Consider the following 72,089-nt stretch of genomic DNA (forward strand, 5'->3'; position numbering starts at 1 on the left):
AAGTTCAAGTTTATTTGTATATCGCTTTTTACGATACAAATCGTTGCAAAGCAGGTCTACAGGAAATTAAGTTTCCACAATATATTTATATATTGCAGAACCTTCATATATTTAACTTATGGCAAAATTTGGTAATTCTGTATGTTGTCTGAGTGTTGGCATCCTCTGAGGTCCTCTGAGGGGTTGGCATTATCTTTTCTCAGGTGTTCAGTCATCTCAGATCATTTAAGGGTTGGATCCAGACTGAAGCTTCTGTCATTCCTAGTTACCACGGGATGTCAATCAACAGAGAAACAAATAGAGACATAATTAGCGTAGCTGCTGTTCCATCTAAGCAAAAATTATTTGTTCAACCCAAGCTAAAGAATAATAATAATGTACATTTGATCTGCAGTACAAGATTACACTCACCTAAAGGATTATTAGGAACACCTGTTCAATTTCTCATTAATGCAATTATCTAATCAACCAATCACATGGCAGTTGCTTCAATGCATTTAGGGGTGTGGTCCTGGTCAAGACAATCTCCTGAAATCCAAACTGAATGTCAGAATGGGAAAGAAAGGTGATTTAAGCAATTTTGAGCGTGGCATGGTTGTTGGTGCCAGACGGGCCGGTCTGAGTATTTCACAATCTGCTCAGTTACTGGGATTTTCACGCACAAGCATTTCTAGGGTTTACAAAGAATGGTGTGAAAAGGCAAAAACATCCAGTATGCGGCAGTCCTGTGGGCGAAAATGCCTTGTTGATGCTAGAGGTCAGAGGAGAATGGGCCGACTGATTCAAGCTGATAGAAGAGCAACTTTGACTGAAATAACCACTCGTTACAACCGAGGTATGCAGCAAAGCATTTGTGAAGCCACAACATGCACAACCTTGAGGCGGATGGGCTACAACAGCAGAAGACCCCACCGGGTACCACTCATCTCCACTACAAATAGGAAAAAGAGGCTACAATTTGCACAAGCTCACCAAAATTGGACAGTTGAAGACTGGAAAAATGTTGCCTGGTCTGATGAGTCTCAATTTCTGTTGAGACATTCAGATGGTAGAGTCAGAATTTGGCGTAAACAGAATGAGAACATGGATCCATCGTGCCTTGTTACCACTGTGCAGGCTGCTGGTGGTGGTGTAATGGTGTGGGGGATGTTTTCTTGGCACACTTTAGGCCCCTTAGTGCCAATTGGGCATCGTTTAAATGCCACGGCCTACCTGAGCATTGTTTCTGACCATGTCCATCCCTTTATGACCACCATGTACCCATCCTCTGATGGCTACTTCCAGCAGGATAATGCACCATGTCACAAAGCTCGAATCATTTCAAATTGGTTTCTTGAACATGACAATGAGTTCACTGTACTAAAATGGCCCCCACAGTCACCAGATCTCAACCCAATAGAGCATCTTTGGGATGTGGTGGAACGGGAGCTTCGTGCCCTGGATGTGCATCCCACAAATCTCCATCAACTGCAAGATGCTATCCTATCAATATGGGCCAACATTTCTAAAGAATGCTTTCAGCACCTTGTTGAATCAATGCCACGTAGAATTAAGGCAGTTCTGAAGGCGAAAGGGGGTCAAACACAGTATTAGTATGGTGTTCCTAACAATCCTTTAGGTGAGTGTATAAGATGCATTATGTGAATGCTTGGCTAAAGAGATGTCTTTAATCTAGATTTAAACAGAGAGAGTGTGTCTGAACCCCGAACGTTATCAGGAAGGCTATTCCAGAGTTTGGGAGCCAAATGTGAAAAAGCTCTACCTCCTTTAGTGGACTTTGCTATCCTAGGTACTACCAAAAGTCCAGAGCGGGTTGGATTGTAGCGTGGTAGAAGACAAGTTAGGTACGGGCTAAACCATTTAGGGCCTTATAGGCAAGTAATAATATTTTGTAAATTATACAGAACTTAATAGGTAGCCAGTGCTGCATTTTGGACTATCTGTAGCTTGTTTATTGAAGATGCAGGACAACCACCTAGCAGTGCATTACAATAGTCCAGTCTAGAGGTCATGAATGCATGAACTAGCTTTTCTGCATCAGAAACAGGTAGCATGCTTCGAAGCTTGGCAATGTTTCTAAGATGGAAGAATGCTGTTTTTGTAACATGGGAAATATGAGTTGCTGTCTAATATAACACCCAGATTTTTGACTTTAGAGGACGTAACAGTGCATCCGTCTAGTTGCAAATTGTAATCCAAGACATTCTGTGTACTGTTTTTTGGTCCAATAAGTAATATCTCTGTCTTATCGGAATTTAATAGGAGGAAATTATTGGTCATCCAATCTTTTACATTTTTTACACAATCTATTAGCTTAGATAGTTTAGAAGTTTCATCTGGTCTTGTTGAGATATATAGTTGAGTATCATCAGCATAACAATGAAAACTTATCCCGTGTTTTCTAATAATATTACCAAGGGGCAACATGTATATTGAAAATAGCAGAGGACCTAGGACAGATCCTTGTGGTACTCCATACTTTACTGGTGATAATTGAGATGACTCCCAATTTATATGAACAAAGTGGTAGCGATCAGACAGGTAGGATCTAAACCATCTTAAAGCCTGCCCTTGAATACCAGTATAGTTTTGTAATCGATCTATGATTATAGATACTAGCATAATACTAGCAATGAGATGCAGCCTTGGTCTGAAGCAAGACATTTGTAATTTTAACAAGTGCAGTTTCTGTGCTATGGTGAGGCCTGAAACCTGATTGAAATTCTTCATAGAGACAATTTTTTTGCAAGAAGGAGCACAATTGAGTAGACACAACTTTTTCTAAAATTTTAGACATAAACGGAAGATTTGAAATGGGTCTGTAATTTGCCAGTTCATTAGAATCTAGTTGTGGTTTTTTAATAAGAGGCTTAATAACCGCCAGCTTGAATGGTTTTGGGACGTGACCTAAAGATAACGATGAGTTAATAATATTGAGAAGCGGTTCTTCTGCTACAGGTAACAACTCTTTCAGTAGTTTAGTGGGTACAGGATCTAATAAACACGTTGTTGGTTTAGATGCACTGATCAGTTTATTTAGCTCTTCCTGTCTTATAGTTGTAAAGCACTGCAGTTTTTCTTTGGGTGCGATGAATGAAGCTGAAATACTAGACGCAGTAGAATCTACATTTGTTATTGTATTTCTGATGTTATCTATTTTATCAGTAAAGAAATTCATAAAGTCATTACTATTAAACTGTGGGGAATATTTAGATCGGGCGGTGTCTGTTTATTTGTTAATCTAGCCACTGTGCTAAATAAGAACCTTGGATTGTTTTGGTTATTATCTATGAGTTTGCAGATATGCTCTGCCCTGGCAGCTTTTAGAGCCTGTCTATAGCTAGACATACTGTTTTTCCACGCAATTCTAAAAACTTCTAAGTTAGTTTTTCTCCATTTTCTCCATCTTCTTTTTTTTCCTGGGTCTCTGGGGCCGTTCTAGAACTTCTTCACTTTCAGTCCCTGCTGTCGCCGGTATTGGGCTTTCCTCTTCTCAAGTCATTTGTGTGTCTAAATCACCTTCATGGATCGACCCATCCATATAGTTTTCAAAATCTACATTACTGATTGTACTGGGGAAAAGACAGAGGGACAACATTTTTACTACCATTAAAGGGATTGTTCACAAAGAAATGAAAATTCTGTCATTAATTACTCACCCTCATGTCGCTCCAAACTCTTAAGACCTACGTTCATCTTCGAAACACAAATTAAGATATTTTTGATGAAACGACATGAGGGTGAGTGATTAATGACATCATTTTCATTTTTGGGTGAACTATCCCTTTAAAAGTCTACTTCAAGTCATACTTTAGTCATATGTACTCTTTGTTACAAAGTTAATTTGACGTGCATTACTACAAATTACTACATTACTACAAATATTACCTTCGATTTTGTAGAAATACATTCAGGAACGACATCGCAGCAGCATATTTCCATTCCTGTTGACGCATTGCTCCAGAGCCACTTGGCAACTGCTATCTTTTTTTCCACTTAATGTAGTAGTTTCGAAGTGACTTCCACCTTGTCCTGCACTCATTTCCTGTGAAGAGATAGAAATTCATGTTTATATTAATATACCTGTTTGTTTTACAGATATCTGGCCTCAGGAAATTCAATCAGAAAGCTTGCCTTCCACTATCGTACGGGGGAGAGCACAGTGGCTAAAGCCATCAAAGACACATGTGCGGCAATTAACAGGCGCATGATGGATACACCCCTAGCAAGACCTACTGAACAGGAGTGGAGGAATATTGCTTCAAATTTTCAACTAGGTGGAATTTCCCTAACTGCATAGGAGCGATGGATGGGAAGCACATCCTCCTCTTTGCACCACCTCATTCAGGCAGCCTTTACTTTAATTACAAAAAAACATTCTCTGTAGTATTATTGGCTGTGGTCGATGCTGAATATCGCTTCCATCTAGTCCATATTGGAGAGTATGGACGGTCAAGTGATGGGGGTGTCTTTGCTGGCTCAGCCATAGGGAAGGCATTGGATGCAAAAAAGCTGGAGGTGCCAGATGATCAGCAGCTACCAGGAGCAGAGCATTTGGGGAAGATGCCATTCACTATTGTTGGGGATGCAGCGTTCCAGTTAAAAACCTATCTGATGCGGCCTTACCCTGGTCGAGACTTATCCACACAACAACGCATCTTCAACTACAGATTGTCTCGAGCGCGCCTCGAACGCCTTTGGCATTTTGTCATCTCGCTGGAGGATCCTGCATAGGATCAACATACACCCTGACATAATAAACATGTTTGCCTAAAAGAAAACTTTGGATCGTTTTTAAGTACTATGTTTTCTCTTTCTATTTGTCTGATATCCACTGTACTGTACTGTTTTTCTTAATTAACATTTGCAAGCCACAAAACAAGTACTTTTGGTTACACTTTATTTCGATAGTCCACTTTAGACATTCTACAAACTATAAGTAACTTTGTAACTTCACATCAACTCCATGTTAACTAATTCTCATTCATTTGCAACTACATGTCTACTAACTCTCAGTAGGGTAGGTTTAGGGTTGGTAGAATAAGTTGACATACTTGCAAAGTTTCTCAGTCAGTATGTTGTATGTGGTGGACCCATCAAAATAAAGTTTTAGAAGATATTAAGCAGGCAGTCTACTAATACTCTAATGACTGCTAGTTGACATGTAGTTGAAAAGTTACTTACTGTTAGTAGAATGTCTAAAGTGGACTATCGAAATAAAGTGTTAACGTACTTTTATTACTCTTTGTCAGGATGGACTGCTTGAGTCATTGAAAAATAAGTTCAAAAAGGAGAGAATTCCCCTTATCCATAATGAGGAATTGGAACGAATGAAAGCAAAGTTTGGAGTTCCAGGCTCTGGTAGAAAACGTACATCAGAGGCAGTCCCATGTCACACAATTACAAGGCGAAGAGCTGTACGTTGATAACGTAGAATAGACTATATACAGTGCCCTCCATAATGCTTGGGACAAAGAAATTGTTCTTGATGTTTCCTCTTTACTCCACAGTTTTAGATTTGTAATCAAACAGTTTCAAACACAAATTAGTTTGTTCCAAACATTATGGTGCCCTCACATTTACTGTTCCTTGTCGTTGGGCATTTATTATCCTGAAACCTTCTGAAAGGCCATATATACCTGTATGTTTGTTTATTTATTCTAGATTGCATAGTCTGAAAATCTGGACAGCCATGTTTAAGTGTTTGTGCCAATTATTGAATTTATTGTAGGATGAACTGGATGATGTGGAAAATGAGATGAATATCATGGAGCATGTTACTACCATGGTCGAGGAAGCACAGAAGTCCCGGCCTGACCTGGAACTGCTGGAAGAAATGATGCATAGAACCAGAGCCTATAGGAGGACATACATAACATCTCACTCTACAAGAGACATCATCAAAGAATTTCCATGTCTGAAAATGCAGAGACTGGTATATATACAGTATATATTTTACAGTTATGCCAACTGGGATCTTATGCTTTTAAAGATAACTTGCTATTGCTAGCCTCTCCAATTTTGCCTATCCGTGCTGTTTATTTGCTGTTGATTTACTCAACCTGTGGCCATCCAAGATGTAGGTGACTTTTATCTCCAGTAGCACAGTAAACAAGATTTTTAGCTGAAACTATTGGTCCTTGGTGATTCATGTAATAAAAGTCAATGGGTGCTACCCTTTTGAGATTCAAAAAACATGCAGACAAAACAAAATTAATACCTATGGCTCATGACATTAAGAGTCTTAAGAATTAAAAGATCGGGCTATGAAAGAAACTGAACATTTACATTTTTACCTCTAATCCACAGTCTTGGCAAACCATCCTGAGCGCATTTAAGAAATTAGGAAGATTGACTTTTCATAGATTCTCAACATTTGAGCTCCTGCGCAAATATCATTATGAAACCAGAAACTCGAGCTGCAGACTGTCGTGAACACTCTCAGCACCGTTTGCAGAGGCTATAGGTTACAGATAATAATTCTGTAAATTAATGTTCAGTTCCTTGCACAGACCTATCATTTCACTTCACAAGAACCTCAATGTATGATCAGGAGCCATGGGTATGAATTTTGGGTGAGTAAATTAACAGCACATTTTCATTTTTGGGTGAACTATCCCTTATTATTAGTATATGCTGCTTGTCTGATCAGATAAGTGAACTAGAACACTTTTTTCTTGGGATTGTATTTTAAAAACACTTTTTGTAATTTTGTGTTGAAAAAGCTTCTCCGTAAGGTGGATATATCACAAGTGGATGTGGACAAACAAGTAACAACGGTGCTAAGCAAGATGGCTCCTGTGATACTACAGAGACACCTCCAGTTGGCTGGGCACTCTCAAGTGGCCAAAATGTGCTGTGAGAAAATTATGGACTGCAATGAAGGCCCAGTTAAAAGAGGTACATTTTTTAAATCTTGGTCATTCTACCTAATAGTGAACTGTTTCCATTGTTTTTAATAATAATAATTCTAATGTTAAATTTAATTCTTTGTGCCATATGTCTACAGCTGGAAGCAGCTATACTTGCCTTCCGGGTCTGTTCAGTGAGGATACTTCTCTCCTGTTCTCCACTAAACTAGTAAGAGAGATATACTGAATTTAACCATGTTCTCACTTTTGGCTTATACACATGTAATGTCTTGATCTAAGTATCAGTTCAAAAGAGTAGTGAATTAAATTAAAACTTTAGAAATCTAATATTGCCTACAATACAGATCCCCAAAATGAACATTTTGTAATAATTTACCTTTGTCATTCCAAACTTGGAAGATTTTCATTATTAAGTGGAACAGAAAAGAAAATTGTTTAATGAATATCCTATTTTTCAATACCATAGCAGTGCAAAGTGATTTATTTTCATACAAGTGCATACAATATAGATTTTAGTGATAATCCAAACACTTTAGATGTCAATTGATTGTCAGGTTTTTTGTGTGTGTGTTTCCTTCTTAAAAAGCTTGAAAGTGAATCACTATGCGCTGCCATTGTATTGAAAAGTGTACCAGTATTTTCAGATATTTGTGTTCAACAGCATGACATGAGGGTGATTGCATAAGATGGACATGACTGTTACTAGTAACACATTTATTGACTTTGAACCTAATTATGTATTTCTTTGCAGACACACACTGTAACACCCTACATCCTCATCAGCTGCAGAGAAGGACTGCCACTCAATTACACTGCAATCAAAATAATAATGGACAATGAAGACATCATTGAAGATTGTGCTGACATTTCACTGGCACTCAGCCTTTTGTTTTCCATGTATTTTGTGTTTGGGGTAGAATACTCAAAAGGACTTAAAAAAAAACATTGCTCTTCCTTGAAGGATTTGTCTTCAAGATGAAGGAAGAAAAATCTCTCCCTATACAGTTTACAATTTTCTCTGCCTGTCATAATGAGAAATTGTGATGGATTTGTGTACAGTACACTTAGGTTATTGTTGTAGAGGTGTAAAATTAATTGTAAAAAAAAACAAAAGTAAAAAAAATTACTTATGAGCATCTGTTCACTGCAGCCGCTGTTCACACATCACAGTTGTTCACTTCACATATTACACAGACACACTGTCATATAGATACAAGTGATGGTGATTTTCATCTTTATTATATTCGTTTACATGACATTGTCATGCTTGTTCAGTCAATTGATTTTAATTAATGTATGAGATGTCTATATGTACAATGATTGTCAAACTTTGAACTAATGATTTACCATTCATCTGTCATTTGAGTGACAATATGATTTTATGTCTATATTTAATACTGTCCTGTCATGACAAAAAATTTGAAAATAAAAATATTTATTTGATTTGAGTCTTGCAGCTTTGTTTTTCACTAAAACATCTTAAATGCTGCAAATATTAGAGAAGGTGGATAACAAAATAAATCTTCTATAGCACAATTAATGTTCTATATTAATACCTTCAATTAATGGTTCTTTATGGAACCTTTGAAAAATGGTTCTAAATAGTACCAAATAAGGGTTCTGCTATTGTTACGAGTAGAAGAACCCTTATTTGGTACTATTTAGAACCATTTTTCTTAAGAGTGTACACAATGTACTGAGTCACCTGGAAAAACATAGAAATTATGTAAGGATGCTGCTCATTGATTATAGTTCAGCATTTAATATCATTATCCCGGACATCCTGGTCCGTAAACTGACAAACCTAGGTCTTCCAACACTCACCTGTCACTGGATTAAGGACTTCCTGACGAATCGTTCTCAGGGTGTGAAGATGGGTCCTCGTGTCTCCTCCACCCGCTTACTCAGCATTGGTTCTCCACAGGGGTGTGTGCTGAGCCCACTACTGTATTCATTCTACACATATGATTGTATCCCTGTTCATCGCAGTAACACCATCATCAAATTTGTGGATGATACAACAGTGATTGGCCTTATCACTGGGGGAGATGAGATGGACTATAGAAAGGAGGTCTAGCAACTAACATCATGAAGTTCAGCGAACAACCTGACCTTAAACACCTCTAAGGCAAAAGAGCTCATTATACACTTCAGAAAGCATAAGACAGATTCGCTCCCTCTATACATCAACGGGGACTGTGTTGAGAGGGTCCAATGCTTCAAATTTCTGGGTACCCTCATCTTTGCCGACCTATCCTGGACTGCACATACTTCAGCAGTTATTAAGAAGGTATGGCAGCGTTTACATTTCTTAATGATTCTTAGGAAAAACAATCTAAATGGAAAGTTGCTGGTAAACTTTTACCGCTGTTCTATTGAGAGTGTGCTGAAGTATTGCATTACAGTATGGCATGCTAGCTGTTCTGAGGCAGACAAGAAGGGGCTTCAAAGGATCATTAAGACTGCTGAGAGGATCGCTGGTAATCCCCTACCATCAATTGAGGATCTATATAACTCTCGAGCCCTCAATAAGGTCAAAAATATACTAAAGGACTCAACACACCCAGGTTTTCACTTGTTTCAGCTCTTGCCATCAGGCAGGCGCTATCGATGCTTTAAAACAAGGACCAACAGATTTAAGGACAGATTTTCTTTCCTAGAGCCATAAACATTATGAACTCCAATATGCACTGACCTCATACATTCTTCACTTGAATGTCAGTCTTACGGTAAATGCAGTGTTTTTCTTTTTTTTTTATTCTCCCCCCTTGCAATATAATTCTCAACTGCTTTGCTAAAAGTAAGTCTTAAGTAACTCGACTCTTTATTGTGTAAGTACGTAACATGGTTAAAGTTGTGACTCGTGTTTGTTAATGCACTACGTAATATATGTTAAGTATGCTGGGGGTAAGCTATCGTAATGTCATTGTACGTGAGTATTATGACAAAAAAAGGCATTCGTTCATTCATTCACATGTTGTTAGCCGGTTAGTGGTTTTGCTGAAAAGAAACACCTTAATAATGAACACCTTAGCAACACCCTGGCAACCGCTCTAGCATCATAGCATTCATATCATATTGACATGGCAACACTAGAACAGCTTAAGATTGCTTGGAATCACTCCGAACACCTTAGCAACTGCATAGCAATAGCACTAGCAATAACCACTATAGCAGCATAGCAACCATATTATATAGACTTTGTATAACTAGAACAACTCAAGATTTTGGATTCACTCAGAACATCTTAGAAACTGCATAGCAACACCCTGGCAACCACTCTAAAGCATAGCAACCATATTATAGACACTTTACATAACTAGAACACTTCACGATTGCTTGGAATCACTCAGAACACCTTAGCAACTGCATAGCAACACACTGACACTAGCATACCACTATAGCAGCATAACAGCCCTATTATAGACACTTTGCATAACTAAATCAACTCAAGATTCCTTGAAATCATATCATATCATAACATATCATATTGACATATTGCCATCCATGAAACAGCTTAAGATCGCTTGGAATCACTCTTAACACCTTAGCAACTGCATAGCAACACCTTATCAATCACTATAGCATCATATCAAACATATTACAGAGACTTGGCAACACTGGAAAAACTTTTAAGATTGCTTGAAATCACTCAGAATACATTAGCAACTGCATAACAACGCCCTTGAAACCACTCTAGCATCATAGTAAAGATTCCTGGCATTTCTGGAACATCTCAAGATTGCTTGAATCTCTCAGAACTCCTTAGCGACTCCATAGCAACGCCCTAACAACCACTATAGAAGCATAGCAACCATACCATATAGACTTTGCATAACCAAAACAACTCAAGGTTTCTTCGAATCACTCATAATACAATAGCAACTGCATAGCAACATCTTTGAAACCACTCTAGCATCATGGAAACCATATTATAGATACTTGGCATCTCTGCAACACCTCAAGATTGCTTAGAGTCACAAACAGAGTCAAAATACATTAGCAACCCCATAGCAACACCCTGGAAACCACTCTAGCATCATAAAAACCTGTTTTTAAGGGGAAGCCGCTCATATATTCTTTGTAAAGGTACTGCATTAAAAGGCTGTCCATCAGCACTATATAGAGCACTTGACACAATTAAGCTTTGTCTAGACGACTTTAAAACCATCAAATTCCTGCAGATTAGAAGGCCCAATTAATCTAGTAGAGTTGGCAGAGGTACAGGAGACACAGACAGGACTCTAAAACTGTGATCAGGCCCTTGTGTGGAAAAAACATGCATTAAAACTACATTGGAAAAGGAGGGAAATGTCAACAAATGTTATACCAAAAAAAGCACTTTAAAACAAAATGCAGCCCAGTCACGGCTCTCTCCAGCAGCAGGAGGGGCTGTTTATTTGTGTCATCACTCAAGAGTGACTGTGGTAGGTACAGCGCAGGATGATATTGCTGTAAGGTTATATGCAGGATTATTTTGAAAAGACACACTGTGGTTTTTACACCAGCAGGATGTGTGTGAGATGACTATGACACACACACACACCCGGGTGGGCTGATGGCAGGTAATGCCCTGTGTCACTGCGGCAGAAACCCCAGGAGACAAGAGCTGGGCAGCGTGTCATGGAAACCAAACACAACCACGGTAAATGTGAGAATATAACAGCAGCGATGAGATAATAAAGATAAGCAAAAGAAATGAGCACAGAGAATTCTTTCCCCTCATGTTGTTCCAAATCCACATGAGACACATAAGGAGAAATTTTAAAGAATCTTCATGCTGCTCCTTTTTTGTACACTGAAAAAAAAAAACTGTGTAACTAACTGAAATAAAATTAGCAAATAGGAAATACTCCAATAAATACAAATGACTCGCGCAGTATGTTCCAACTCTTCTTGGAAAAATGACATGCCAGGTTCAATATGCAGAAGTGCAAATAAAATAAATTAAACAATATAAATAAAGCAATATAAACAGTACGTAGTCCAAAAAATATAATCCAATTGACTCATTCTGTATTAATCAATTCTTCTTGGAAAAGTTGCATGCTAGTTTCAATGTGCAGAAATGTTAATAATAAAATAAAATAATAAAGAAATAAATGAAATACAATTTAAATACATTTAATAAAAATCGATTTATTTTATTATAAAAAATATAATAAATTGGAAATATTATATTATATAATAATATAACAGAAACAGACTTCTTAGAAAAGTGTTATTATAATAAGTAATACAAAAAATAATTAAATTAAATATAAAAAAATATTTATTTATTTATAAAATATAATGAAATAAATAATAAATACGATATAATTTAATAATATAATATAAGCAGTCTTTTTGGGAAAGTGATATTCCAGTTCTAATACTCAGAAGTGTAAATAAAATAAACAACATAAATATAACTAAATAAATAGTAATATAGCTCAGTTGACTTTTACATTATAATCCAAGCCTTCTTGAAAAAGTGGCATGCCAGTTTTAACATGCAGAAGGGAAAACAATTTAATAATAATAATTTAAAAAAAAACTATACATAGAATAAGCTAAATAGTCTAATAAATATCAGTGTTAATTTTTTTCTAAATTGTTGCACAGTATTTTTGAAACGTGCTGCTTAGAATAAAACTTTTGTCTTGGTAACTAGAACAGAAATAATAGAATAATTTCGTGCTCTGGATATTGCCTATGAAAGTGCTAAAGACTATTATAAGTGGACACGAATGTAGTTTGAGCAGTTTTCTCTCTGAGACCGTTCACATGTGTGCGCTAAAGCACATTTACGCCCTCTTGTGAACTGCCCAGTGTTGCCAATTTAGCAATTTTGTTGCTTAATTTAGGAACTTTTCAGAGTATCCTAGCAACTTTTTCCTCCAAAAGCACCTAGCAACAAATTTAGCTATTTTTAAAATCCATTTGGCAACTTTTAGTAACTTTTGATAAGTGACTCAAACAATAAAAAAGCACACATTTACCATTTAAATGACACAAAAAGAGGAAACCAAAGATGCCTAGCAGTACACATCACGTGAATTAAGTTAGCTGCTATTTGCAATTAATTTAATAATAATAATAGAATAATTGTTTATTTATGGTATACTTTGTGGTGACACTTTATTTTAAGGTGTCATAATACAGAGTAATTACCTAATTAAGTACTTAGTAGTAGCCGTTCAACTTACATGAAACAAAATGTACTTATGTAACTCCTTATGTAAGCCTGTAATTACAGTTTGTACTTATATAGATGTAATAGACAGCTACTGTTACACATATGTATCAGACCGAGTCTGTAACACAGCTACTAGTGCACTTAAGTACAATCTTGTTACACTTTAACTAGCTGATGCCTGTGTAATATTCTGTCATTTTAATATAATTAGAAAGGTATTACATGTATTTAAGCTGTGTACTGGTGGGTTAAATCAAACTAAGGTGCAGCTGGATACGGTGTACAGTATAGATACACTTGAAGTACACTTAAGTACAATTTTGATACACTTTATTTTAAGTAGCTTATGCCTGTGTACTTACATTTGTAATTACGTTGTATAAAGTCTGCAACACATATGTAACAATCTTTTGGTTACATAAGTAGCTGTGTAACAGACTCAGTCTGTTACATATGTGTAACGGTAGCTACCTATTACATCTACATAATTACAAACTGTAATTACAGACTGTTCCATAACTTAGTGACTGTCAGGGAGTCACCACAGTCTCCACCAACTACACTCACCAGATCCCAATCCCCTGATTTCTGATCACCGCCACCTGTCAGCACTAATCAGCAGCACTATATTCCTGCATTCCTCTCATTCACTCACTGTCTGGTCTCAAACATTGCATGCTTGACTTACCTGACCCTTACCTGTGTTTACTCACCTACCAGTTATCCTGACGATCTGTCCCTTATTCTCCACCGCTCCTGGACTCCACTGTTCACTCGCTCCATTGCTCCCTCAGGCTCCCTGGAAAGGAAAAGGACATTAACCCTCAGAAAAGACCAACAGAGACTTTCCCATTCCCCGCCTGCTTACCTGGATTCACTGCTCAACTTATCCTCCTCAGTCTGTATTCAATAAACCTGCTGTTTGTATTTCACTTACCTCAGTGTCCTGTGTATATCTGCTGACAGTTACATGGTAAGTACATTTTGTTTCATGTAAGTACAAAGGCTACTACTAGATATCTGTATTATGGACACCTTAAAATAAAGTGTTACCCACTTTGTTAGTAGCTTGCAACTGTGATTGTTAGTACACTGTAAGAAAAATATCTAGAAAAAAAATGGAAAAGGTACTAGTAATTTTCCAGAACATTATCCATTCCGTTATCCGTTGTAACCCTGTAACCTGAAAACACAAAATACAATGTGTAATTAAAAATGCAGGTAAAAAAAAAAAGGAAAAATCTATATGGAAAATTCCACCATAGTAGAATGTGCCCTATTTTTACCGGCTTTTCTTATATTTTAATATTATATTATGCATTTATATTATTTTACGAACAAATATTATTTTATACAACATATATAAAATATATTGCTGAGATTTGATGTAGTGACAGTTTTGCATTGTGATTACGTAATGACGTCATCACGCAATGACATCACAATGTTATTTAGCACCAAATCGACCTTCCTTTAGCAACTTTCCCTGAAAAGGAGTTGATGTGGCAACACTGGAACTGCCATCAACACACACGTTTCCTTTTAGCAGTGATTTAAATGCTCACTACTTCACTGACAATCTAGACAAGATCTCAGTGACTTACAGTGAGCTTCTACAGTGAGAAGTGCTGACAGTGAACATTTCTGAAGAAATTTTTTTTCAGAATCAGAATGAGCTTTATTGGCCAAGTATGTTTACACATACAAGGAATTTGTTGTAGAGACAGAAGCTCCACAGTGCAACAGAAAGACAGCAACAGGACAGGACACAGGTAATAAAAGAATAACAACAATTAACCAAAAGGCAATGTAAAAAGCAGCAAAAACACAATATATAATATAAACAACTATGTATGTACAGGTCAAGTATGTGCAAATTAGAAATGAGAAATAAAGATAAAATTAGTGAGTGTGGTGAATGGATAATGTATTAAAATTGTGTGTTCCACATTTATTGTTGAGTGTTCATGAGATGGATTGCCTGAGGGAAGAAACTGTTCCTGTGTCTGGTCGTTCTGGTGCTCAGAGCTCTGTAGCATCGACCAGACGGTAACAGTTCAAAGAGGGAGTGTGCTGGATGTGAGGGGTCCAGAGTGATTTTACCAGCCCTTTTGCTCACTCTGGATAAGTACAGTTCTTGGAGAGTGGGGAGGGTTGTGCCAATGATTCGCTCAGCAGTCCGGACTACACTTCGTAGTCTTCTGAGGTCAGATTTGGTAGCTGAGCTGAACCAGACAGTTATTGAAGTGCAGAGGATGGATTCAATGATGGCGGAGTAGAACTGTTTCAGTAAGTCCTGTGGCAAGTTGAACTTCCTCAGCTGGCGAAGAAAGTATTTGAGAAATGGACCTTTTTCACGTTTCCGGGTTTCTCAGCAGCGGAAGTCATCATGGTTGGGTTAACTTGAAGCGCAGTGAATGGGAAAAAACTGAAATGGGAAAAACTCCACGATAGTGTTTTCATGACTATTAAAAAAAAAGAGGAAAAAACATTGAGAGAGACTGATAACGGCAGTCAGAAGAGAGAACGATGTCAAATTTACAGTCGCTCACATTGGCATTAGAAACACCCTCGCATTAGAGTTAGTTTTTTGTTATTTGATGCAAAGGTGATTTAATACAATGTATAGTGTTATAAATGTACATACATAAAAAAAAAAAATCTAAATATGAAAAAACTTAAGGATTTACAATGCTGTAAACGCGTCATCACAGTCTTGTGAAAAGGGTCCATAATCGGCAGCCGACAAAAATGCAGCAACAGAACACTGGAGTGAATGCTATAGTTATCATTCTTGATGTGAACGGGCCTTTAGGGTTTTTAAACCTTTAAAGCTTTTTAAAAAGCACAAACGTAGAAAGTAGGCAAAGTGATGCTTGCCTAGCATTAACATTAATCCTACAAAACACATTAAAAACCAAACAGTTTTGAAATACTACCCAAATAAGGCCTGTTCACATCAAGAACGATAACTAAAATATTCCCGTCCACAACTAACGAGCAACAAGTTTTGTAAACTTTTTGTTGTATAAACTGAAAACAAGTTGAGAAAACTCAAAAATCTCATGAAGCTGGTTGCCTTAAACTTTTTTACAATGTATGGTAACGTTTATTATAAGCGTTGCAGTTTTGTCACCTGCCGCTTTAAATGCCCGAACTCTTTAAAGTCGGATGGATTCTGATTGCCTGTCGATGTTAGGTAGGTAGGTTGGTTAACTTTATTGTCCTTAAAAAAGGCAATTATTTATGTAGACAGCAGTATAAATGCACATATAGCAGCCGCACAACACACAAAAAAATAAATAAATTATTCTCAAAGTGAGAATATGGCATTATTAAAAGCCAAACACATTAAAAGGCACACCACAGTTTTGAAATAATACCCAAATTAGATGTTTGGTAAACAAACCATCTTGGACTCTTTCTTTGGGGAAATCTAAGTGTCAAAGTATGTAAGTAAAAAAGCAGAGGTGCCAACAGGCCAATAAATTTCCCAGAAATGCCTTTGAAAAAGCCATAAAAAGATTTCATGGATGTCAGTGACCTCTTTGATATGATTCAATCCCACTATTTAAGCCAAGATACGGGTCCGCGTTGGGCGAGCGAGTCGGGCTGTTAGAACGATTAAGTGTTTTTTTCTTCTGTCTTTTTCTTTTACGACTTTCCAGTGCTTGGAGCTTGGAAAGCCAGAGCAGAACTGCTTACAAATCACTAATTAGCACGGGAGGCGGCCGGCAGTGGTTCCGGGGGGCCCGTGAGGTGTGTCAGCGCGTCTGGACCCACACGTCACGACCGACGACCATTTCCCATAAATCCCTGCTGCTTTCATGTGTTTGGTTCAAAGCCTGTCCTTCTGGAAAGTTTGACACAGGATACGTGGGGAGAGCCAGAGCCAATTAGCACATTCATCCCCGCGGCAGAGCCCGAATACCAGCGAATATCACTTCTCTTGAACCCATCCGTGGGCTTTACCCAGGACGCCAGCAGCACGGCGGTCCAAATCCTCTCCACCCATCTCAGCTCATCTCTCTCTCTGCAGATGCACATAAATCTCAGCTGCAGGCGTCTCATCTGTTTTATGTCACTTGTGCTGGCAGCAGCCCGTCTCTGAGATCCACCGGCCATAAAACTCAAGAACATCAAACACTGAGCAGAGATTAATTTGAAAGTTACAATTATACAGATAAATTATGTGAAACTGTCCATTGCAGTAATTTTACCATGCTTAAGAGGTGCTGTGGTAAACCACTGTGTGGAAAAAGGCACTTTAGCGCATAAAAGCTTATTGCTTTTATTTAAAAAAGGGCCAGCAACATAACATAGAAAAAACTGCACTAAATATGTACAATTAACAATAATAATAATTATTAAGAATAAAAAATTATCAACATGTAATATGGCCTATTAGTCCATTGTTACAGTTACCAAGTAACAATGAAAATGATTGAGTGAATACAAACGGTGAAATGGTTGGAGTTCTGTTATCACTGGAATATCACACTCTCATCAGCCAATCAGATTCGAGGACCAGAAAGAACTGTAGTGTGTATATATCTGTGTGTGAATGTATACACACACACACACACTTTTATTCAGCAAGGATGTATTAAATTGACAGAGACAGTAAAGACATTTATGTTACAAAATGTAAAAATGTTAAATAAATACTGTTCTTTTGAACTTTCTCTTTATCTAAGAATCCTGAAAATAAAAATGTATCACGGTTTCCACAAAAGTAATAATAATAATACTTCCACAGCACATTTGTTTTCAACATTAATAATAATAAAATGTTAATCAATAATCAAAATATGAATAGAATCTCAATTATACTAAAATAACCACGATTAAGGCACATCCTAATGTGCTTAATTGCTTTTATAAAACATTGCCAACAGCATACATAGTTCATTTTTAATAACAATCACAATAAAGAATTGCACATCCAGGTAATATGGGTCAAAAACAGGGTGTTTACAGTCTTGCAAAACTTGTGCCTGCTGAAGGCCAAAATAATGCAATATCAATGCTCAACAATAATCATCCAAAAGCTCTACAACATTTGACAACAAACAGCTCAAATGGCCTAATCTGGCAACATTAAAACAGAAGCAGAGAGAATGGAAAATATTAATCCCTGTGGCTTTTCACTTATTCACACACTCAAAATGTTAGTAATACTTTAAATGTCAAATATGAGCCAGGAAAACATGCCTGTACTAGTCAGGGTGGAGTGGGGGGGATTCTAATGACTGTGGTTCAGTCGTAACAAACAACCAATCAGCCGCTTATGCCACAAATCAACAATCAAGAGGATTCTGAAAAAGTGTATCATTCTGAAGGATGAGGTCACTTACTGTGGCAAGCTGCTTTAACATTTAATCGTACAAATGTACAAGTATCTATTTTAGTGCTGCTAGTACTTATTCTTTAGCTAGTGCTTATTCTTTTGTTACTAGTAACTTTTTAAAGATACTTGTACTTATTCATTAGATACTAGTTCTTATTTTTACATCCTCATACTCCCTATTGAATAAACACTGGTACTTATTCATTAGACACTAGTACTTATTTCAATAGTGACTAGTAACTATTGGACTGTTACTAGTCACTTGTCACACATTTCAGTTTGTTACCATTGATTTATATGGAGATCTGTCATTCAGATATCAACTATTCAGTTCTGACTAGTATGTACGGCAAAACTGACTAGTATCTTTTTAAATTTTACTAGTAAGTATTCATTAGATGGTAGTACTTGTTTATTAAATACTATTACTTTTCATTAGATACTAGTATGTATTTAATAGATACTAGTAGTCACATTCATTACGTACTAGTATTTAATTATTAGACACTAGTATCTTAACCCTTTAGGCGCCAGGGTTTTTTGGAAAAAATGCTGGATTTTGACATCAAGATTTCAAAAGCTTGTGGCTTGAAAGGGCTTAAAGATAGAGATCTACTGTAAATTAAAAAAATGTTGGGCATGACCGAAAGTTTGTGTGAGGTGTAAATATACTCATCTAATTTGCATATTATGACGTCATCAGGGGCGGCCCTCTTGAATTTCATAATATTTAGGAAATAGTAGATATTGAATTATTTTTGTTTATTTTTTTGTCTTTTTCTCCTCATTCCAAATGATCAGAAAAGAGGAAACCAACAATAAAACAGGAGAAAGTACTAAATTATTACTATATTACTATACTATATAGTAGTAAAACGCATGTGAACAGTAGCCTACTTTTTGATCAGTTCATCAGTAATATTCAGGAAATAATAGATATTGAATGGATGTTTGAACTTATTTGCATGTTGTTGTTGTTTTTTGTCTTTTTATCCTCATTCCAAATGATCAGGAAAAGAGGAAATCAACAGTAAAACAGGAGAAAGTAGTAAATTATTACTATATTACTGTGTCATAGTAAAATACATGTGCCTATTTTTTGATCAGTTGACCAGCTATCTGTCCAATCAGGTATCTATGTGACAGTTTATAGTTCTTGAGAGTATGGTACCTCTCATTGCATGGCACAACGCACAGACCGACCCCACACACCGCACCTGTACTGTCTGCCGGCGGCACTTAGAGCGCGCGCGATCAGAACAAACAGCGCAATCTGGCCGATCATCAGAGAGAAACAGCTCTCCTATGGACACTAAGACCACGTCCACCCCTGCCACCCCCATCCCCGTTGGGCAAAGTGTTGAAATTATCACTTGTTTGTGCTTTGTGAACGATCGCGCCTTGCGCGCGGCACCATTGCGCAGAAAAGGTGTACCGGGAGAAGCGCGACCATTAGACGGCCGATCGTCATTTCCAAAAGGCAAATATTCCCCTTCAGAGTCAGAATCGGCCAATAACATTTGCAACACATCCTCACAGTACAACTTTTTATTAGCCGTTTGGCGATTTTCTCTCACAAATCTCACAATTTACTCAGACGCTATGAACTGAATTGCTTCCGCATCAATGACACGATAGCTCACTTGCTCTGCTATTTCCTCGAACAATTTTGGTCTAGAATCGAAGTACTACATGTCTGCCATCTAGTGGAAGGGAATACAAATGAGATATTACACCATATTAGGAACTACAGCCCATTTCATGAAGTATGACGTCTTGTCGCAATTTTGCGACTTTGGCGCTTAGAGGGTTAATCATAATTGTTACTAGTATGTAATATATACTAGTATCTATGTAATAAGTACAAGTATCTAATGATACTATCTAGTAATAGGTACTAGTATCTAAAAATAAGTACTAGTACCCAAGGACTACTATTATATAAAAATAGGCAATAGTCACAATTGGAATAATAGTCAGAAATTAATAATTGAAATTGATCTCCATAGAAGTCAAAAGCAAAATATGGTATGCGTTACTAGTAACAAGAGAATAGTTACTAGTCACTCTTGAAATAAGTACTAGTGTCTAATAAATAAGTACTAGTATATATTTAATACATACTAGTGTCTAATGAATATATCTAATGAAGAAGTACTAGTATATTTAATAAGTACCATTATTTAATGAATAATTTCTAGTGTCTATTTAATAAGTACTAGTATCTAATGGATGAGTACTGGTATCTAATAATAAGAACTAGTATCTAAAAACTAACTGCTAAATAATAATAAGCACTAGTAACAAACAAATAAGTACCTAATGGAATATATATAAGTAGCTAAAAATAAATAAGTATGTACCAGTAGCATAAATATAGATACTAGTAGGCCTACGTTTTATTGATTAAATGTTAAAGTGGCTTGCCATACACTTCCCTCCCGAGGACGCCCTCTATAAACCAACATCAGAGACGAACGGACGACTTTCAAGCTCGGGATAAACGAAGTGGCTGAATGTTTTTGTTAGTAGGCTATGTCTTTGAATTAAAAACCACACTCAAGTGGCGTTAAACACGAGCCCCATACAAAACAGCACCATCTCCATGGAGACACACGACAGATGAGTGTTATCCAATGGGAATTTGGCTAGTTAAATGCTGAAACCTCAGGCGTTTGGGAATACAGTTTAGTTTAGGCAAACACGATAAGACAGCCGTTCCCGACAGGTACCAATGACCTATAGAGCCTGAGCTGAGGGTAAAGGGTAAAGCCCATCATGAGTCTGATCGGGCAGTCGGAACAAGTTATTTTGGGTCATTATCTGCTACACGGAGCACAGATTTATAATGGCATGGTCTTGTTACGTCAATTAATTAACAAAGCTGAGAGGCAGGAAATAAGGATATCTGCCAGGAAATTAAAAACTGGAGACGATATAAAGTGAGAGCAAAAAAGAAGAATATCATGCACGTTTTGGCAGCACCTCAAAAAGAGTCTGTGGGTTTATTTATGGCACGAAAGCAATTGCTGTAAAAATAAACATAGCTTATGGCTCCATTCCACAAACTAATGAGCTGCCTTGCTGTCTACTTATGGAGCCTTAGGCTCCGTTTACACTTGTGCGTTTTCATTTTAAAATGCATAACTTTTGCTACGGTTACGGCTATCGCTTACACTACTCCGAGACTTTTGAAAACACTGCAGACCCCGTTTTAGTTTGAAAACTCTGGTGGTTGCATTACAGTGTAAGCGGACCAAAATGGAGACTTTTGAAAACGATGGCGTGGCTGCCCACATTCTCTCTGCGTATCCTTGATGACCGTGTAAACAATAACATCATGCTCATAGTTGTACCCATAAACATGTATGGGTAGATTCCCCATTCGACCGCTCAAAGCACGCAGACGCGTACGCCATCTAAATAATAGGGCATCTACCTAAACATATCTATGGTTGTACCTGCATGAATGGTCATGTGACATGCATTTTTGGTTGTGTAGTGTAAACAGAGATCGTTTCTGAAACACAGCGGAAACGCCAGTGTAAACAGGGATCGTTTTCATTCTAAAACACCGTTTTAAAACAAACGGGCCTTAATTCTATAGAAGGCAACAATCTAACTGAAATGAAACCCTAATAAGTGGCTGGTTTGGAACACCCTACATAGGCAACAACTTATGTGTCATACAATAGCACTCCTAACATTAAAGGTGCACTAAACGATTTTTGAAAAACGCTTTTGACCACAGTGTCGGACCGTGTCCCAAAACACACTTGCAGCCAATCAGCAGTAAGGGGACGTGTCTTGTAATGACAGAGAGAAGAGAGCGCTCAATTTGAGTGCACAGGTTGGCTATTAGCAGATCGATGAAATGGAAGATAAAAAAGAAGAAAATATCGGAGGAACAAAACATTAAAAAGAAGGGTTACGATCAGGCAAGAGGTAGGACACGTGGAAATATTGGAGCAGCGGTGGAGAGAACTCTAGGAGCAGGAAGGCCTGGAAGCGGACACCGAGGTTGCGTTGTTTCTTCTTGATAGGTGAGTAACGTTGATTTCACACAACTTATCTGTGTTGGGCTTTGTTTGAATATGCTTGGGTGTCATCTTCGCTTGTTTCCGCGATCGTCGTTATGCCAGGGTTGTGTATGTACGTGTGGGGCGGAGATATCAAAATAGGGGCGAGGTCCTGTTGGGCTATGGGCGTATTTGTTTTGGTGCTTTCAAATATCAACATCGTTTGGCAAAAATCGCTCAAGAAACTATTTAAAGAGAGTTCAGCGTTAAGATAATAGTGTGAGACAATTATACCGTAGCTACATGCAAATACTGTATTTAAAAAGCCTGTTTACAATTAGACAGAACTGGTTTTATTGTTACTTGTGGGTATTTAAAAATATATATTTTTATAAGCATTCATCCCACTTCCTCCACCAGTTTAGATGGATATTTTCACTTTTTTCATCACAATGCATTATGGGATCACCTTCTCTGTAAAAGATATTTAAAAGATAGGCTTAATTGCTATATATTAGATAAAACGTTTCAACAACATTATCAAATGTTTCATTAACCATAAAAGTTACACTAAAAACAAAAATGGTGTAAAAACAACACTCTGAAATTAAAAGTGAATTTTACAAATAATTACAGGGAAAGGGCAAGAAACATTGAATTAAACATTATATTTTGAAGTAGAAACACTTCATTTTTACAGTGCATTTAGGAGAAGTGTTGGGGAAAGTTACTTTTAAAAGTAATGCATTACAATATTGAGTTACTCCATAAAAAAGTAACTAATTGCATTACTTAATTACTTTACATGCATTACGTCACTATTTGTCACCTGAGCTGGGCTTGCTTAATTGACTTTAATAACAAACACCAAAAAGTTATATTTTAGGCAACTCTAAAAGCCCCTTCACATCAAAAGTGAAATTAATAAGACAGTACACTTACTCCTAATTTCTCTCAACATGGGGACAGGAGAGCTGTAAGTCAATAAATGGGAAAACAAAGCAACGTGCATAACATATTTGAAAAAGTAACTAGATATATTCTTGTAAATGTAAAAGTAATGCAGGAGTTTTAGGAGTTAGTTAGGAAGTCAGATAAAAACGTTGTAACGATGTTTCATTAATCACAAAGCTTAGGAGGTCAAGATAAGATCATGATTGGTATCAGATGATACTCTAAACTGGAAAAAAATGACACATCCCCTATTTTCCATTGGTTGGACAAACAGTTCTGGATGAAATTGGCCACGAATCACTACACATTAGTTTTGGGTCGATGTAAAGAGTGACGTTTGCTTTCAGAGACCCTGAATATCAGAGCTTTGGTTTGTCTCACACACCGTATAACCTCGAAAAGACATAATTCACCTCATGAGAGCAAGGGCCACTTATCAGAGGTGAAGGCCTAATAAAACCGACAAAATGTCACATTCTCACCCCCACCCAAATCACAGCACTCCCAGTGATGGAAAAACTAAGTGAGAACAATTCGAACTATGAGCCCGTCTGGCCACGATCCGACCCAAAACCTCCCACGGAGCTCCCAGGATCCTTCAGGATGAGAGATCCAACTCCCCTCGAGCTGTCAAAGAGACTCGCTTCGAACAAAAGGGGCAAAAGAAAAGCAGAATGTATCAGTCTGGACATAATCCCAGCTGACTTGAACCTGAAAGGAGTCCAGGTTGAGATGTTTCCCTCACAGCCTGGGGCCAGTTGTTCAAAAAGTTTAATCTGGATCAGAATGATCTGGATTTGGAAATCCAATGTTTTGCTATACAGGATCTGGTGACCCATCTTACTTTTGAGCTGGTTTTTCAAAGCAAAACTGGATTGGATCACCCTGATCCAGATACACACTTCTGAATCTGGATTACTAGTACTCTACGGAGCCCCTAAAGGGACATGCTGATGGGAAAAAAATGAGATGGAGAAAAAATTGCAGATGTTTTGCATTGGATTTAAATGACTGGTCCATCTCTGATGATTGTGCCAATGTAGTTTATAATCAGTGATTTAAAAAAACTAAACAAGAAAAAACTTTAAATTAAATGTAATATTTTTGGTTTTATTTTGACAGCTGTTTGGGGATATATATGTTAAAATGTTGCATTTTTTGGACCAGTTTTAACGTTTTTTTTTTATTTTTGTTCCTGAAATCCACCCTTCTGCTGGGATCAGAATAATCCAGTGTTTTTGGATCAAAAGTATCCCAATCTTACTAAAAACTTGAACACAAATTGAGGATTTAATTCAGATCAAAACCAAAATTGGATCTTATCTGAATTCAGAATCTTTTTTTTTTTCTTTTAAAAAACCCTTTTTCAAGATTTGATCCAATCTGATGGCCAAAATCCGATCAGATTACTTTTGAACAACTGGCCCCTTACGTGCCGTGCTGCTGGACTCGAGGGCCGCTCTGACTGAAGACCTCAGAAACCTTCAGCAACGCTCTGTGATTTACTGTAAAGATGTTCATACATATTTCCCATAACACAAAGTTACTCATGCAGGAGGAGCGCTTTCCCACACACACCTTGAGGTTTGGGATTGCAGGATGGATTCCCAGCAGTCCAGGACGTTACAGGAATCGAGCGGGCATCTCAAGCAGACGTGCTTTGGCTATTCAGCAACACCTGCAAATAAAAACAGGTCAAAGGTTCAGTGACATGTAAGAATGTCTGAGAAAACAAAACATCCAAAAATATGCATGAAATTAATTCTTTGTTTTCATGTGGTTTGGAAAAACCTTTGCACCACTTTCAGGAAATGTTTTGATTTAGCAGAATATCAAGTAAAACAGGCTTATTTTCTTTGCATCAGAAACCCCCCGAGTTTACATATCTTGAAGGTTATTTTCAAATAGTTTCAAATGTACAACTTATATTTTTAACAGTTGTTGCTTTAACATTTGACAACTTAAAATAGTGTTTCCATGTAATAAATTGAATTATATGTTCATTCTCAGAGATTTGACTTACCTTCTCACACAGCATGAGGGTCTGTAGGTGTTCGTGAGGTCATTTCCTGTTTACTTCGTCACATGACAATAAAACGTATTCTTGCTTAAAAAAAAAAACATTTGTGGAACTAAAACATCTCATCAATATACAAAAATGTGATTTTCAAAAGCAGGTATTACATGTTTGTGATGGTTCTATAAGTACTACAATCATTTTGACTGCTTTATTAGGTTTTTAATTATATATGTTTCAAACAAATCAATTTAATTACATATTCTGAGTATTAGTGATAAAATCTACATGCATAGGTAATTTTATATTGCTTTATTAATAAATTAATAGATTCAGACACAAAAACAGAACTGCACTAAAGGTAAAAGATAAACACCATACAGCAAAAAAAAAAAAAAAATTAATATTTTATATTTATAGCATTAGGGAAAGAGGAAAGCTCATGTTATACCGACTGGAAAAGTAAGAGCTCTTACAAGATACCTTTTTTTATGTTAATGTTGAGACTAATTAGCATAGCTGTTTAATTTCTGACCAATAAACATTGATGGACAGTTTTGACTAAAATAACTACATTTGTAATATTATATTTTTTTATAATAGCTTATTCTGTTATTTTAACTTGATCATAAAGTGTCCAAATGAGGGATGCTTATGGACTTCCCCCATTTTAATTTCATTAGATAACACTGTTTAATGAAGAGAATTTGGGAAGTTTCAGGGTTGTGTGTAACAGCAAAGAAAAGTGAAATGCATGCTGCCCTCTTCAGGTGGAAAAATAAAAATGTGCAAATGCTCCAGAGGAAAAAAAGTTTATTATATTCAGTAAATATAAATCACACATAAAGTATCTCAGTCACATTGAGCTCATCGTTTATAGTTCATGAAACGATCTGTGAGCGAAATCACTTGCTCTTTTTCTTCTTTTTGGCAGCTGGTGTGTCCTGCAGGCTGCCGTCACTCTCGGCCGTTCTCTTTCTGCTGGTTTTTTCGCTCACATATCCACTAGAGTCGCACGGCGAGAGCTCAGAGGGCAAGATCTCATCCGACTCCTGTCGTTTGTCTTTCTTCTTCTTCTTCTTCTCTTTGTGAAGTCCATTTGCATTGGAGTCTATCTCTGCTGTGTCTGCGGAGGTTTGCTCCAGGCTGCTGTGGTTCAGAGACTCGTCCGCTGCAGACTCTCTGTCACACTTATCTTTCTTCTTTTTCTTCTTGGGTTTCGGCCTGTCGATTGTGTCTTCTGGTTCTGTAGTTGATTCTACAGTTGATTCCTTTTGTTCGGTTTGGGCCACAAGCTCTTGCTCTCTGAAAATCAATAAATTATTATTAGTAACAACACACTTATCTCTCAAAACTATACTATTGCAATACTTGGGTGCCAAATTGATGCATTGCATTTTTTTATTTTAGCAATGTATTGCAACTTTTGTTTGCTTTTCTAACACTGCATACAAGCTGTAACATGATGAGTAATATTTATGAAAAATTAATCTTATTTATTTAAATTTAAATTTATTACAGGAGCATCAAGCAGTTATGTACTACAAAATGGTCATTTCAAAACCCTGGACTTTACATTAAAAAAAAAATAATAATCAGTAAAGTTAAAAAATACTTTTTTTGTAAATAAAGTGCTACATTAAAGCTGTTCCTGCTAATAAGAAAACAAATTATATAAAAAATGTTGTTTTTTTACAAAAACTTTCTCATTTTGCCAGGAAAACCAAAACCAAACATAAAACATATTTAATAATCATTTACTTAATCAACACCCCCACCAAAAAAAAAACTGAGTTGTATATAAGTTGCACACAAGGCAGTTTTTGTCTGAACTTTTCTTTAAAAATATAAAGTCAAAACGCCCACCACCAGAGCGCTAATTAAACATCACTTCTTCAGTCAATAATTCTTTATAAACTAGGACTAAAATAAAACTATTTAATATGAATTATTATTGATTCTGGAATAAAAATAAAACCATTTAAAAATGATAAAAACATCACAATAATCCACACCACTCCAGTCCATCAGTTTTTCCATCTTTTGATGTGAAAAGCTTTGTGTTTGTAAAAAAAAATCATCATCATTAAGAAGTTTTAAACGTCAAACCATTGCTTTTGGCTAAAATATGAATCCATAATCCATGATAACACTTCCTCCAGTGAAAAAGTCCATCTCCTGTTGTCTCTCACATCAAAAAGAGAGCTGCTTTTGCTTGTAATCGGTGAAGATTTCTCTCCTGATTCAGACGAGGTCACTTTTTCACTGGAAGAAGTGTTATTAAGGATTATGGACTCATATTTTAGCTGAAAGCAACTGTAAATTGTCTTAATGGTGGATTTGTTTCTTACAAACACGCAGCTTTTCGCTTCTCAAGATGATATGATAATGATAATACTTTATTGTCAGACAAATCTGAAATTTATGTTTTTATCAGCTGTTTGGACTCTCATTCTGACGGCACCCATTCACTGCAGACCATGCATTGCTGAGCAAGTGATGCAATGCTACATTTCTCCAAATCTGATGAAGAAGCAGACTCATCTATATCTCAGTTGACCTGAGGATGAGTACATTCACAGCAAATGTTCATTTATTTGATAAAAAATACGTTGACTGTACCTGTACTTCTCCAGCCGTCCTCGGATCAGCAGAACTCCTGCAATATCGGCGTCCAGCTGGAAGACCTCAAACTCCAGGTTTTGTCCGACACTCAGTCCAGAGTCCCTCCACTGCTCTGAGCTCAGCAGACCGGGCTTCACCACCGACGCGTTAAAGCAGCCGTGAACCAGACAGCCCACGTGACCCACTCCCATTTTATTAATCACGCCCTGAGCGACACACAGACACAACATTAAAGGGTTAGTTCACTCAAAAATGAGAATTAGCCCATGTTTTACTCACCCTCAAGGCATCCTAGGTGTATATGACTTTCTTCTTTCAGATGAATCCCATCAGAGTTATATTAAAAATTATCCTTGCTCTTCCAAGCGTTAGAGAGGGAGTCAACAGTCCAAAAAACGTCAACTCCATATTTATAACATTTTAAATAGATATGTTTCTTCTAAAACGCATTCAGTTTGCTACAGGTGGCCTTTATTCACCCCCAGAGCCGTGTGAGGCACGTTTTATTATGGATGCGCGCACTTTATTTGGCTAATTTTGGACTGTTGACACCCACCTACTCTCATTCTATAGCTTGGAAGAGCCAGGACGATTTTTTATATAATCTGAAAGAAGAAAGTCATACACACCTAGGATGCTTTGAGGGCGAGTAAAACATGGGCTAATTTTCATTTTTGGGTGAACTAACCCTTTAAACACCATCAGCCAATTAACTCATAATCATGCACAGAACATGATCAGACGTACCACGAGCTTCGATCCTTTCTTTGGTCTGAAGACCACAAACGACGCCTCGATGTTGAAGTGAATGAATCCTTGATCGTCATAAATATCTCCATGCTGTCCTACGACTTTAATGTTGTTATATGCCATAGGAACACCTTTCAGACTGCAAAACATCAGAGTACAGAGATGAACGAGTGGCTGTAAGATATGTTCTTAGCTGCAATCTTTATTAATGACGTTTACATTTCAGCTGAGTTGATTATCATCATTTCACACTGTGGTCCGGGTACAAGACAGCTCTAAGATTATACTAAAATTTTTAAATTACATTTTTATTCATCAAATTAGTGAATAACAATGCGATTAAAATACATAAAAACTATATCAAAGTAATAATCTAACAACTGAAAATTATGCTGATCTGCAAAAATGTAAAAATTAAAGCTGTTTACAAGCATCTAAATTGCACAAATAAAAATCTTTTTAATTATATCATTATGTTTTTACTGTAGGGCTGCCATTAACGATATTTACATTATTTTTATTAATCTATGGACTAATTTATCGATTAATCTAAATTAGTAAAATTGTTGATTTTTTGTCTGGGAAATTAAAGAATATTTTATTAAACCAAATTAAATCCAAATATCTATGAAATCCAATTTTAAAGCAGAAGTAAAGTGCAACAGTGCAAGAAGCAAGTCCAAATCACTGAAATCACAGTCTTATAGTGGAAGAATGACAACATATCCACATGGTCTAGTCTAATAATAATGAAATTATGATCAAAAAACACTTTTTAAAGGAGCATTTACCGGAAATATTATTTACCAGAATTTATTTGGGTGAAAATGTAAATGTGCAGTATTTCTGAATAAAAATAAAAGAAATTACTTTTTAATATAAAATCAATTAATTGGATATGCTTTTGATTATTAAAATTTAAATGGAACCATTAAAAAGGAATCCAGAAAATAATGGAAAACAGAATTTGGTAAAATTAAAACTAAATTACATTTTCTACATATATAATAGCAATGACTCAATAATAATTAGCTCAAATAAAGCATCAAAAGCAAAAAATCATATGGTTTTATTGAACAAAACTGTTAAAATATAGTGTATTATAACCAATAGAGCTGATGTATATTACGCGTTACAACAAAGGCCTGCAGGGGGCGCCGTAAACCGTGAGGGTTTGAGCTTTTATTTTGAAATCGCAATGTATTCTCCTGTGTTTGCATAGATTAATGATTTACCATACAAATCTGATGAAAGGGTGCACGTTGCGTTCCCAGATGAACGTTATAATAAACCCAAACTCACAACAGCATGCAGAGATGAGTTTGAGACAATAAGTTTCTGTGGAGCTACGTGCTTAACTACACGCATGGAAATAATGCATCGCATGTAATTATTTAATTAAATCATAGCGTTTGTGAATTCACAATTATGCTTAATTAGGATTTTTAAATGGGTTCAATAAATCATGCAGCCTTGGGAAATAGTCAATGATTTACTAAAATCGACAGCCCTATTTTATCCCATTTGCAGAGGTGGAAAGTAATGAATTACATTTACTCACGTTACTGTAATTGAGTAGCTTTTTTGTGTACTTCTACTTTTTAAAGTAATTTTTAAAATCTGTAATTTTACTTTTACTTAAGTATATTTTGTTTGAAGTATTGTACTTCACTACATTTTAAAACACATTAATTACGGAGTAAAAAATAAAAATAAAATCGCTCCCTGGAAACTACTGCAGTAAATAATGGGCAGGATAACAAACTGGCGCTAAAATCACAAGAACGATGCAGACGGAGATGACAGGTGTTCTGGTGCAGACCCAGCTGAAAATGAAATCCCGTCGTATTTGGCTGAAGTTGAACTCGAAGGAAATGAAGTGAACCCCTGGCCATATTTATGCTCTATTATTCGGTAGGGATGCTCCGATCGATCGGCCAGAGATCGGTATCGGCCGATATTCACATTTTAAGACTCGATTTGATGACGTCAACGCGTGGCGACGTAGTATATGATGCATGGGGACACAGCCAGTGTGGAAATCCTATGACAGTTCAAGAAACAATGAAAAATTCGCTATATGTCGTGTATGTTTTGCATTATGATACTATGAATGTATGGTTCATTTTTAACAGCAGATTCAGTGACGTTAGAGCTGATCTGCGCATCACTGCACGCGTCTGTGGAGCGCAGGCTTTACGGCATGGGCACCGGAGCTGATCGCGGCCGCTCTAACCTTTATTAATAAAACATAATATCTTCTTTGGCCACATATATATATATTAGCCTACTCAATAGCATTAACAGAGGCTTTACTCCCTTTAAACTTTATCTGGAATGTCACCGTTTCTGTCACTGCAACTTCCCGATCAGGTGAACACACACACACACACACACACGAAATCGTCTGCCTAATGAAAAAATGTAGTTAATATTGCATAATTTATGATTTATTTTATCCACCGGCGACCCACTCGCAAATAATCAGAATTCATTTTTTTATTACCCAACCCGCTTATTATCCGCAGCGCCCGTGGATAACCGTGAAACTACTCCGTTTTGTTCATTCAGTAGCTTAAATGTTTCAATATTTCTTTTTTCCTCTTCAGTCTTATATTGGACAGCATTAAACCTTATGAGTTACATCAGACTTCGCCATATTGAAGTTTAAATGTTTCTATTTGTTTTGTCCTCTCTCTAACATTGGATAATCAAAACGTTCTCATCTTGAGCAGAAAAGAATAAGTTTCAAAGTTTAAATTCCAGCCATCTAACAACAATTATTTATATATTTAGCCTATATATGTGTGTGTGTGTGTATATATATATAACTAAATGTAGATCAGAAACGTCTTGTTACATCTGGTTTGAGTCATAAGTTATTGATAGATAAATAGTAAGAAAAATAACTGTATTTGCAACATTGTTTTTTCTGCTGTATTTTAGTGAAAGTAATCTATAATTTTGCCTCTCACCGTGTTTCTGTTGTTAAAATAACCACGGCAGCTCTTGAACTTGGCACCGGCGCGCACCCGGAGAGAGAAAGCGCACGGGAGCTGAAAGGGCTTGAATAAAGCGTGTTTAGCTTTAGATAAAAATACGAGGATATAGCACTGAAAGATATTTACCATAAAAGACCCAGAGCGCTTGTAATGTGATCCGCTCCGCTGTTTTGATGCGCTCACTTAAAATGGTGCTGCTGTTACGGCTCGCAGTCCGGATGGATGCCGGGGTGCGGATGCACTTATAGAAGTATTTAAGGAGAAAAAACTCGAGTTGCTTTTAAAATATTCACAAGTCCTTTTCTTCGAATCGAATAAAGTCTGGAGTCATTTCAGGTCAAGTCAAGTCTGAAGGCTATAAAAATGCGACTCGAGTCCTAGCCCATCTCTTTTTTTTTTTTTGCATCAGACATTTTGTTTGCATTTATTTTGGTCTTATATTAAGTATCCCTGATATACATAATGTTATGCATAAACACCATTTTAAAGGAATATTTAAATGTTCACTGTATAAGGAATAATTTTTATGATTATTTATATAATATTATTACATATGTTATATAAAGCTTGAAGCATCAGAATCGTCATCGGTATCGGCCGATCACCATGACAAGAAATCGGTACTCCGTATCGGCTGCAAAAATCCTGATCGGAGCATCCCTATTATTCGGTGCAAGCTGTGTTTGCCTAGGGAGACCAAACTAGCAGCTTATAAAATCTCGATATCAACTCTTCACAAGCATGTAGAGGTAAGCTAAATACTTGCATCGTTGCATTGGTGGTTAAAATGAAGCTTTGACAGTTCAGCAAAAGTTTTTGCACAAATTAGCCAAAAGGATAGTGGTGCAGGGTGTGCGATTCATATCGTCTGCGATAATATCGTAATCGCTGTTTTAACCATGTGCGATTTGACATCAGTATTTTGCCAAAAACAAAACTATCTTACAGAGTGCAGTGAAGTCTAGTAGATTAGACTAGTGCGTGCGCATTTACAGTGCGTTCTTTCACTGCGTGATTCAGTCTGTTAAAATGCATTTAAAATGATCAAGAAATTTAAGATACAGGGGCAGAAAATGTACATATATCAGTTCATATAGTAAGGATCATATATATCACACAATTTATATCAGTTCATATAGTAATGATCATATATATCACACGAAGAGTGACGTTTTTTTCTCCAAAAATCAGCATGATCACATACATGACCCTGGAGCACAAAATCAGTCATGAGTAGCACAGGTATATTTGTAGCAATAGCTAAAAATACATTGTATGGGTCAAAATTATCCATTTTTATTTTATGCCAAAAATCATTAGGATATTAAGTAAAGATCATGTTCCATGGAGATATTTAGTAAATTTCCTACCGTAAATATATCAAAACGTCATGTTTGATTAGTAATATGCATTTTCTCAATATTTTGATTTTTTTGCACCCTCAGATTCCAGATTTTCAAATAGTTGTATCTCAGACAAATATTGTCCAAACCATACATCAATGGAAAGGTTGTTTATTCAGCTTTCAGATGATGTATAAATCTCAATTTTGAACAAATTAAGACTGGTTTTGTGGTCCAGGGTCACACATAGAATTTTTACAACAGTTCAAAAAACAAGAAGTTAATTAAGAGACTTGCGTTTTAGACACCATATTTCCTGCTTTTGCTTTATTTCGACAACAGAAATTATTCCAAACACAGTTTTGCATCTCTGAGCAATGACAGTGATTCGTTCCTGAATGAATCAATCATTTAAATGATTCGGTTCAATCGCAATGACTCACTTATTAACAGTAACTTGCTGCCACCTGCTGGCGGTTTTAATTTCACACTTAAAGTATCTTTTTTTTTTCTCAAATGAGTATTCAACATTTTATGTCTTATTTATGAAAACATTATTTCTGCATTTGTAACTGCAGGCTAAATGCATTCATGTCCTGCATTAAATACATCTAAACGCCTCTTCAGATGAAGCTTCTGTGTGTCCTCTGCTCTGCAAAGATGAATTTTGTTGATACTGATTTAATTTGCCTGGTAACAGCCCAAATGTCTTATTATTCTAAATAACTGATTCCTTTAATTAAAAACAACTAGTTTGAGATTTATAGGCCTATCCCAGGGGTGTCAAACTCTGCAGTTTAGCTCCAACACACATGTAGTTTTCAAATAACCCTAAATGATTAGATTAGCTGGATCAGATGTGTTTAATTAGGGTTACATCTTGACCCATTTTTGCATCCCTCCCACTGTCTTTACTTTCCACCTCTGCCCATTTGTTGTTTAATGTAAACATTTAAACAGTGGGTGTATTAAAACTTCATGACGGCTTTATCTAAAAAATAATAATAATAATAATGAAGACATAAACAGGTTAAAATATAGGTTTATGAATATGTAGTTGAAGTCAAAAGTTTACATACACCTGCAAAATGTTAATTATTTGATCAAAATAAGAGGGATCATACAAAATGCATGTTATTGTTTATTTAGTACTGACCTAAATAAGATATTTCACATTAAATATTTTACATATAGTCCACAAGAAAAAATGAAAATGACCCCGTTCAAAAGTTTACATCCCCTTGATTCTCAACACTGTGTTGTTACCCGGATGATAACAGTGATAACTTAGTTTTCTTCAGAACACAGCTGTGGATCATTCAGGTAACAACACAGTAACACACTGCTTCTATATCAAATAGCAGCAGTGACACACAATGACAACCTCACAAAGAGTACTAAAGTAGCTTATTTTTCAAGGGATCATGGTTTTATAGACTGTGTCATAATATTGAAAGACAAGCACTTGAAGCATAACAATTAAGTGACAGTATCATACAGTTTCTCTGCAGCCTGTGTTTTTACCTGCTGGAGTATTTGAGCAGCTCTGCGTTGAGTTCCTCCTGTATACCGGTGCGTTTCTTCCGCAGGTACAGCGGCGGCAGCGCGATGTGTCTGCGGTTCGAGTCCAGCACAAGGCACGAGTACCGCGCGCTCAGCAGCTTCACCGCGTCCGCGAACGATGGGATGAGACACGGTACCGGGGCGGAGGCTCTGGCCGCGACATCTCCACTAGATATCTGCGCTATCGTCGACACATCCGCGGGGTTTGAGACGGGTTTCGGAGCTCCGTCCTCCTGTGTCCAGTTCGCCATGCTGCACACATGAGGAGGAACACGTGGTACGCTCGCTCACTTGTTTGCATGCGAAAGCTGCGGATTGGCGCGTGACATCTGGCGGAGAGGAGAGGAACTACACATAGAAAATAAACAAAAAACATTTTTCATATATTTATTTATGTGGTTTTGGTTAATAGTAAGGAACTATTTAAAAGTCCTAATTATAAATAAAAATAACAATTATAATAATAAAAAAAAAAATCTAAATAATTGATTCTAAATCAATTTTGTTTTGATTTTTTTTCTGTTGTTTTTTGTAAATAGTAAGGGACTACTTAAAAGTTAAAAATAACAAATTAACTTTTTTAATTATAATTATAATTAACTAAACGTAAAAAAAATCTAATATAAATAAAAAAATTACTAATTAAAAAAAATACAAATTTTAATATAATATTTTTTTGTTGTTTTTTATAGTGAGGAACTATTTAAAAGTTAATTATTAACTTTCTTAATTATAATTATAATTAATTAAAATAAAAAAGGAATTATAATTAATCAGAAAAATAAAACAATGAAATAAAATGTGTCTCTTGTGATTTTGTTTAGATTTTTTCTGTTGTTTTTGTAAATAGTAGGAGTCTATTTAAAAGTAAAAACAAGTTAACTTTATTAATTAAAATTAAATAAAATTGTAAAAATATTATTCAATATAAATTATAAATAACTAATTTAATAACTAATTTATTTGATAAATAAAACGGGATTTTGCTTCAGTTATTTCAGCTGTTTTTTATACAAGCAGCTTCATTATTTACATGATTAATAGTAAGGAATTATTTAAAAGTAAAAAAAAAAAATATTAAATTAAACAAGATTTTTTTTATTAGTATTAATGGAATAAATGAAAAATGGATGGAGACTAATTTTATTTTAGATGAAGGACTGAAATAAATGAATGAAACACGTGTGAATTTGTTTTTTGTAGAGATAGTCTAGTATGTATATTAAATATGTAGGCTATATTAAAACAAAAATCTTTGATGTGTGAAATAAAAGTATTTCTGTGTGTTAACAGCTTAATCATCAGTCTTAATGCCACAAATTACATTTGACATCTTTATTTCATTTTCATATGAAGCCTCTATATAAAAATACTGTAAATTAATAAATATCTTTACAGGCATTTTGCAGTGTGCATTTATACGATCAGGATAAAAGCATTCAGTATAACATACAATATCAGGATTACAATTTCAGATTCAACATTTCCTTTATCTAGACACAGGGAGAGATACAGAAAGAGAGAGAAGATCGTTTGCATGCTTATTTTGTACTCAAATGTCTGTTTTCTCTATGCTGGTCATCAGCTCTGACCTCTCCTGAGGTCATCAGGTAACTGGACACTAATTGGCTGTCTGTCTGCTCAATACTGTTATCTGACGCTCTTGTCCTGCGAACACCGCCTGTGCTTCTACTGTCAGCTCGACTCAACCAATCAGAGTGAAGAACTGTCAGCCTGACTCAGCCAATCAGGTGAAAGACTTGTGCTGTTAAGAGCGAGTGGGCAGCGAGCTGTCACGGCGAAGCACTCCGTCCGTTGTAGGCGATTTGAGAGATGCAATTGCTGGTGTTATCCAAAACCTCCTGCAAACAGACAAACACACAGCTGAGTTTGTGAGGAGGTTTCGCTACGAGATGCACATTCAAAAAGACAGGAGAGAAAAAACGTCAATTTTTAGCTACTGTATGAGCTTGTTTCTGCATCAGATTTGTAGAAATGTAGCATTGCATCACTTGCTCACCAATAGATCCTCTGCAGTGAATGGGTGCCGTCAGAATGAGAGTCCAAACAGCTGATAAAAACATCACAATAATCCACACCACTCCAGTCCATCAGTTAACATCTTGAGAAGCCAAAAGCTGCGTGTTTGTAAGAAACAAATTCATCATGAAGATATTTTTAATTTCAAACCATTGCTTCCTGCTAAATCCTGCTTACTCAGGACTGCTCCATAATCCATAATCACTCTTCCTCCAGTGAAAAAGTGGTCTGGTCTGAATCAGGAGAGAAATCTGCACGGATTAAACACCGTTTACAAGCCAAAACAGCTCTAAACAAACACTTGGGTGGATTTTGGTTTGAGAGACAACAGGAGATGGACCTTTTCCATGCATTATTATGGATTATGGAATCGTATTTTGGTCAGGTTTGATGTTAAAAATGTCTTAATGATAGATTTGTTTCTCATGATGTTAATTGATGGACTGGAGTGTGGATTACTTGTGGATTATTGTGATGTTTTTATCAGCTGTTTGGACTCTCATTCTGACGGCACCCATTCACTGCAGAGGATCCAATGCTAAGCAAGTGATGCAATGCAACATTTCTCCAAATCCGATGAAGAAACAAACTCATCTACATTAACCTTCAACTCTAATGTATCAACAAAACGAAACAAGAAGTTTGAATTTGGTTTTATTCAATGTTCAATGTTCTGGAAATTTCTGTATTAAGAATGAAAACTGAGTCAGCTTTAATGCAATGTTGACTGCAGTGTATGAGATACACCGGCACACACAGACCGCACAAACATACCAGCTCCTGGCATACCTTCTCTGCCATTTCGTGCGAGTGATGCAGTGAATGTTCTCTCTCCAGAAACATGCGCTGCTGTTCGCTGCTGGCCAGTCTGCAGGTCAGCCATGTGGACAGCGTGCAGCTGCTGGTGCCCAGACATGCTAGAGACATGACAGCCAAATGAAGAGAGCGCATAGCATCGGGACGCTTGACCAGCGCACGGACAAATTGGAAGTTCAGGATTCCACTGATTAACCCACAAATGCAGCAGGAGGAAAATAAAATCATCTGAGAGAGAAAAACATACATAATATTAGCTGTTTGTGTATGTGCATTGCGTGCATACAACATTCAAATTATAATGCATATTTAATGCATATAACATTGCATGTATATACATTGTTATAATATCAAAATAACAATGCATATTGCATGCAAACATCCTTAAAATAATAATGTATATAGCAGAGGATAATAATGTATTCAACATTCAAATAATAATGCATATTGCTTGCAAACAATATCAAAATGATCATGCATATTGCACACATACACTAAAATAACGCATATTGCATGCACACATTATTGAAATAATGTGCATGCATACAATATCAAAAGAATAATCCATAAAACATGCATTTAATATTAAAATAATAAGGCATATTTCATGCATTCATCATTAAAACAATGCATACATTATTAAAATTATTACAAACGCTTTAATAGCTTAACTATTTCTGGTGGACTGAAATCATTAAGTAAAATATAATCAGAAAGTAAAAATCAGGCAGTAAAATATCAGTTAAATTATCAAAGTGGTGTTTGCCTATGTAAAAGTAACAACCAAAGTGCTGGGGGCGTTGCTATGCATTTGCTAAGGTGTTCTGATTTGTTTCTATGCTCGTAAAGGTCACAGTATATTAAGCGTACAGCACCGCAGAAATACTGTATACGGAGGAGGAAGATGAAACCCTTGTGTACTGGGAGAATGGATTGTGCTGCTCTGTGATTTTATAATCGGTCAGACCACGTCCAGACAGTGACATTATCTGCCTGCAGAAAACTGCCACCTCAACACTTCAAGACAGATCTGACCTCAAATTACACAAGAGACTTCTGACTCCACAGCACTGTCGCACATTATTATGTTATCCTGATTCCTGGATGGCACACCCCTTTTTAGTGCGCTATAACTGCTACTGTCACTGCTCGGTATTGTGCACTGCAGATATTGTTGGCTCCTATGATAACTTGCTTACACTAATAAGGGTGTGCAAATGATTAAAATGTAAATGTACTGTTGGTAGAAACTATGATCATACTACCATACAACTTGTTTTGGCAGTATATACGATGCACTAGGAAGGTCTATAATAAAGCATGTGTATTTCCATACATATAAAAGGTCATTCGGCTTAACATTTATAATGATTATATCGTAAATATCCATTATTTGTGACTTCTTATTGTAAGGCACTACAGGTGAATAGGGTAAATTTTTAACTAATAATGTCAAATATAATCGTAAACCCAACTGATTAATCACAGTACATTAAGACAATTGTTTTGCATTACAAAAATATAACAAAATAAGCAAATGAGGTATTATATGATTAAATATGCACTAATTTGCACATTTCCAGACCAGAAATCTGAGCAATGGATTTGTTGCTGTGTTCTTTGGCGCAGCAAGTACGTTGAAATACATTTTCTACTGTAATTTCCACATGAACATTAGATAAAGCCAGATTAAAAATTCTTCTTTCATTTTGTTGACATATTAGAGTTAATGATTTTTACTGAGGGGATTTTGGACATTTCCTTTTATCACTCTGTAAATGAGAAAATACTGTCAACCGGTAGAAAAATATACATTTTAACCATTTTTTAGGAATAAAATGTTACAAAAAAAAGCTTGTAAATGATATATGAACAAATCCCTCAGTAAAAACCTTCAGAATATATATAGGAATAAAACTCTAAATGTTGGTGTATGTAAGCGCAACTGAAGTACAGATGAAAACTCATTTGGAGAAACCAACTTTAAGGAAATGACAGAATAGTGGAATGAATATGCTTATTCCTTCTATAATTTAAAATTGTGTGTGAAACTTAATGCAAGAAATATATATCAAAAATAAATGAGATTATATGCATTTAAATTTTTCATTTTAATCTAATTTTGTGATTGATGCCAAGACCCTATATGCAAAACCATTGTTATTTTGGGCTATATTGCTTCCAGAGCATGTCTTCTTTCAGACTAATGGAAAGAAAAGTGTTTATTACACTTTATCTCTTTACGTCTGTAGATTTCAATCACAATCGATATTTTTAAAAGTTGTTTTACTTTATTTATTTTATTACTAATTACTGCATTATCGATTCTGCTAAAACGGCATACCATCTCTCATATTATTTTGCTGTAAAAAAAAAAAAAATAGTATGCAGAACGTACTCAGCATACTATTAAGCTAGCATTGCATTCATTATCATGCAGTAATATCACGTTACACACTGAAGAGAAACAGCTGTTTCTACAGTATGTTTGCTGTTTAAGTATCTAAACCCTGCTGATATGAGCCTGTCCATTGGGACTAAAAGTCAATATGATTTACAGATAAAATGCTTAAGTGTTCTTGAGTAGTTCCTGACATTACTGTCAGGAATTCAGAACCATTACAGGCTAACGGGGAGGGTTTCTTTTTAGCCGTACAATAACATTACAGGCGGTGTATAGAGGCCCGTGAAACAAAATCAATCAGCAGCAGAGAGCGAGAGATAAAACGAGAAACGGTAAAGCATGTTTGAGGACAAAGCTGAAAGCTTGTATACAAGAAATCAAAGGAAAACAAGTAATGATATGAAAAGAGACAATTGGAGAGTAGGATGGGAGAGACGTAAAACCTCTCAGACTAGCGTTTCACTTCGGTATAGATTTGTGATTAACACTCTCCGCTGGGGTGGCTCACTCCACTGAGAGGTGGCTAATTGAATCTAGTCTCTCCAGTGAAGTATCCTGGTATATTTACACACACACACACACACACACACACACACTCACTGTGAGCTGGAGCTGCTCTCGGATGTCTACATTCGTCATAAAGAACATGTGTGATACAGATGCATTATCTAATTAAATATGCACTCATTTGTATAAATTTACAGAACAGAAATCTAAAAATGTAAACCAGGTTCAAAATTCTTGTTTAATTTTGTTGATATATTAAAGTTTTGAGGTTTTTACTGAGGGGATTTTGGATGTCTTTTTATCACCCCATAAATCAAAACAGTTTTGCCACATTTTACATCACAAAATTAGATTAAGATTTTTAAAAAATGCTAAATATGTAATTGAAATCTACAGATGCAATGCAGACAATGAGACTTTTGGATGTTTTCTTTTCACTAGTCTTAAATAATACACGGTAAGTATCTAAATCTCAAATTTAACAAATTAATGAAAAACCCAATGGTTTTGCCTGTACAGTGTCTTGCAATAAAATCACAAAATTAGATTAAAATTCAAAATTAAAAATGTAAAATAACCGTATTCATTTTCAAGATAACAACTTGACATTTTTTTAACTAAATTAAACATGCACTGTATTGAGGTCTTGACAGAAAATGTAGCATGCTACTGTTTGAAATATTTGTTGCATACTGTTTAACATGAAATTTGAAATAAAAAATGTATGTTGTTGGCATATTCAGGTTTTTTGGGGGGGTTTTTGCATAGAGGATATCTCGTTTATCGCTGCATAAATAAACACTACAAATTGTTTATACGATAACAGTTTATATTTTACAAAAAAAGTCTCATACAGCCACCAAAAACACATCTATGTTCTCATGCTTTAAAGAACTCAGAAACCTAAACACTGATCTGAAGAATCTTTAAAATATAATGAAACATCAATGGAATAACATACAGTATGTGTAGGAGACTAGAGAATGTGCATTAACTGTTTACAATCTTAACTTTATTGGCCGTGAACAAAGTTTAACATCCATGCAACCTTTTTAATGCACAAAAGTTTCTTTATAGCGAACCAAAAATGGTTCTTTTCTGGCATTGATGCAAACAAAACCCCAATTGGAACCATTTTAAGAATGTACTACAGTACAGTGTGTGCTCTACAGTAGAGTAAGTATACAGTACAGTAGTAGTACAGTGAAGTATGTGTACTTGCACAGCAGAATGTGTGAATGAGAATACTGAAGTTCATACTCACAATCAGTCCTGTCCTTTTCCGTGCACACAGCATGCCACACAGTCCACAGATAAGAAACTATGAGACAGAAAACAGCATGTTTGAGCATCTTAACAGAAATGAACTGAATGAAAAACATGCAGAAAATGGGAGAAATGTGACCCAACCATACTGAATTCAGATTACAATAGAGTCACACCTTACAAGAACTGAACTGGACATGAACACACACAAATGAGGTTAAGTTATATGAGTTAATGAAGGAAAGATCTCACATACACTCTGAAAATGCGACAACTTCACAAAATATCTGTGAAAACACCAAAGTTATTACATCAGAAAGTGTGCCATTCTGTTCTAGGTCAGATTTCCTTTACAAAAAAATACTGTACATTCATACTGTACAGACCATGACATAAAAATGCATTTTATGGTATTTTCATGCCACATTAAGGTACTAATAAAAATGCCATGGTATTAAAATTGTGAAAAAGATGTGTACTTAATTGTATTGAATGTGCACTTGTAGTTCAAATCTTAAAAGTATATTTTTAAACAACTTGCAGATTATATAATATTAATGAAATAAAAGGCCACTGAAGTGACTTAACACTTTCATATATGTTTCTTAACACACTTTTAAATAAAGTGCACTTTGTAATGTCAAATTAAAATTTTAAAATACATTTTAAATCATTATGGCTTTAAAGAAGTACACTTATTTACTAACATTCCAAAGCATATGTGAAGTGCTTGATTATAATTGAACTTCAATGTGTTATTTGATATTACATTTACTGTTATTATATGTCAAACGTACTGAATTGCAATATTCGCCAGTACAAACCACATTTAAAAGACAATTTAAGTATGAAATTACATATAAAAACATTTAAGCGGGTCAAAAGTGCATTTAATGTAAATTTAAACTATAATGCAAATAACATGCAATTAAGTATCAGAGAACATGACATAAACATTACATCTCACATAAGAACTCATTTTAAAAGTATGCTAAAGTATGCTGTACTTGTTTTTCTATGCACCCACAAAACGTTCCCAATTGGTTGTTTTGGGGAGAAACCAAATAAGAACGTTCAGGGAACGTTGTCTGTAGGTTCTTCTTGTAGAAACTAACCTTCCCAGAACGTTCTGAGGATCAAAACTTGGCAGGTGGATAGTACATTTGAATACAAATGCAACCATTTTAAAAAATAAATATAAACTTTCAGTGCTTGAGAGTTTTGGTTGATTCGGATCAGTTGTTTATGCTGAAGAAGACTAGAAAAGTGAGACGTACACACACTCCGCTCCATACCGGAGAAGCGTCGCCCTGCTGGGTCTTGTGCTCCGCTTTCGCCCGGCAGATGCCCACTGCACCCAGGACGATGCTGGACACTCCGAGCCCTATCTCCAGCACCGACAGAACCAACAAACTCCAGATGATCTTCCGGCTGGAGCACATCTTCGCTCGGGCATCCTTCCTGACCGGTGCGCAAAACGCTTCACTCCATGTCTTCACAGATAAACCAAACGCATAAGATCCAGGAAAGTGTTCAGACGAACATCAACTTACGTGATTTCTCCAAAACACACCAGTAGTTCATGAGTCAGTGCGCAAAGGTGCTCTCCATGATGCGTATCCGCCAGCAGTTTAACTTTACCCTCCTCCTCACTCTGTTTACCATGCTTCTGCTCCTGCCCCGTGCGATTTCCCTCAGCTCCGCCCACTGTCACCATCGAATTTCTTTACAGTGCTGCAGTAGAATGGCTCTAAAATAGTTTTATAATCGTTATTTGATCATATACTTGACGTAATTCCTTAGAACGGTAAATGTTACAAAGGTTCCAAATCTAATCTGGCGGGACAAGTTGCGCTTCTGTCAAACAGGGGAGCAGGTGTCCTGACGCGGTTATGCGCAATGGTGCGTAAAAGCGCTGATTGCGGTAAATGCGCCCCGGTCAGTTTATTGCATAAAACCAGTGATTTGGACACCTAACGGCACATGTCAGCACAGCGCATTAAGACACTCAATCACATTTTATTAGAAAGGTTTTGAATGGACCGAATCCATAATAGATACGCATAAAAGTCCTTTATATAGGATGCTGAAACAAAAAGCATGCTTTTTGTGGCGATTGGATGCTCTGTGATTATATTTGTGGAATTTCCCACGCACGCGCAATTGATTTATAAATACATTTAGAGTGATACTAACAGAGAATAAAACATGACCATCCAGCAATCTCTTTGTAAAAGCTGATGGAAACTGCTGTAGAGCTGAACATTACAGGGCATTTCCAAGAGCAATAGCTAATGAACATTATAGAGCATTTTGGTATCTCGGATCAAACTCACAGTAAATATTTGGTTATTTGCATTAAAATATCACTTCCTCACTGGCTGGCTAAAAGGAAATTGCTTTTCTGGGGAATAATAATAACAATAATTTAATTTATCTAGCTACATGGCCTCTCTAAATAATTCATAGGTTTCATTTGGAGAACTTTGGAAGAATAGTAAACATTGGTAGTAGATATATTGCAAATAGTAAAGCATATAAAACACTGTGCAATTGCTCTGTGAAAGTCTATAATGGACCGTAGCACTTCACACGCTCCGTACAGGATGAAATAACATCACATAAACCCAAGCACAGTTCAGTAATTTGGTAGTTTGTTTTTGTATTTCTGTCAGTAATGATTTGCTCTCGGTCTTCTAAAAGTGCTAACAACAAAATATCCACGTTCTTAGAATTAGAATGTCTAATCAAATTATTGTATCGATCAGATCTAATATAAATTACACAAAATTTGCTGTTTTTGGCACACTTTGTAGACAAAAAGAAAAAAAGAAGACAGAGAAAGAGTGAAGGGAGGCTGCTAAAGGCAGTTCAACATTGCAAACATGAATTCAAAGCTCCAGCAAGCCAGCAGGTATAGAATCTGTAGCAGTTTTTCACATTTTAATTATTGTAATTAAGTGTATTTCCCCTTATAATCACATGTATTGATGCTAGTAATCTATAGCACATCATATTTACAATATTTTATTAAAACCATATTAACAGTAGGCCTAAATAGTTTAAAAAAATAATATAAATGTTGAACAATATGTTGAACACCAAGGTTGTAACCTTCCTAAAAACAGACTAAACAGAGAGTTTGTTGTCCATTAGAGACTGCAGGAAAGATATATGTGATGAAAAGCATTTTTCTGGTTCTTGTCAGAGAAGGATTTGGTGCACTTGTGCAATCTCCCTATCAAATAAACTATAAATAATATGCATAGGCTATATGATAAACTAAACCACTAATATCAGTTTAAAATACCAGTTTATAATTCAGAGATTTAACAGTGCCTGATAGTGGGGTAAGTTAAAATGCTGACTCCGTTTACCCCACAGTTTTTGGCTCACTTTGCCCCATAGTTGCCATTTTGAAGAGAAAAGAAAACTAGCTACTTACCAAATCAGGCTAATATTTAGCTAAATGATTTGCATGGTTTTATATGTTGCTTAATCACCTATTTGTATCATAAATATTATTAGACCTGGGTACATTTTATTTGATGTAACAACCTTTACATCTGTTATGCTAAAATTACTTTGACAAGCCAAAAACAGTTTTTACAGTAAATGGGTGCCTTCCACTCCCCCCATGTGTTTCTCCTTTTCACAGTCTGGCAGAAATGATGGGTGGTTCCAAAATACATGGTTTCATGACAGTAAAGGTGTACAGTTGCCAAGATACAGGGGATGTGTCAACTTACCCACTGGCTCAACTCCCCTACTTCCATTGAAGATGAGGCAGAAGCAGGCTCAGAGAGCGAGAGAGAGCCCACTCTTATCAAAACATCTACAATAAAGTCTGAAATTATTACAGTGTGCTGTCTTTAATTGTATATTTGTAACAACTGGATAATTTGTATTAACAAGCACCCAACCCCTTAGTGCCCTTTTTTTGGTTTGGGCCACTGCCCCTCCAAATGTCTGTGCACGGCCCTGCTAGTATCATTCATATTGTGTTTGAATTGATATTCTTCAGTCAGCAGAAAACACAATACCAGTCACACAATAGAAAGCTTTGCCCATCTCGCACTGATTTCCAATAATCAGTCAATACAAAGAGCTTGAAAACATATATCACATTGCAAGTTGTGGTTAATTGGGGTTTTTCTTTTGCTGACAGAAACATCAATATTGTTGATGAGCAAACTAATAGCTTTTACCAATTCTGATATAACATAACAAAAACTAAAATAAAAACTCCCAATTTTTTTTTTCATCACACAGGTTTCATTCAATGAAATGCTGATCAAGCTGTCAGGATATCTGATCTGTTTCCTGTGGTATAATTCGTTGCACCACACAGAATCCATTGTCTGTGAATTGGCTCGGGAACATCAGCTGTCCGTAATCTCACCATTGATTCGATAATAAGACGCCCCCGTCCGTCTGCTGAGTCATCAAACTAGTGCTTCTTCTGTGTTTTCCTCCCTCTCTCCTGTGTTTGCAGGGTTTGTGGGAATGTGAAAGTGCTGAACTGATTGTCAGTTTCAACACCCAGTTGTGACTGGTGGGCTAGAAATAGCAGGAAAGAAAAGGTGGAGATATTTTTAGAACCTGCGACCATGAGTAAAGAGGGAGGAAAGTACATGGTGTATTGTTTGCACTTCAGGTATACTTCTGTACAATCAGACAGTTCTGAGTGCAGTGTTATTGTCCAATAGTTGATCACTTCTTGTTAGTCACATTGCCATTCTCAATGACTTAAAGGGGTCATGAACTGCCTCTGTTTTTTTTTATTTATTTGTATTTTTTTTTGTACTGTTCTCTGAGATCCACTTATAATTTTATCAAGATTTTTACATCAAAAAACATCATAATTTAGAAGTAATAAGCTATTCTCTGTCCCCTCATCAGAACACTCTGGGTGAATACACTGTAAAAAAAAAAAAAGTTGAGCCAACTTAAAATTTTAAGGCAACCTGCTTCAGCAGATTTTTTAGTTTTTTCTCCTACAAAAATAAGTTGAGAGACCTCAAAAATCTGCTGAAGCTGGTTGCCTTAAAATTTTAAGTTGGCTCAACTTTTTTTATTTTTATTTACAGTGTTGGTGCGGTGGATTGTAGACTCGGAAGTAAATACCCACTGCTATCATGTGTATATTTGACAGTCTACGTCCTTCACAAATGGACGCTGCTGTGATTTAGGTTTAAAACGCATAAATAACTCTATATCAAACTATCTGTAAGTACGACATTACTGTTATAGTCTTTTGGTTTCAATCTTTTTGAAAATCCTGCATCAAATTGTGCCTTGTTCCTAAATGAATCAGCAGTAAAATGAAGTGAACAAAAGACCAAGTTACCGACGTGGTCTGGATCTTCATCAAAAATAAAGTTTATCCACTTTTTACTAACATTGGTAGGCTATCAGAAGGAAGGCAGCACAAACACTGTTTTTACACAAATTGGCACTGCACAGAATCTTGTTGACTTCGGAGCATCTTTATTGTCTGGCTTCTGCGTAGACACGTTCACCCCTCTCGTAAACGCTACATGCGTGAATTGGTGGGTGGGGCTAAACAGGCAAGGATGCAGAATTGGTGGGCGGGGCTAATAAGGCAGGGATACAGAATTTGTGGGCGGGCTGAACAGGCAGGGATGCAGAATTGGTGGGTGGGGATAAAAAGGCAGGGATGCAGAATTGGTGGGCGGGGCTAAAAAGGCAGTGAAGCAGAATCGGGGGCGGGGCTGACCAGGCAGGGATGCAGAATTGGTGGGCGGGGCTAATAAGGCAGGGATACAGAATTTGTGGGTGGGCTGAACAGGCAGGGATGCAGAATTGGTGGGTGGGGATAAAAAGGCAGGGATGCAGAATTGGTGGGTGGGGATAAAAAGGCAGGGATGCAGAATTGGTGGGCGGGGCTAAAGAGGCAGTGAAGCAGAATCGGGGGCGGGGCTGAACAGGCAGTGATGTCGAAGCAGGTGTTGATCTTCTTCTGTGGAGGTGGTGCTTAGCCACACTATTACATCATAGAGTATAATATTCCACAAGTTGTCATTTTGTTGTTGTTTTTTTCAATATAAGCTGTAGACTAATGACAAAATTTACAGGATGTTTTTATAGTACAATGAACTGTTATATGTCAAAAAATGTCAAGGGAATTATGGTTTCTCAGTTCATGACCCTTTAAAAGTTCCAAGTGCAGAGAAAGTGCCTTTAAACCACTAAATGATGTAGTTACTACGTCGACCAGCAGGGGCTAACTGGCAAAACCACTAACCAGCCAAATTTATTCATATTTCTTTCTCACTTTTTGGCAATGTCAGTAAGCTGCACCAAAATTGATGAACATTAATTCTTAAAGTTCAAAATTCAAGTGTGAGATATTTGATGTCCCTGACTTTTGAGCATTAAGGTTTTATTGTTTGGTGCTCGGGTGTCTTAAAGGTGGAGTAAGCAATTTCTGGAAGCCAATGTTGATATTTGAAATCACCAAAACAAACACGCCCCTACTCCAAAAGGGTCTTAACCCTATTTTGATAGCTCCGCCCCACACATATGTAGCCTACACAACCCAGGCAACGATTAGTTCTGTGTCCAATGTTACCAATGTTACACTGTGTCTACAGCGGATGCGAGCGGTGCAACAGAAGTCATTATAATCAGTGATGCTGTCTACACTGGATGCTGCTGAGTTCTATTTATGACGTGCTGACACAAATTTCGAATGATTTTCAACAGTCACTTTGTCATGTCCAGTGTAGGCAGACTTTAGCTGTTGCGACGCGGCATGTCCGGTGTAGACACGGTTGTACTCACCTATCGGGAAGAAGCAAAGCAACCTCGGGGGCCGATCGCAGGCCTTCTGCTCCTTGAGTTCTCTCCAGCGCAGGAAAGCTGATCCGATATTTACACGGGTTCTACTTGCCTTATCATTCCGCAGTCGTTTTCCTCTTTTTGTTTTTTATCCGCCATCTATATCTTTCTGCCGCTCGGCTCGGCTGTTCACTGAATGCTCTCTCCTTCATATCATGAGTAGACACGCCCCTTACTGCTGATTGGCTACAAGTTTGTTTTGGTACTCGGCCCCGACTCAGTTTTCTAAAGCGTTTTTGAAAAATTACATACCCCACCTTTATAGACACAAAATGGCAATTTATGCTACTTTTAGCTTCACAGGTTTTCCATTGTTAAAGTCTCCTGTAACCAGACAGTCATATGCAGTCTATTTGTTGTGTACAGTAGGTGTGTGTTCATTAGCAATTGAGGTTAGTTTGCACACATGTAGCCTATCTGTAAAAATGTGCTTGGCAAATGTTATCATCTTTATGTTTATAAAGTCATACCTTAAACAATTTGTGTGTAAGTTATTTACCTTGACATAATGATGTGTACTTTCAAAGCAGTGCTTCGTGAAGCTTCAAATCATTTGTTTCAAAGCAGTGGTTCGAGCACCTAGGCCAGGGGTCAGAAGGTAAGTTTGGCATCAGGGCAAAAGACATTTCACCACTAGATGGCAGATACAAGTCCTTGCAAAGCAGCTCTACAGGAAATTAAGTTTCCACAATATATTTATATTGCAGAACCTTAATATATTTAACTTATGGCAAAATTTGGTAATTCTGTATGTTGTCTGAGCGTTGGCATCCTCTGAGGTCCTCTGAGGGGTTGGCATTATCTATTATCAGTCATCTCAGATCATTTAAGGGTTGGATCCAGACTGAAGCTTCTGTCATTCCTAGTTACCACGGGATGTCAATCAACAGAGAAACAAATAGAGACATAATTAGCGTAGCTGCTGTTCCATCTAAGCAAAAATGATTTGTTCAACCCAAGCTAAAGAATAATAATAATGTACATTTGATCAGATATAACTGCAGTACAAGATTATAAGATGCATTATGTGAATGCATGGCTAAAGAGATGTCTTTAATCTAGATTTAAACAGAGAGAGTGTGTCTGAACCCCGAATGTTATCAGGAAGGCTATTCCAGAGTTTGGGAGACAAATGTGAAAAAGCTCTACCTCCTTTAGTGGACTTTGCTATCCTAGGTACTACCAAAAGTCCAGAGTTTTGCGACCTTAGGGAGCGGGTTGGATTGTAGCGTGGTAGAAGACAAGTTAGATATGCAGGAGCTAAACCATTTAGGGCCTTATAGGCAAGTAATAATATTTTGTAAATGATACGGAACTGAATAGGTAGCCAGTGCAGAGACTGTAAAATTGGGGTAATATGATCATATTTTCTTGACCTGGTAAGAACTCTAGCCGCTGCATTTTGGACTATCTGTAGCTTGTTTATTGAAGATGCAGGACAACCAGCTAGCAGTGCATTACAATAGTCCAGTCTAGAGGTCATGAATGCATGAAATAGCTTTTCTGCATCAGAAACAGGTAGCATGTTTCGAAGCTTGGCAATGTTTCTAAGATGGAAGAATGCTGTTTTTGTAACATGGGAAATGTGATTTTCAAAGGACAAGTTGCTGTCTAATATAACACCCAGATTTGTGACTTTAGAGGACGTAACAGTGCATCCGTCTAGTTGCAAATTGTAATCCAAGCAATTCTGTGTACTGTTTTTGGTCCAATAAGTAATATAGTAAAAAAAAAAATCAAATAGTAAAATAGTCTTATCTGAATTTAATAGGAGGAAATTATTGGTCATCCAATCTTTAAAAAATTTTTACACAATCTGACACACAAATGTGACACACAAAAAGCTTAGTTGAGAAGTTTCATCTGGTCTTGTTGAGATATATAGTTGAGTATCCTCAGCATAACAATGAAAACTAATTCCGTATTTTCTAATAATATTACCAAGGGGCAACATGTATATTGAAAATAGCAGAGGACCTAATTTAAGATATTAATTGATGAAAAATGCAACCAGAATTGCCTGTGACTGACTGTTACAATGTATTTTGTAACTGGTAGTGAGCTGTTACTCTGTGTAAAATCCTGCGACAGTCATGAACAAAAAGCCACATTTGTGTGTCAGTGTCCGATCAGAGTATGTGAGCGCCGAGCATTTAATAATCACTCCGCGTCCACTGTTATCAGAAACACCACTCCACGTCTAAAGTATTTCAGTATGTTTGAAATATCACAGTTCTATGGAAGCCCGTTTCCGCCACTGAATAACATATTTAAAAAAAAGGTTATTGCGACTTTTTATCTCACTGGCGGGCCACTTTTGGCCCACGGGCCGCTGTTGCCGACCACTGACCTAGGCTATCAAACTACTAAAGTCATGTGATTTCACCAAACGAGGCTTCATTACGTAACAACTGTTTCTAAACGTTTCTATATTTTAGTAGTTCGCCATGGGGGATCGATCTCTTGTGAACTCATGAATCATGTGAGTTCACTGAGATCACTTTATTTCAGTTAGTTTCCAAGGCAACATTAATTTTCATTTTAAGTTTTTTAAGTTTTCCATCAAACATTTGTATTTATTATTTCAGCAAAAAAAAAGGATTTTAATAGTTCTAGTTTTAGTTAAAAATAACAGCACTGCTTTTAAGAACCAAATTGATGTGGCTACAGCATCTATACCAGCAGGGGTTAATGCTAACCAGCCAAACTTTGAGGCTCTATAAATGCATTTGTCATTCTTGAGCAGAGAATTATGGGAAATATAGTTAAGCAGTGCAAGCCTGTTGCCAAACAGACTGTTAACTGCTGTGCTCTTGCACGATTAATCACAAATTTTCTAACTTTCTAAAACAACATTGTGCTGGTGTTCACATGCAATCTCATAAATATGACTATTCCTGCATGAGTTGAAGGCAGATTGCTCTTCAGAAAGAACAGAGAATCCCTTACAGTGATAAAGATCAGAATGTTTTTGAGAGAGTGTAATTTGCCTCCCGTGGCAGTTCTGTCCTCTCGTTTTATCCTCCTGTGTCTCAGTTTGGCTCTTTGCACCATATTAACTTCCATTAGCATCACCGCAGTAGGACAGAAGAGCTGCTTCCTATACACACGCTCTCACATCCTCTGTCTATTTATAACCACCGCAGCGCAGTCCGTTTGTGTCTGTTCATCCTCCTCCTTTCTCTTCCTCGCTCTTTCTCTTCATGTGAGGTGGAAGGTTCTCATGCTGGAATAAATCACTGTGTTCCCGTCCACTTGCAAACTCGGCTCCGTTTCAAAACAGTGAGCTGCCTTGCTGTTTGCTGCCTATAGACGCTAGGGATGCATGGATTTGACATTTTTTGGCGATACTGATATTTTGCCACTTTGGAGGTTAAACAGGCCTACATTAGACACACAATTATAGAAAAATATGTTTTATGACATTTTCATATAGGTCATAACTTTTATTAATTAAAAGAACATTACAAAATTATGGAAGCATGTTTCTGCCACGGAATTCTGAGTTTTTATCTGGCACTTCTGTCTCTGCCATGGAATAAAAAATTAAAAAGTATTTTTGTGAATAAGTACCTCACAATTTAGATGTTTCTATTCAGAACTGTACATTTATATCTCACAATTCTGTTTAGACATTTTTTTTCTCAGAATTGTGAGATAAATTATGAGATAAAAATCAGATTAAAAATACAAATTTATTAATCTTTTATAAAAAGTAATTAGTCTTTTATAACATGACGAAATGAAGAAAAATTACTACCATTAATATCCATAAATTATTTATTAACAAATATTTCTTACAGCAGTTCAACAATTTTCCCATTTTAGTTATATATATTTTAAATTATAAAATTCCAAAATAAAAATAAAAAATAAAAAATAATTTTTGTGGGGGTTGGTGGTGGTGGGGGGGGGGTTTGTCTCTTTTTACATCATGCAAGTTTCATTAATTTGGGTAAACACTGATTATATTGTGAGCAAAAAAATGGATAGATAATGTATAAAGTTGTTTTTCAATAATTTGTTTGCTGATTGTATTGGTTTTGTTCTATCATCTAATGCAATGGCATCCATATATTTTTAAGTCTCTAAATACATTTATGGGGCCACTGTCACATTATTTGACTGTAAGCCCATGATGTTTTGACTCTTTGCATCATTATACAAGAGCTCATTTTCCCTGCGATAACTGTGTCAGTTTTGTCACACTGGAAATATGCCCATGTCAAGGATTGCCCTGGAGCCCTGTTTAATGGTCCACAAGGGAGTGCTTGAATCCGAAGGGGTCCTGCCAACATGCGCTTTTATTGGCACATATTGAGAACATCACTGCCTGTGAATGCATGGGACCCGGTTATAATGATATGCTGCTGCTAACCAGGCTCAGTTAAGTTTAGAGTTGCAACTGTAATTTTAGTGAAAAATGGATTGTCAGTGCCTCGTTATAAAGTGAAGCTATTTCTGTGTCACTACCAGTGGTGGATGACAACACAAACACTGTACTGGAGTTAAAGTAGCCTACAGATACACTGTTGAAATGTTCCTCCAGTAAAAGTAAGTAGCTACTGCTTCTACATTTCCACTTGACTAAAGAACAAAAGTGACCCTATTATGAATTATGCTTTTCTGTCGTAATCACACGCATACAATGAGTTTCTAAACAGCTCACTCTTTTACAGCTGATTTAGCACATAAAATACTTGTAGTCATTTATTACCCAAATAGGCCTATGATTTAAATTTAATAATAAACTACCAATTTTCTAATTCTTTCATTTTGAATTAAGCACAGCCAATTCGGTGAGTTGTTAATCACTGTAAATCACTACGATTGGCTCACCGAATCACTAATCAGATCAATTTGCAAATGAATCATTATGATCTATTTGTGAACCAGATCAACAGGTTAGACTCGCTTTGATTGAATCACCGCGAATGATTCATTTAATGCGGTTTGCAAATCAGTTCAACCGGATCACTGAATTGTCAATTTAAAAGAATGATTCATTTCAAAATAGAAAGAAAAAGTGAAAGTGACGTGGCATTTTCATCAGACATGGCCAATTCAGTGAGTTGTTAACTCGAACCGGATCACTGAAATTAATCAAAAGAACGATTCATTACGAAATGGAAGCGGTCTCAGGTCACAGACTCGATTTCTTCACTTTTGAAATGTCAAGGTATGGAATTATTATTATTAGTCCTATTATTACATTCATATTGCTCATTATTCAAATCATTGTGAAACAGCCATGGCCAAAGATGTTAATGCGAGATTAAGACTGGCTCACTGAATCACGTTTACATGCACATCAGTAAACTGATAACTCACAAATTGAAATAACCAGTTTTCGCCATTTACATGACATCATTATTTCCCTGTAGTGACATCAAAATATAATAACTGACTCCATACATTTGTCACTTGTGATGTTAATTTAAGCTTGCAACATGTCAGTGGGAAACTTACAGCTCATATAGGCTATATGTTTTATATATATATATAACACTCACATCGTTAATACATCCCTTCACACTGGGAATTTTCCCCTCAGCATTTAAACAGGCACGTATAACTCCACTTCTTAAAAAACCCACTCTTAACCCAACTCTTTTAGGGAACTATATTTCCCTTCTTCCTTTCATTGCAAAAACACTTGAACGAGTTGTGTTCAACCAAGTCTCTGTCTTTCTCACACAGAACAACCTCCTAGACAGTAACCAATCTGGCTTCAGAAGTGGACATTCGACCGAAACTGCCTTGCTTTCTGTTGTTGAAGCCCTAAGACTTGCAAAAGCGGCTTCCAAATCTTCATTACTTATCTTGCTGGATCTGTCTGCTGCTTTTGATATGGCCATCAGATCCTCTTGTCAACCCTATTGTGAAAGGGCATCTCAGGAACCGCACTCCAGTGGTTTGAGTCTTACCCTCTCTGATAGGTCCTTCAAAGTATCTTGGAGAGGTGAGGTATCCAAGTCGCAACATCTAGCTACTGGGGTGCCTCAGGGCTCAGTTCTTGGACCAGTTCTCTTTTCTGTCTACATGGCATCACTAGGTTCTGTCATTCAGAAACATGGCTTTTCATATCACTGCTATGCTGATGACACTCAACTCTACCTCTCATTCCATCCTGATGATCCGACGATAGCTGCTCGCATCTCAGCGTGTCTAACAGACATTTCTTGCTGGATGATGGACCATCACCTTCAACTCAATCTAGCTAAGACAGAACTGCTTGTAGTTTCAGCTAACCCATCGCTTCATCACAATCTCACCTTCCAGTTAGGCTCATCTACCATAACTCCTTCAAAAACAGCCAGAAACCTTGGAGTTGTGATTGATGATAAGCTGAATGTCTCAGACCACATTGCTAAAACTGCCCGGTCCTGCAGATTTGCATTATATAATATTAAGAAGATCAGGCCTTTTCTCTCAGAACATGCAACACAACTCCTTGTTCAGGCTCTTGTTCTGTCCAGACTTGACTATTGTAATGCTTTCTTGGCAGGTCTTCCAGCCAATTCTATTAAACCTCTACAATTAATCCAAAATGCCACTGCAAGATTAATCTTTAATGAGCCGAAAAGAATGCACGTCACGCCTCTGTTCATCAATTTGCACTGGCTACCAATAGCTGCTCGCATTAAATTCAAGGCATTAATGTTTGCCTACAGAACCACCACTGGCTCTGCACCCCTTTACCTAAATTCATTAATTCAGATTTATATGCCCTCTAGAAGCTTGCGTTCTTCAAGTGAACGACGCATTATTGTACCATCCCAAAGACACACAAAAACACTTTCACAGACTTTTTCATTAACTGTTCCCATCTGGTGGAATGACCTGCCCAACTCAATCCGAGTAGCCGAATCCTTACCCATCTTCAAGAAACGGCTAAAAACTCATCTGTTCCATCTTTACTTGACCCTCTAACTCTAGCACTCTCTATTCTAATTTTATTTTATCTATGTCTTTTTATTAAAAAAAAAAAAAATAATAATAATAATAATATTTATCTGAACTGTGTTAGGCTAACTGAGACTTGTAATAGCACTTGCACGTTGTTGCTCTTTTGTTGGTTTTGATTGCTTCTTATGTCCTCATTTGTAAGTCGCTTTGGATAAAAGCGTCTGCTAAATGACTAAATAAAAATAAATAAATAAATATCCTCTCATGCAGTTATAAATACAGCATTGTGACTGAACCACATCAACTTCTGCTGCACGAGATGAGAACACATTTTTATCATTTTCTGAATCATGAAAAAGTCTGTTTTTGTGATATATTTCCTTCTTTCTTTACTGCGAGACGTTTGTTCGGTCTAGATGTGCTTAAATCTGCACTAAACGATGTGTTACTGTCACACATCACACATGCACACTTCAATAAACCGACAGAAAGCAGGTTATTGCGTTTATATGCCGCAAGAAATCGGAGTAAGAGGCAAAAAACTACCTGTGTCGACCGGTTTATGCTTAAGCCGTTTATGACCTTACTCCGATAAAAGAAAACCATCAGGTTTTAGCCACATTAACAAATGGTTTGGGACATATTGCATTAGGATTTAGTGGTTTTAACAAGCCACCAATAGAAGATGACCAATTGCCAGCAGAGACCAACAGGGTCCATTACAGTTTCTATTAAAACCAGTACTATTCCCATTATAACCAGTAAAACCATTACAAATTCTGTGATGGTTTCCAGTGTTTTATCAAGAACAGCAAACAAAGAGTTTCATCAGAGTTTGCCACTTTGCCAGCCACTAACCAGCCAAACTTGACCCCGTGCATTACATAATAGAACATAATGAAAAAATGTGCAAATGATATTCTGAACAGACTCGCTTGAGCAGTGTTTAATAGTGAAATTATTGAATCCAGCCTTCAATCTGTGTTAGCCGTGCTTGTTTAGTTCAAGTCTAGCTCAACTTTCTTGTCAGCATTAGCAAATTATGCTAAAATATCTTGCATCTGCAGATTCTGACAGCTGGCCATTGACAGTTTCCAAAATTAATGCGACAACGATCCCGGGGGGGAAAAAACCCTGAGGGGACGTGAAACTGTTCAACACACAGGCGTTATGAAAAAGTACCATGGTATTACCACAAAAATATATAATGCACTCTAACTTGATAGTAATACCATGGTATTCTTTGAATACATTACAAAGGTATGTAAACAAGATACCAAGTGAACCATATAGGTATATATCAAAGTATGCTGCTGCAGTATCTTTTTTTTTTGTGCATTCATAAATTAATCAAAGCATGAATGTTTTTGCAAGTACCTCAACATGAAGAAAAAGAGCAGTTTTTAGTTTTTGTCCAGAACTTTTAGTTGTAAAAACCCCTCATTGTTTTAATGCCCAAGATTAAATGTTGTAAAGCTTGGTCAGGAAACAAGGACTCTGGGATCATTCTTGCATCCCTGAGGAAGATAAAGAGAAAACCAGCCAGTGGCGACTCCTGCATGAAGGCAGTGTTTTATGAGCGGGAGGATCGGTGCATTGTATGCTAATTGTTTGAAAGCACCATTTTTCCTCACACCGGCCTGGATCGGACACGTGCTGATGCTGTAGGTTTCTTGAAGGGAATTAATGCGCACACAGGAGATATACATTACTGCAAAAGGTGTTGCACAGCCGTGAAAATGTGAAAACACACATGCATGCTGTCAGAGACTTTGCCTGTTTAACTTCCATTATAATAGGAGGAACAAGAAAAGGGACGTTTTTAGTACCACCATTATGTGACAAAGCGCTTATCTCTATACAGCCAACAATTTGTTAATTTGCATAGGCTCTTTGTGAAGGCAATGAAAAACGTTTAAAAAATGCTCATGCATTTGCAAGTGCCAGTGAAAGTAGAAGTACAGCTATCTTTAGATGCCATGCAGGATTTCAAAAACCTTGATTACATTCTCATGTTTGTTTCAAGAGAGAGAGACATGCAATTTTAATTAAACGAGGCAATATCAGGCAATACCAATTAGTGAAACTGTCAAGGCAAATACTCAGATTAAAAATAAACTGACAGCGTGTTGCACTTGCAATTCAAAGGGTTACATTCTTCATCCGTGACAAACTAGATTAAAGCAGGTTTGCTTTTATAATCAGCAGTAAAGTGTTTGCAGGCTGTTTCACATCTGTAATGTTAAAACATCAGGAACTGATTGGAGAGATTAGAGATTAGAGATGTCAGATGAAAAATGTTTCAAAGGTGGAGCAAAGGAATACATTTGTACACATTTTTCTTTGAAATATAATGCAGTGAATCGTGCACCAGCGTTGTTACAGTTAACTAAAACAAAAACCTTTAAAAGGTTATTTGAAATACAATAAATCTTAATTGAAATAAAATAAAAACGTTAACATTGATTCAAAGCAACATTTTTGTTTAGTTTAATTTGAAGTACTAAAATAACTAAAACCACGTAAAATAGAATTAATTAATAAAAATACACAGACATATTTTTAAAAACTTATAATAATAATAATGACAAAAACACAAAAAAGTAAACTAAAATTAAAGTCAAAGCCAAAATTTATAAGAAAAAAATATCAAATTAAATTTTTGCCAAGGCAACATTTCTGATTTTCAATTATAAACTAAAGCTAATTGATTAAAAATACATAGGCAATTTTTTTATATATATATAATAAAGATGACTAAAACTCACAACAAAATGTCTAAAACTTAAACTAAAAATTCAATCTAATTCAAAATGTAATACATAATACATAAAAAAAAAATTAATTATAAAACAAACTACTAAAATCTACTTCAAAATATTAACAAAAACGATCTGCCATGCAGAAGACCAGGAGCATGCATTATGAAAGTAAATAGGATCACTTTTGGGAAAGTTCTGGAGATCTGATGTAACACAATTGATCAGCTTCTTCCTGAGCCACACACAAAATCCCTGAAGGTTTGACTTCAGCGAGTCAGATGGACTGAAGGAGAGGATGAAGATGATGAGAAGAAGTGTCCTGTTACAGAAGCCTCTGTGTTTGATGACTTGGAGAAAGTCACTTAACCTGAGATGGAGGAGAGACGCCGCAGACGCACTGATGATGGCAGAAAAGACAGCAGAGATTAATGGGTCGGGCCTCCACTGGGCCAAAATCAATCACAGCAACACCCAGAGCCTCCAAACACCCTCCAACTGCTTTCCCAGCTAACAAGGAACATTCTGGCAAGGTTATGAACAATAACAATCTTCGTTATATGGTCTTTAATAAGGTTCTTAAAACACGAGAACAAAAATGTTATTTATAGTCGTTCATGTTTCAAGTTTTTTTTTAAATGTTGCTACTTGTTTCAGAACATTCTAAAATTAGTATGAATGTTTACAAAATTCTAAAATGGAATGTTCTCTTAACTTTCACATAACCAAAAAAAAAAAAGTATTTAAAAAAAATAGACATTTTGAACATTCAGAGAAATTCAGAAATCTCATAGCTTAATGGGAACGTTAACAAAACATTCTTAGAATATATTTTTGTTAGTTGGGTTAAGTCCTTCTTAAAAAGTAAAAAGGTAATTGCAATGTTTCATTTCTCAATTCTTGATTTTTTTTCTCAGAATTGCAAGATATAAAGTCATAATTGCGAGTTATAAAATCAAAACTGCGGAATAAGAATTTGCAATTCTGAAATAAAAAGTATTTTTTTCCCTCAGAATTGGACTTTATGACCAGCAATTGTGAGTCTATATCTCAGAAATCTGAGAAAAGAAGAACACGCAATTGCGAGAGAAAAAAAATCTGAATTGCGAGATAAAAAGCAAACAAAAACACATTTTTTACAAGTTATGAGTGGTTACGAAAAAGTCATTTCTGAATGTTTTCAGATTTTCAAATTATTCATTTTTTTAATGTACACCAAAAAATTGATTTATTGAATTTACTCAATTTTTTTAAGCTAAGTGGTTGCAATCAATTTATTTTAGCTACATTTATATAAACAAATTTAGTTGACTAACTTTCAAAAAAAAAATTTGTTTTAAATGTAGCTAAAATAAATAGTTTGTAACCACTTACATTAAACATTTTTTTTAGTAAAATCAGTGAATAATTTTTTTCAGTGTATTAATAACGTTTCTTCTTGGTTGCGTTAAAGTTAAAGGAACATTCCATTCTAACATTTAGCAAACATTATGAGAACATTCCCTGTAAGCTGATCCTTCTAATGATTAAAACACTTTCTGAGAATAATGGTCAAAAAAAAAAGGTTTCACCCAAGATTTAGTTCATCAGATACGTATAATAAATATTAATAAGTATTCATACATTTTCTATTAACATTATAAAAACATTAAGCAAATATTATTAACATGAGAACATTGTTCTATGATCATTTCATAAATTGAATAGTAACAATCTTATAAGAATGTTCAATAAATATTATTTTAAGAGTCTTTTGTCGTAACGTTTAAATAACCTTTAAAAAACATTATTGGAAGGTTCTCTTTGAAAGTTATAGGAGTGACCCTTGTTTACTGAGAACATTGTCCTTTGGAGAAATAAAAGGCACACATGAGTCAATTGTTGTTTTATAGATCATTTAATAAAAAATAATAAAGTTCATATTGATATATCTGGCTTTTGATTGCAGACTTTGCTATCTTGGAAAAATCTGTGCAGATTGAGATGTCTTCCTCATGAGAAACAGTTAATACTGCAGCTTTTCTTTACAGCTGCATGATTGTGAGCTGGTGTGATGAATTTGTCTGACCTCGGTGTTTATGCTTTCCAAAAATCTCTTGGCAGTGAAATAGCAGTCTAAAAAAGAGAGCTGACGGCCTGTCAACAGACGTCCAGACGTGTCAGATCCTCTCAGCTCCACATTCTGACACACTGGTGAGTCTGATTCCACGTGAAGACCTTTACAGGACCTTCATGATGTCAGGACAGTACATAATAAACACTAGTTTCACATCTCAAGCATGCTATAAAATATACTTTATCGTATTCATATTGTTCTTGGGTGAGACAGAAGAGAGAAAATAGAGAGAAGCATGAAGCAAACCTCTGAGGTCAACAAAATTTTATTTGAATGTATACTTTTATTCCTCAAGAACGCATTAAATGGATCAAAAGTGGCAGTACAGACATTTATAATGTTACACAAGATGTCTATTTCTAATAAATTTTGTTCTTTTGAACTTTCTATGCATCTGTAAATCCTAAAAAAAATTAAATGTGTTTCCACAAATATATGAAGCAGCACAACTGTTTTTAACATTGATAATAATCAGAAATGTTTGTTGAGCAGTAAATCAGTATATTAGAATGATTTCTGAAGATCATGTGACTCTGAAGACTGGAGTAATGATGCTGAAAATTAAAATGAGCTTTGATCACAGGAAGAAATTATATTTTACAATATATTCATATAGAAATCTTTTTTTTTTTTAAACACCAATAATATTTCACAATTTTGCTTGTTTTTTATCAAATAAATGAAGCTTTGGTGGACAGAAGAGACTTTTTTCAAAAACAATAAAGTAAACTCCAATCAATCGATCAATAAAATGTCTGCTGCAAATATAGTATTACCTTTATAGGGAGTAACAAAAAAACTAATTAAACATAAATGAAGTATATTATATAAAAAGTCTTTTAATTCATGTTCAAGATTATCCAAACTTTTTTGCAGGATTTACTTCTGTACTTTCAAAACCTAATAACTGTGTGCAGACACAGATTAACTGTGCATTTTACAATGACCTTAAAGTGTCCTGTCTGATCGTGTCCATCTTATATAACTGTGGGAAGCATTAAACACAACCTGACATGGTCAAAACACGATCGGTGTCAAGTAACGAGCAGAAGTGCTGGGCAGGAGGGTGGCGTACGTGCTGCTCGCTCGTGGCCTCGTCCAGAATCGCTCTCTGAAGGGCAATGCCATGTCGTGCCTGTGCCGCTTTGCTATTTTGATGAGACACTGTGGCTCCACGCAGCAGAAGAGATGAGACTAGCAGAAGAGAAGTACTGTCCATGACATCCCTGGCTCTGCAGTGAGACTGGTTGCCTTCAGAGAGGCCTTCAGAGAGTCAATGCAACCCACTCACAAACTGCAGCACTGAGAGAAAGAGAGAAAACCAATCAAATATTCACAACACACAGTATAAAACATGATCATAGAGCATCAGAGAGACAGACATGAAAGGAGTAGTTCACCCAAAACTGAAAATTGGCTGAAAATGTGTTCACTTTCAGATCATCCAAGATGTAGATGAGATTGTTTCTTCATCAGATTTGGAGAAATGTATCATTCCATCACTTGCTCAGCAATGGATCCTCTTCAGTGAATGGGTGCCGTCAGAATGAGAGTCCTAACACTGATAAAAACATCACAATAATCCAAAAGTAATCCAGTACATCAGTTAACGTTGAGTAGACAAAAGAAACAAATCTATCATTATGATGTTTCATTATTTCATCATTAAATCCATAATCTACGGTGGCCATTACAACTATCATGCTGCGAATAGAAAAACACCTGCAAATTAAGAAAACAACTTCATCAATTTGACAACAAACACGCTGCAAATGCTCACAACACAACCAAACAAAGAAACGCGCTGCAAATACAATTCTTTATTTGTTTGTGGTGTGAGCATTTGCAGCACCTGCTGTCGACCACCGTACTAATCTATAATAATGCTGAAAAAAAGTGGTCTGGTCTCAATCAGGAGAGAAATCTGCACAGATCAAGCACTGTTTACAAGCCAAAACAGTCCAAAACAACTCTAAACAAATGTGTGGCTGGATTTTGGGGGGGCCCAGCCGAAATACCGCTACTCCCAGAACGCTATTTCAACCGTGCCCCCTCAGATTTCTGAGGCAAGTGGATTTTGAATGCAGCTTCCAAAAGACAAAAAAAAAAAAAAAAGCTGAATAATATTTTTTATATTTACACATCATCAGCTACTAAATTAAAATCTGTGTTCGCTCAACTTCGCTGGCTGGCACGGAGCCAGAGACAGCCGCGTTTTTCTACAGCACCCTATAACCAATCACACATGATTCTGTTGAGTTTATGAGTACAATGACCAATAAGAGGCGTCCAGATGAGTCATCGCTGAAACAGCTGTTTTGTTCAGTGCTGCTCCCTGGATGAATTCTGCTCTCTGCCGATTTCTCTCATCAGAAACAACAAAGTGCAGAAGTGCGTATGATGTAAACAAGATATTAATTTCACACTGTAAGCAGCCTCAGTGATTAATGAGAGTTTTTGAGAGCGCTTTAATTCTGGCTAAGTCAATGATAATGTTCTTTGATAATGTAAACGGAGCGTCTTACACTTAATAGCCCACCTTTTGGCAGAGGCTATTTACACTAATTCTGCCCACCAACGTGTGATTGGGACTGTCAAGATTATAAAAACCGGCTATGAACCAGCATCTCCAGTGGCGCAGATGGTAAAGCGCGTACTGTGTTTATTGACGCGATCGACCAGGCCTTTTACTGAACTTTTTTTCTCCCTTTTCAAATCTCATATCACATCGTAAAGGCATTTATTTTTAATAAAAAATTAAAGAAATAACCAAAAAGTTGAAAATAAAGTATCTGGTAGGGTTAGGGTATGTGTAGAGAGGGCTTTATTGTATCAATAAGGTGGCATCCATTTAATAATCTGAATTAAAATGATAATTTACACTCAATACGTTATTATTGCATACTGTTTTATAATGTAATACAATACTGAAGTGCAAATAATTGCCACTATTTTGCGACAAGTAGTATAAATAGCACAAAATCCTGCTATTTTAACATAGTGTAAATATAATCTATAGCTATTTGCACTTAGTGTAAATAACATATCGCTAAAAATACTGCTATTTTCACTTAGTGTTGATAAAATCCATTGCTATTTAAAATCTTGAAATGTTTGAAATGACCGCAATTTCAACTGAGGGGGGCCTATAATCAGTCCGTGCCCAGGGCACCTCTGCGGCATAATCCGTCCCTGGCAGCACCCCTTCTCCCCTTTTGGTTTCTGTTTTTTGTAAAGTCTTTTGTTTTCCTCATTCCCCCCCCCCCCCCCGTGGCTATGGAGACCGCCGCTCTATTTATAGCCCTTGGCCACCGAGATCTCCCCATGGTTGAGTATGCTTGGGAGTTCTGCGGGCTCGCCGCGGCAACGGTCTTCAATGACGCCACCATCCTCTCGCTGTTCTGGCACGGGGCCAACTACCATCGCCCTGTGGACCTCCCAGACACCACAGGACAAAGATGGAGGGAAGGGATCCTCCAGTGTCTGGAGAGTGTCCTGTCCCGAGCCAGAATCAGCCCGCCGTCCGCGGGGAAATCAACACCGCCGTCCGCGACTCATCCAAGCCGGCCACAGGCCGCTGCTAACTCAAACCCACCAGACGCCGCTGACTCAAGCCCGCCGGCCACGGCTCACTCCAGCCCAGAGCACGCTCCATTGCCAGCCCCTCGTAAGCAGTATGCTGTGCCTGTGCCTCCCGAGCGCCCTCCAGAGCCCGCTCCTCGTCAGCGGCCTCCAGTGCCCGCCTCTCCAGGGCTCGTTCCCCAAGAGCCTGCTCCTCCAGAGCGCCCCCAAGAGCCCGCGCCTCCCGAGCGCCCTCAAGTGTCCACTCCTAAATCAGCCTCTACTTGCCCCAAGTATTTTTTTGGGGGGGTAGTATGGCTCCAGCTGTAGAGGCGGGGGCTGGGGCCACGGCCTCGGAAGCGGTCCCGCCATGGCTGCCCGAGCTCTCTGCTCCAGCGTGGGTCCCGGAACGGGCGCCGCCCTGGAGGCTTTTCGTCTGGTCACCCTGTCCCTGGAGGCCTCCAGGATGGTAGCTCTTCAGGAGCAGGGTTGGAGATCCCTGGACTAGAGAAACAGGGAGCCTGAAGCATTTGGCATGGATTCAAGTGGACATTCATGCTTGGAGATACTCAATGAGACAGATGCATTATGGAAACACACTCTATGCTTTATTTGGGTCAGCTTTATTTAGTGTTCAGATCTGTGTTCTGACAAACGTAAAAAGTGAAGTGAAGTGACATACTGCCAAGTATGGTGACCCATACTCGGAATTGGTGCTCTGCATTTAACCCATCCAAAGTGCACACACACAGCAGTGAACACACACACACCGTGAACACACACCCGGAGCAGTGGGCAGCCATTTATGCTGCGGCGCCCGGGGAGCAGTTGGGGGTTCGGTGCCTTGCTCAAGGGCACCTCAGTCGTGGTATTGAGGGTGGAGAGAGCGCTGGACATTCACTCCCCCCACCTACAATCCCTGCCGGCCCGAGACTCGAACCCGCAACCTTTGGATTACGAGTCCGACTCTCTAACCATTAGGCCACGACTTCCCGTGGCCTAATGGTTAGAGGGCATACATTGGCATACATATGGGCATACATTATTATACAGAACAGCACAGTCTTATCAGAGCATGTTTAAAATGGGTTTCCTCTGAGAAACAGCGTTCAGAGTTAGAGAGTATGAGAGCTAATCTTAAAGCAAAATAATTAAAGAAAAGACAAAATTAAAACATTATGTCCTGGAAAAAGTTTATGAGAAATGTTTGAGTTCATATCTAGATCTGATCATTATGCATATACATGAATATGTGTTTATTTATGTCAATAAATAAAAGTACAAAAATAAATGCATAAATGAAAAAATAAATGTGTAAGTGCAAAAATAAATGTGTAAAAATAAATTCATAAAATAAAAATAAATTTATAAATACATGCATAAGTGTACAAATAAATGCATAAATCAAAAAATGAATAAGTGCAAAATAAATGCATAAATAAATGTATAAGTGTAAAATAAGTGCAAAAATAACTCAATAAATGTATAAATAAATAAATAAATAAATGATTAAATGTGCAAAAATAAATGCATAAGTAAATACATAAGAACAAAAATAAATCAATAAGTGCATAAATAAATGCATGAATAAATAAATGTATAAACAAATACATAAATGTATAAATAAATGCACAAGTGAAAAAATAAATGTGCAAAACAAATGCAAAAATAAATGCATAAATAATGTATAAATAAATGCATAAGGGCAAAATAAGTGCAAAAATAAATCCATAAACCAATCAATAAATGCATAAACAAATAAATAAATGCATAAATAAATGCATAAATAATGTATAAATAAATGCATAAGGGCAAAATAAGTGCAAAAATAAATCCATAAACCAATCAATAAATGCATAAACAAATAAATAAATGCATAAATAAATGCACAAGTGCAAAAAATAAATGAAGAAATAAATAAATGAATAAGTACAAAAATAAATGCATAAATAAATAATTGCATACATAATTAAATAAGTACTGAGCATATACAGCTCAGAATGAACAAGAAAAACACTTTTTTATAACTCCAATTTAGTAACACACAGTGTTTGGCTTCCGGATTCAGAGATTCAGTATATGGCATCTGTTCTGATAGCTTCCTTATTGATTTCTGTGAAATGTCGGTGGCCTTTTGGAGAAAATGATGTCCTAATTTGCTCACTGGGAGTCTGGAGAGATGGAGCTTGTGACTTTGGCTGTCGGCTGTGTGTCGGTCGGCCGTCTGTGAGGCCCTTAGTGAATGTTTGATGCACTGCGGCCCTTTACAAAACTGAGACTGTTCCCCGCATCCAAGATGAGATTTAGACTTGATTAGGTCTCTGGTGCCTATAAAAAGATTTTAGGTCATGGATGAGAGATGACAGTACGGGTTCTCACAAACATTTCAGATTAAACCATGAGAAGCGATAAAGGTTTCCACTGTACTGTGAAACAATTACAATCAATTTGAGTTGTAATGGTACTGAAATAAATCAAATAAACTAAAATGCCTAATTAAAAGAAATTGGGATTGAAAGTTAGAAGTGATAATTACTCTTGTTCAAATATTCAATTAAAAATTCATTATGCACATCCATTTCTGAAAAACTGAATTGCTTAGAAAATAAAAGCTAATGACAAATTGTGGAATTTTTTTAAACTATTTTAATTGTAATGTGAAATAAATAATAATAATAAAAAAATAAAAATGCATAATAAAATGTTAAAAAACAAATAATAATATATGCTTCAAGTAGTTAAAATATTTTACTTAAAATGGGTGTCACTGCTGTGACTGAAAAAACTGATATTAAATGAAAGAATTTGAGCTCAAAATAGATTTTCAGTCAGTTTGAGTTGTAATGCTACTGAAATGAAATACAAAAAAAGATCAAATAAAACTCCTAATAATAAATATAATTCCTATTAATCAAATATTTAAATAAAAGAGAGAGCTGTAATGTTACTGAAATAAATCCTAAAATTAATTAAAATATAAAATAGGTGTATGCTAAAATAAAAAATATATTTATTTAATAATTTACATTTTAAAAATATATATAGACTACAAATAAAATATTGAAAACTTGTGCACATCAAATATTGAAAATTCGGGATGTGTTGATAGAAATTGAGCTCAAAAGTTGGAAGGGACAATTAATGTTCAAATATCCAATGAAAAATTAATTATGCAAATCCATTTCTGGAAAAATTAATTGCATAGAAAACAAAGGAAAAGAAAAGCAAATGCACTGTGCAGAACGTGTTGCATGCCACCCATTTAAAAAGGGTTTCAAAAAGCAACCCCAGAGTCTAAGCAACGGTGATGCTTTCCTTCTTGGACTGTATATGAAAGCATTTTTATGAAAGGTTAAAAACATCCAGCGATGAATAAAATAAACACACGTCTGTGATGCTCTCAGCCGTTACGGGACTGCTGACGTATCATCTCTAAATGTTAGCACATTTGTTCCTCTCACAGTCAGTATAATGCTGGCATCACACTTTTCACACAGTTTGGATCCACACTGAAAGCACAGAGTAAGCAGAGCGCGGCTGTCCTGCTGTGACGAAGGTGATGAAGGTGCGGCGGCTCGTCTCAGCGTGAGCACCTCGTTTGCACGGCCGGTAATGAACTCTAATTGCAGGGCTGAGATGGGGCCGCTGGGCTCTACGGGACGGCTTCAGCCCACTGAGACTCGCTACAGATCTACAGCCGCCTGCGATGCTTCAAATGAGCCGTTTATAGCTGGAATTAATTAGCAGACAGGTAGTTAAATACATGGATTGAAGGTGATGAACGGCTAATGACTGCAGCACTTCCTCTCGCTGACCTCAGGTCCGAATCAAATACTAACACGCTGCATACTACTAGTATTTTCTGTAAAAATTATTAACATTTCAAACAGCAACTCGCATTATAAAGTCAGCGAGTGGCATGCAGTTCATTTTCAAAATTAATATTTTTTCCAGGGTTATTATTGTTAACTAAAACTAAACCCACACAAAAAAGTTCATAACTTGAAATAGAATAAACATTAACTAAAATAAAATAGTAAGAAAAACCATAAACTTACTTTATTTCAGGTATTGCCTATGCAACATTTCTCATTTTTGCTTAGTTGAAGCTCTAAAATATCTAAAACTAAAAATATTTAAAATATAAATGTTATATTTAAATATTTTAAATATACTAAGATTTTTTTTTTTTAAATAACTAATATAATGACAAAAACAACAAAATTACTAAAACTAAAATTAAAACAATAAATAAACTTTCTTTCCTCTCACTTTTTCCCTAAACTTTCTCCCATTTTTCTATTTTTCATTTTCTTCCCATTTTTACATAATTTTTTTCCCCATTTAAATTCTTTAGTTAAAGCTTTAACTAAAATTTAAATTAAAACAAAGTAATTAAGTAAATATAATTAGAAATAGTAAGCTATACTAAAATAACACATATTTTTAAAATCTTATAATCAAATGTTTTGTAACAATTGTGAATTGGCCAACAGAACTGACTGATAAATGTGACCTTGGAGCACAAAACCAGTCATAAGAGTCAATTTGTCGAAATTGAGATTTATACACCATCTGAAAGCTGAATAAATAATCTTTCCATTGATGTATGGTTTGTTATGATAGGACAATATTTGTCTGAGATACAACTATTTGAAAATCTGGAATCTGAGGATGCAAAAAAATCAAAATATTGAGAAAATCACCTTTAAAGTTGTCCAAATGAAGTTCTTAGCAATGCATATTACTAATCAAAAATTAAGTTTTAATATATTTACGGTAAGAAATTCTCAAAATATCTTCATGGAACATGATCTTTACTTAATATCTTAATGATTTTTGGCATAAAAGAAAAATTGATCATTTTGACCCATACAATGTATTTTTGGCTTTTGCTACAAATATACCCGTGCTATAGTTCTGACTGCTTTTGTGCTCCAGTTTCACATATATTTCCCTTGTGACAACTTGCCCCAGTAGTGAAAGGGGGAAGGGGAAAAGCTCTCTCTTTCTTCAGATTTTTATGCAGTATTATTTCATTACGAGTCCTGAGGTGAACAGACTTATGTTGGATTAAAGGTGATGTGAGACACAGACGGGTCACGTCCTGAAATATAACACTGGAGCCTCTAATACAGTCAAATATACATGTGTTTTTGGAAAGACTCCAAACGGAAGATTTAGAGTCAAAAGAGCCAAATGCACTCAATTCCCAGAACAAAAATTAAATCTCACAAAAGAACAACAAAAAAAGATTTTCCCCTGACTTTCTTTCTTCCCATGTTTTTCCTCCAATCTATTTTCTCCACTTTTTTCCCCTACTCTACTTCTCCTCTCTTTCCACCTTTCCCCTAATCTATTTTCTGCCACTTTCTTTCTTTCTGTCGCTTTTAAATCTATTTTCTCCAAATTTCTTTCTTTCTGTCTTTTCTTCAATTTTCTCCCACTTTCTTTCACACTTTCCCCCAATTTTATTTCTCCCACTTTCTCACTCTCTTTTTCTGCGTTTTCTTTCTTTAAACTTCCTCCCATTTTCTTCCACTTTTTTCCCAAAAATCATTTTGCAATTTTCTCACTTTTCCCCAATCTATTTTTCCTACTTTCCTACTTTCTTCCCATTTTGTTCCAAACTGTTTTTTCCCAATTTCTATCTTTCTACCTTTTCCCCCAATTTGTTCTACTTTCTTTCAGCTCAAGTTTCCCCATTTTTTCCACTTTCTGTCTTTCCATTTCCTTAATCTATTTTCTCCCACTTTTTCCAATCAATTTTCTCCCAACTTGCATTTTTCTCACTTTTCCCAAATCTATTTTTCCTACTTTCTTCTCACTTTTTTCTTGTTTTGCTCCAAACGGTTTTCTCCCACTTTCTTTCTCCCCATTTCTTTTTTTTCCAATATATTTTCTCTTTTTTTTTTTTTTTCCATATCTGTTGTCTCCTCTATTCTTTCTTCCCACTTTTTTTCCAAACTGTTTTCTCACAACTTTCTTTTTTCTCACTTTTTCAAGTCAAGTCAAGTCAAGTTGAGCTTTATTGTCATTCCGCTACATGTGGGGACATAAAGTGGAACGAAATGTCGTGCCTCGCAGGACCACGGTGCTACATAAATACAGACATACAACAATGAAGTAAAAAACACTATAAACCTATACACAACTGACCTACTGACAGATCTAACTATAAGTATACTATATATAAGTATTTACCCTATACAAACTAAAAGAATAAAGGATAAATCCATGTTTCAGGAGGTAGGGGTTTGCATGGGGTTTCAGAGGGGGGCGGGGGGCTTGGAGTTCAGGGCTCTCACAGCCTGGGGGAAAAAGCTGTTGAGTGCCTCTCAATGGTGCCTCTGTAGAATGTGGTGAGGATGGGTGGAGGGAGACTTGCTCTTTTCAGCCGGCGGAGAAAGTGTTGGCGCTGTTGTGCCTTTTTGGAGAGTGACATGGTGTTGGTGGTCCAGGTGAGATCCTCTGTGATGTGCACCCCCAGGAATTTAGTGCTGCTGACTCTCTCCACAGTCGAGCTGTCGATGGTCAGTGGGGGGTGGTCAACGGAGTTTCTTCTGAAGTCCATCACAACCTCCTTTGTCTTCTCCACATTGAGGGACAGATTGTTTGTGCCACACCATTCAGCCAGCTGTGCCACTTCCTCTCTGTAGTGCGTTTCATCGTTGTTGCTGATGAGACCTACCACTGTTGTGTCATCAGCAAACTTGATGATGTGGTTGGAGCTGAACTTGGCAGTGCAGTCGTGGGTCAGCAGTGTGAAGAGCAGCGGGCTGAGCACACAGCCTTGTGGGGCACCTGTGCTCAGTGTGGTAGTGCTCGAGGTGTTGTTGCCGACACGGACTGACTGAGGTCTTCCGGTTAGAAAGTCTAGGATCCAGTTACAAAGGGAATTGTTAAGGCCCAGCAGTTTTAGTTTATTTATGAGCTGTTGTGGGATTATTTTGTTGAATGCCGAGCTGAAGTCAATGAACAGCATTCTAACATAGGAGTCTTTATTTTCTAGGTGGGTAAGAGCCAGGTGGAGGGTGGAGGAAACTGCATCGTCCGTAGAGTGATTTGGACGGTATTCTGAGATGTTTCTCAGTATCCGGTATTTGGACAGTATTTCACCCATTCCATTTTCTTTATTTCCAATTTTCAACACAATAACGTATTCAACAACTACACTCATTCCTTCCATTCAACATCCATGTAATATATGCATGTTGGTAAAACGACACCATGAGGCTGCTAGATGAAAAAATAGCTATGTATTCTCATGAAATTTGCTATGCAATGAGTTTTTTTTTAGCCATTCTAATCTTCAACAGCAACATTTCTCATGCATAAACATGTTTTGAAGGTAAAATACCATGCAATTTTGTTTTATTTTTTTGTCCAATTTTAATGTGCACTTTATCACAAAAACCGAGTGATTCTACTGGAATGTCCTCTAGTTTTCTAATTCAGGTGGTCTATGTGTAATGCAAACACAAGTCGCAGTCATAAACTTCAGTCTCTGACAGCAACACGCCACACAAAAATGACCGTCCAATCGATATTGCTCTCCGGGGATCCGTCTGAGTTATGAAAGCCTGCCACAACACGCTTTAACTCACTTTTATCGCCAGCTGTCGCTATTTGTTTATCAATAGGCCATTAGACACGATTAAGCCTCTGTTGAGAGACTCGAGTCACACTAACAGCTCCTTTCTGCTTACTTTAGCACTGCTACAGAACTGCTTGCGTTAGAAAGCACAATGTGCGATTATAAATAGAACTGACATTTTAATAATCTATTAAATAAGGATGCTTTGCCTGCATGAGGTAAAAGCAAGTGCTTTATTGAATTTAGGATGATAGATTGATGTCTAAAGAAGCCTGGAGAAAAAAAATTGTATTGCTTGAGACTTAGAGTGTATTCTGCATGTGCACAATGTTATCTCCTGTGAAACTCATAAGATCTCAGGAGAAACATCTCAGAAGCAGGACGTTTCTTTCTATTTGATCTCAGTGGTTTCTAGGAGAAACTGTTGAGATATTGAAGAGGTTGTATTTTTCTTTGCACAGTGGATTTGTTCTCTGCTCCAGGACAGATTAAAGTAGTGAATTTACCTGGGCATTTACCCAGAGGCTGGTCTTTCCTGAAGGCAATCTGTTGTGTTACTCAACTAAGTTTAACCCCT

General features: G+C 36.6%; 2 protein-coding genes across 2 annotated transcripts; both read right to left on the reverse strand.

Moving 5' to 3' along the window:
• Positions 1 to 25,594: 25,594 nt before the first annotated feature.
• On the reverse strand, positions 25,595 to 34,974 carry LOC306847056 (DNA-directed RNA polymerase I subunit RPA43-like). The gene is made up of 4 exons (XM_079380796.1): positions 34,635 to 34,974; positions 28,763 to 28,904; positions 28,013 to 28,221; positions 25,595 to 26,695 (listed from the first exon to the last, which is right to left on the reverse strand). The coding sequence occupies exons 1-4, from the start codon at positions 34,922 to 34,924 to the stop codon at positions 26,296 to 26,298; spliced, it is 1,041 nt and encodes a 346-aa protein (XP_079236922.1). The 5' UTR covers positions 34,925 to 34,974; the 3' UTR covers positions 25,595 to 26,295.
• Positions 34,975 to 36,466: 1,492 nt separating this feature from the next.
• Positions 36,467 to 43,148, reverse strand: LOC306846992 (transmembrane protein 196-like; the record flags this gene model as incomplete). Its single annotated transcript, XM_079380725.1, has 4 exons — positions 36,467 to 36,535; positions 37,488 to 37,757; positions 41,705 to 41,761; positions 42,984 to 43,148. 4 exons carry the CDS (start codon positions 43,146 to 43,148, stop codon positions 36,467 to 36,469), a joined length of 561 nt encoding a protein of 186 aa, XP_079236851.1.
• Positions 43,149 to 72,089: the final 28,941 nt, after the last annotated feature.

The sequence above is a fragment of the Barbus barbus genome (genome assembly GCF_936440315.1).
Source record: "Barbus barbus genome assembly, chromosome: 27".
Lineage (NCBI taxonomy): Eukaryota > Metazoa > Chordata > Actinopteri > Cypriniformes > Cyprinidae > Barbus > Barbus barbus.

What these genes read in the sequence shown, in the direction of transcription:
- LOC306847056 (XM_079380796.1), bottom strand. Translation starts at nt 34,924, where the DNA reads ATGGCGAACTGGACACAGGAGGACGGAGCTCCGAAACCCGTCTCAAAC. An exon ending in CTGCTCAAATACTCCAGCAG is followed by an intron (nt 28,905 to 34,634) that starts GTAAAAACACAG and finishes GATGTTTTGCAG; the next exon opens with TCTGAAAGGTGTTCCTATGG. An exon ending in GGACGGCTGGAGAAGTACAG is followed by an intron (nt 26,696 to 28,012) that starts GTACAGTCAACG and finishes ATTGATTTTCAG; the next exon opens with AGAGCAAGAGCTTGTGGCCC.